The 72,089-nt window shown below is 36.5% G+C and overlaps 4 protein-coding genes and 1 long non-coding RNA gene across 7 annotated transcripts in view; 4 read left to right on the forward strand and 1 right to left on the reverse strand.

The window, feature by feature from the left end:
- Positions 1-1,869: 1,869 nt before the first annotated feature.
- fgd6 (FYVE, RhoGEF and PH domain containing 6) lies at positions 1,870-27,254 on the forward strand. The gene is made up of 21 exons (XM_058772465.1): positions 1,870-2,097; positions 4,574-6,593; positions 12,727-12,835; positions 14,968-15,035; positions 15,150-15,180; positions 17,369-17,520; positions 17,751-17,907; positions 19,241-19,328; positions 19,623-19,673; positions 20,193-20,251; positions 20,338-20,409; positions 20,502-20,570; positions 21,652-21,735; positions 21,838-21,917; positions 22,103-22,202; positions 23,238-23,381; positions 23,469-23,571; positions 23,918-24,012; positions 24,157-24,285; positions 26,277-26,425; positions 26,506-27,254. The coding sequence occupies exons 1-21, from the start codon at positions 2,088-2,090 to the stop codon at positions 26,540-26,542; spliced, it is 3,807 nt and encodes a 1,268-aa protein (XP_058628448.1). The 5' UTR covers positions 1,870-2,087; the 3' UTR covers positions 26,543-27,254.
- A 2,550-nt stretch (positions 27,255-29,804) lies between these two features.
- On the forward strand, positions 29,805-41,234 carry nr2c1 (nuclear receptor subfamily 2, group C, member 1). 3 transcript variants are annotated; one of them, XM_058772467.1, is made up of 14 exons: positions 29,805-30,472; positions 31,915-32,081; positions 32,234-32,464; positions 33,705-33,783; positions 33,908-34,087; positions 34,197-34,344; positions 34,433-34,529; positions 35,758-35,936; positions 36,027-36,174; positions 36,264-36,385; positions 37,531-37,670; positions 39,167-39,304; positions 39,393-39,498; positions 40,013-41,234. In XM_058772467.1, exons 2-14 carry the CDS (start codon positions 32,028-32,030, stop codon positions 40,185-40,187), a joined length of 1,797 nt encoding a protein of 598 aa, XP_058628450.1. In that variant the 5' UTR covers positions 29,805-30,472; positions 31,915-32,027; the 3' UTR covers positions 40,188-41,234. The 3 variants fall into 3 exon arrangements, with proteins under 3 accessions (XP_058628450.1, XP_058628449.1, XP_058628451.1); XM_058772466.1 differs by having other exon boundaries at positions 29,983-30,472; positions 31,974-32,081; XM_058772468.1 differs by lacking the exon at positions 29,805-30,472 and adding an exon at positions 31,045-31,184 and having other exon boundaries at positions 31,974-32,081.
- Positions 41,235-41,744: 510 nt separating this feature from the next.
- ndufa12 (NADH:ubiquinone oxidoreductase subunit A12) lies at positions 41,745-44,976 on the forward strand. Its single transcript, XM_058772471.1, has 4 exons — positions 41,745-41,967; positions 42,486-42,568; positions 42,658-42,745; positions 44,691-44,976. The coding sequence occupies exons 1-4, from the start codon at positions 41,879-41,881 to the stop codon at positions 44,869-44,871; spliced, it is 441 nt and encodes a 146-aa protein (XP_058628454.1). The 5' UTR covers positions 41,745-41,878; the 3' UTR covers positions 44,872-44,976.
- A 14,908-nt stretch (positions 44,977-59,884) lies between these two features.
- LOC131538574 (uncharacterized) overlaps positions 59,885-72,089 on the reverse strand; it is a 25,567-nt gene continuing 13,362 nt past the window's right edge. Inside the window, exon 3 of the long non-coding RNA XR_009270598.1 lies at positions 59,885-60,604. This is a non-coding gene — a long non-coding RNA (uncharacterized LOC131538574). The remainder of the gene's footprint in view (positions 60,605-72,089) is intronic.
- tmcc3 (transmembrane and coiled-coil domain family 3) overlaps positions 60,870-72,089 on the forward strand; it is a 23,855-nt gene continuing 12,635 nt past the window's right edge. The window contains exon 1 of the mRNA XM_058772470.1: positions 60,870-61,216. Within this exon, the coding sequence (XP_058628453.1) occupies positions 61,154-61,216 (63 nt within the window). The 5' untranslated portion in view covers positions 60,870-61,153. The remainder of the gene's footprint in view (positions 61,217-72,089) is intronic.

Genomic DNA, 72,089 nt, shown 5'->3' on the forward strand with positions numbered 1-72,089 from the left:
TAATTGAGCTTCACAAATTAGTGAAGTGGCTTTAAGAAAAGAGCTAGAGCAGTGAAAATTCCCATTTCCACCATCAGGGCAATAATTAAGAATTTCCAATCAACATAAAATGTTACAAAACTGCCTGGAAGAGGACGTGTGTCTATTTCGTCTTAATTACGGCGAGAAGGAGAGTTTGAGTGGCTAAAGCTGGAGAATTGCAGAAAATAGTTGAGTCTTGGGGTCAGAAAACCTTAAAAAAAAATCGTCAAACAGCACCTACATCACCACATGTTGTTTGGGAGGGTTTCAAGAAAAATTCTCCTCGCTCATCCAAAAACAAACTCCAGCATATTCAGTTATCAGACTATATCAGACAATCTTATAATGGGCCATGTTTGGATCTTCCAACTGTACAATAATCCAAACACAAACCTCAAAAACAACACAAAAATAGGTCACTGAGCACAAAACCAAGCTTCTGCTATGGCTATGGCCATCCCAGTCCTGTGACCTGAACCCTATAGAAAATGAGTGGTGAACTGAAGAGAAGAAGCACCAACATGGAGCTGGGAATCTAAAGGGTCTGGAATGATTCTGGATGAAGGAATGGTCTCTGATCTCTTGTCAGGTGTTCTCTAACCTCATCAGGCATTATAGGAGAACATTTAGAGCTGTTAAACTGGCAAATGGAGGTTTCAAAAAGTATTGAATAAAAGGGTGCCGTTAATTGTGGCCAGTGTGTATTAGAGAAAAACTTTTATTTCATAATGATATTTCCCCCCCATTTTAAATTCTTATTATCCAATGAAAGGTTAGATTTCTGTGAATTTTTTTAATAAAAGATCAAAAGGATTAACAATGCAGATTAATTTTCACAGCCTTCTTTGATCATATTTACCAAGGGTATTTGGGTATTTGCCGATATTTTTGGCCATGACTGTATATATATATATATATATATATATATATATATATGTGTGTGTGTGTGTTTTGTATTTTATTTGTCAAATGTTTGTATTGTTATATTACAACGTTTGTAAATTTAAATGTTTTCAATAAAAACGTTATTTAAAAATAACTACTGACCTGTTGTGGAATCATGATGTTAGACTGATTATAAATACTGTAGCCCAGTAAACAACTCTGCATTGTAGGATTATTAGTATTATTCATTATAGTATTACATATTAATATAAATATTATAAGATTTGGGTACAGTGAATACAGTCGGATGTATTAAATATATAACTCACAGACTATTTGCATGTGCCCCAATGTGGAATAATGATTAATTTCTGTTTCAACTTGTAACCTTTTTTGTCAACTTTTTTTTTGCTGCAAACAGCATCTACTTTTTATTCTCAAATTGATGGTGGATTGTAGTGATGTTCGATTCGCAAACGAATCATTCATTGGAATCGGTTCATTTCAAAGAATCTGTCATTATGAATCGCGCAAGACCGAACTCTGCCCCAAAATCGGTTGATATTGAAATGGGTATTAACTGTTAATGACATACTGTAAATAAAGGTGGAAACGTTGCTAAAACACATATCATATTTAATTGTTGTGGTTGTGCAACATGTATTCCTTGTTTGTGAGGAGCATTTTAAATTGAAAATATGATGTGGGCAATATGGGAGTCCAAAAACAATGTGTATTCGTATATCACGTCTTGAAGAAACCATTATTTAGGTGACATAATCAGACACATCAGCTTAACTTTTTCTTTATTGGTGAAGAAATGAATAACTGAATCGGTTTGGTGAAAAGATTCGTTGGAACGTTCTGTTCAGCGAACCGATTCACTAAACGCATCGGGCTTCCCGAGTAAGAACGCCTCTAGCGGCGGATCGTGGAAGTTTTTATTGAACTCTTTGACTGGACTTCGCCGTTCCAGCTTTACAAAAGCGGGTGGCAAAAAAAAACCCATGGCAAGCATGGAATACGTTCCAACTTATTAGAAATACAAAGCCTTTGGAAGATATCGAGTTCTCTCTCCTTTTAGGACTTGCAATGGCTCCCGCCAGAAGAAAAGAGGTGAATCTGAAGGAACTGTGCTGAATGCAGCTCATTCATGGAGTAAAGTGAGTCGTTTGGGGATCATGAGTACAGGTTAGTTTCCTGGATGAATAAACATCTGCTACTTCTGTTGAACAAGCCGTCCAGGCAGGGAAGTCAGAAACGTAGGGGTTTTATGGTGAGATGTTGCGATATCTAACGGTTTCATTAAAATATTTCCATGTGTTGCAACTTTATTGAAGTAGCAGCTTCAGTGTTCCCATTCTCTGTTAGAGGCTAATATTGTGCTAACGGGACGAACTGCTTAAAACAAGCATTAACACATTCCTGGATGAAGAAGGTAAGGAACGATGTTGTGGTTTTATTTTGGCGTGTTTAAAAGCTGAACTATTTTCAGCCTTATTCAGGTTTTTCCCCCCAGGCATATATATATGTATATATGGAAACCCCACGGAATACTTTGATTTGACTTCAGTCTTTTGTTTCAACCTTTTTTATTTCCTTTCCCCGTCCCTTCGGTTTTTATACACACAAATAACCATTTTGGTTAGTTTACTTTTTCCTTTGTTCTCTTCAATCGATATGGACTCTGTTATGGAGGATATAACGTGGAAAAGTCCCGTGATTGTCTTTCCACTGCTGTAAGGAACTCTCTCACAGAACATCCGCCTGATGACTCGGTCTCGCGTGCTGCCGAAGTAGAAGCACGGACTCCGGCGAGACACGGTTCGTGAGCTCGGTTCCCGGATCCGGACTGAAGCACGAGCTCCGGATCGACGCAGAGAAGAATGAGCGGAGGAGGGCGCCTCCAGGATTAGTCGTGGATTGCTTCCCTTGGAATGGGAAGACCACATTTCCTCAAGAGAGCATCAACAAACCAAAGTTGTTGTTTTTTTCTCCTGAAAGCGCTGTCTAAGTGAATTCAGCGAAGTCAACACAATTGTTTTCTTTTTCTATCATTAACTGTGACATCTGTAAAAGGAGAGGTCTGAAATCTAAATATGAAGTTTCTATGATAACTGTAGTTACTTTAGAACGAACAGGATCTGCTTCAAACCATGTAAACATCTTTATTTTACTCCATTTAGAATATTTTTATGGAAGTACGGGTGACCATAATTGTAGTAACTGCATTTTGTGGGAAATGTGGGTGTTTAGTACACACTGATTCTTGAGACATTAGAATACATCCCATGCCTGCTATTAGTTCTGAACATAGCAGTATTTGTCTATAATTTAGTAATTCATATAGATTACATTTTATAAACTAAGAGAAAATCTAAAAATATATATGTATATTTAAAAAAAAAAAAAAAAACAGCTGTGTCCCTATTTGATATCTGAGACTTTAATATGTTTATGAGAGCATTTATAAATCAGGCAATATCAAACCATCCTTCACATGTAATTTCATCAGCTCAAAAACATTACATTGGCTGAGAAGAAACTGAGTGATTTATTTATATATATATATATATATATATATATATATATATATATATATATATATGTGTGTGTGTCTTAAGTGTCAATTTTTCGAAATCGAGATGTATACATCATCTGAAAGCCCGAATAAATAAGCTTTCCATTAATGTGTGGTTTGTTAGGATAGGACAATATTTGGCCGAGATACAACTATTTGAAAATCTGGAATCTGAGGGTGCAAAAAAAAATCAAATTGCTTTTAAAGTTGTCCAAATGAAGTTCTTAACAATGCATATTACTAATAAAAAACTAAGTTTTGATATATTTACAGTAGGAAATTTACAAAATATCTTCATGGAACATGATCTTGACTTAATATCCTAATGATTTTTGGCATAAAAGAAAAATTGATAATTTTGACCCATACAATGTTGGCTATTGCTACAAATATACCCCAGCGACTTAAGACTGGTTTTGTGGTCCAGGGTCGCATATAATTTAGATTGCCCTAATCATTGTTATATTTTCCGTTTCTCATCTTGTACACTAACAGTAAAAAGTTTTTGAACAGTAAGATTGTTTAAATTGTATAAACTTAAAACAACAAGTTGAGAAAACTCAAAAATCTGTTTGTTGTTTAAGGCAAGTTTGTTGCCTTAAAATTTTAAGTTGGCTCAACTTTTTTTTTTTTACAGTGTAGGCGAATGCCTCTAAAAATGTTATACTCAATTATCTAATATACTTTTCTAGGTACATGAACTCTTATTTTTGCATGCCTGTAGCCTATTTTGTCTCAAGAATCAGTGCTTTTTCTAAGGGCTATAAAAGGAAAGGTCTGGTATTAGATTTTGGATATTAGAAGCCACTGTTTAGAATACTGTACTAGAATATGCTGTTAAGCATTATTGTGAAAGATGACAAAATCTTGACCTGATAGTGACTCATACTGGAGCTTCATTTGCAGAAACTCACACAGTCCTAGTAGCAGAGAATCAAATAAATCAAAAGTTTCGATGTGCAGATACTGATGTGTGTTTCAGAGCTGCATTTCTGTCTTGAACTCAAGTCATGACCCATCGTGTTCAGCTGTGTATGCTAGTCTATTCATACTCCCTCTCTTTCTTCTCTGTGTGAGTTTATGTAGGAATGAAGAAACCACCAGTTGCCCCCAAACCCAAGCTGGTTCAGACACAGAAACCATCACCTCCCCCCATCGCCCCAAAACCAGAGATCCTGCTGCCTTCACCCTCACCCACTGCGCACAAGAGAGGAAAACCTGCTGTTGCCCCCAAACCATGTTTGCCCAAAGCCCCTCAGAAACCTCTCCAGCCAAGACAAGATCCCTGCAAAACCCAACTTCCCCCTGTCTCCAGAAACGGGGGTCCTGCTCTACTATCCTCACACCTGTCCCATTACATTATACCACCCAGTACTCAAGGTCATCAACTAGGTAACAGCAAATCAGAAGATTCTAAGGAAGTATGTGGAACAGCAGAGGTAGGTGTTTTCAAAGATGGGGACAGCTCAAAAAAACAGTTGTATTACAATGACACATTGGAACATGCTTCCCGATCTGAACGGGAACAAATGCATGCTCCCACGGACTCATGCCACACTTCCACAGAGGCACAGGAAGAACCAAACTCTGCCACACTAGAAAAGGACCAGGCAGGTACACAAAAACAAACTTCTGTCCAGATCCCAAGACACAGTCCTACGGAACCCCAACAGGAATGGTCTGCAGAGCAGAAACACACCGGGAACTCCATTTTTAGCTCTTGCACCAGTGACAATGATGGTGTTCCTGCACCACCCAGCAAGCCACTCCCCGTACCCCATCCACGACGCCCTCGGAGGGCACTTCTTAGGCAGAATGTTGTGGAAATTGCACCTTCGGACACTCAAGCAGATACACCTACAGAGACTCCTGAACACGTTCAGACAGACACATTACTAGAAAATCCCGAAAACACTTCGAGAAGCTGTTACACCTACACAGACACACCTCTAAATTTATGTTCCCCTAAAGAGAACACGGAAAACACGGACACTGACTCCTCAACCAACACTGATTCTTTTCTCGAAGTAGACTCTTTTCACAGTGCACATACTGAAGACTTGCCTCCTGATCTAGACTCCACCCATTATTCAGTTCCGACAAATGGTGTAACTTTAGCTTCCATGAACACAGCTGCGGAGGAGGGGTCGCAACCTCCAGCTCCGCCACCTCGACAGAAATCCCTCCCACAAATGGTTGATTCCTCATGCAAGGCCTCAACATCAGTGGACAACTTGCTTTTGCATTGCCACTCAGATCTTCAAGAGGTTAAGTGTAACGATGAGGAGGTGCAAAGCGACGATGAAGATGATGGCACATATGGAGATTTTGCTCGATACCCAATAACTCGGAGTCTTCCTAAACAGATTAAGCTCAGCTGTGGAGCACAAGTGGCAGCTATAACCAAGCCGTCTCTGGACGGGGAGGAAAAGTCACCGAAAGTCATGCCTAAAAAGCCCCAACGAAACAGTCTTCCCGCATCCGTCATGTTGCGGAAGCAAAACATGTCTCCGCTAACGCAAACTCCCCCTCCGCTTCCTAACTCCAGTCCTCCCATGTTCGGAGAACTTCCGGCACCTCCTCAGGAGAAATCTTCATGGCGAGTCGCTCTTCCTAACATCCCTATCTTCGGTAGAAACCAGCCGACTCGCAGTAACAGCCAACCACAGGCTGGAGGTATGGGAGCTATTTTCATTAAACAGAGGGCGAAGTCGTTTTCATCTGCAGATCTTCAGCGAGTGGACACCGGATCCGAATCTTCCGAGCCGTTGGTGCGCTCCGATCAAACGCGCCGTAGCTTGCGGAAACTTCTAGAGCTGCGTGTGTGTGCACGGTTGCTTCCGAAGTTGCTTCGCAGTGGACAGTCCCTGGATTGCACTCGTACTGATGCAGAATACGAGGAGCATAAAGCCACACCCACTAATCAGGGCGCACCTGGTGATGATGAAGAAGCTCAAGGTGACAGTGAGGCTGACTGTGGTGTGGAATACGAGAATGTCCCATTATACGAGGAGATTCCAGAGTACATGAACCTGCCCTGGGTCTATTCCAGCCAGGATGTGGACACAAGCGTGTATGAAGTTCAGGACCCATGTGAGGTGAACAGGTCAGTTTGTGCATATGCACATATGTGTATATACAGAAGTGTCATTACTCATATCACTATCTTGAACTACAGTTGTCTTGTTTAATAGGTTTTGATTTAAATCAGGGGTGGGGAATGTTGATCCTGGAGGGCCACTCTCCTGCAGAGTTTAGCTCCAACCCTGAAAAAAAAATACCTGACTGCATCCTGAAGACCTTGATTAGCTGGTTCAGGTGTGTTTGATTAGGGTTGGAGCTAAACTCTGCAGGGACCCCGGCCCTCCAGGATCAACGTTACCCACCCCTGATTTAAGGGATGCACTTAATGAAAAAATACTTTAGGATTGTTACAATTGATCACTTTTCAATCTGTGATTGATTGAGGTTACAGATATGGTTACAACTTTGTGCCAAGTCAACCCAGATGCCTAAATTAGAAATATATAACACATATCCTTTGAAAAATGTAGGGGAAAATTTGGTATTACAGTATGTTTCATTGAGAATACATTGAGAAATTCTATAAAGGTTTGTTATAGGGCTGCACGATATATCGCATGCAATATTTAATGCGCATCTTGTCAGTAAAGCCGGTTCTGTAATCAGCGGTAATTTCCATCACGTGCGTGATTTCACATGGGGCTGGGTTTACCACACAGAGCCGTTGTTCATAATGCTGATAATGCTGATAATGAACGTGGATTTGCCAGTGAACTTGTCAGTGAAAAACGGCTCTGTGTGGTAAACCCAGCTCCATGTGAAATCACGCACGTGATGGAAATTACCGCTGATTACAGAACCGGCTTTACTGACAAGATGCGCATTAAATATCGCATGCGATATATCGTGCAGCCCTAGTTTCTTATGATTATGTGTACTTATTATTGCGGAAAATAACCTTTAATAGTAATGCATTACAATATAGCGTTACTCCATAACAAAGTAACTAATTGCGTTACTTAGTTACTTTTTTATAGAAAGTAACGTGTTACACATGGGCTTGCTTATTAGTTTTTTTTTGATAACAAAACCACAAAGGTTATATTTTTGGGAACTGTAAAGGCGCTATTACACCAAAAGTGAAATTAATAAGGCTCAGGCTGAAGGAAGTGCCTCTGACTCTGCACCTCACACACGATTTCTCTCAACACAGCGACAGAAAAGCTGTCAGTAAATAAATTTGAAAACAAAGTAAATTTCGTTACTTATTTGAAAAAGGTTGTTAGATATTTTGTTGTAAATTTAAAAGTAATGTGTTACTTAACTAGTTACTTGAAAAAGTAATCTGATTACATAACTCGTGTTACTTATGAGTTACCCCCAACACTGGTACTTACTTGCATATATTATTATAGCTTAACAGGCTAATAGATTAGCACAGTGCTAGATAAGTAGGATATTTAACATTGAGAATACATTCAAATATTCTACAATGGTTTGCTATGGTTGTGTGTAATTGCTTATTTTGCTTATAACCAGTAAATAAGCTATATAATAATTAATAATAATTATTAGACAGAATAATCAACATATTTTGGTGGTTAAGACCAAGGGATCACTGTTTGGATGGTTGCATGGTCCAGTTAGCCAGTAGATGCCATAACTACACTACTGCACTGGCAAAAAGGCCACCTCGGCTAAGACTTCATAGATCTACAAGCTATATTTTAGGATTTCTAATCAGGCAGTCTGTAGAATACCCCCCCAAAAAATTCACAGAGAGGTCCAAGTCATGTCTGTAAATTACAATATATAGTCACGTTTCCTGATTGAATGCCTGCGCAACATTAACCTGGTCTCAACAAGAGCAATGACTAGAAAGATAACAATAAGTATATTAACGTTCACATCAATGGACAATCTTTTTTTTTTCTTTTTTTTATCAGCGTATGTTGCAGTTATGTCATCTGCTGCTTTAAATGCTTGAGCTCTTTAAAGCCAGGTGGATTCTGATTGGCTGTGAATGTTTTTATCATTCATCAGCTGGAAAAAGGTGATTGCTGCAAGTGATTCCAACAATATTGTTCCTCTGTGTCGTTATAGTTTTGGCGTGGACTTCCCTATTCTCATGGAATTATGACAGTAATTAATTAAAACTTTAAAGTTATTGTTAAAGCTGTTGTCTATGGCTTTAAGACTCAGAGTAACCACAAAACTATAGAATCCGGATCACATTTTTATATATTTTGCTATATAATTTAATGTGTGCGCTATATTGGTTTGGTCTGTGTGATCATGGAAGTGTGTGTGAGGGTTACAGTCCACTCTTTTAGTCCAGGTTGGGCCGCTTTCCTGTGGGTTATTTTCAGTGGCCAGAGCAGGAAATGTCTGTAGAGAAGAGAGCTGAGCCACTGGAAAATAACCTTTCCCTCTCTCTGTTTCTCCCACACTCTTTCTCTCACACACTCTCATTCTCAGAATTTTCAACTGAGATCTTCTGGCTCACAGTCATGCTTTGTCATTTCAGCATTTCCAGCACAGTAGCAAAAATCATGTCATATCAGTAAACCATGAATCATCTCATTCTGATTGCAAAATATCCCAACTGCTGACTGTATTACTGACATCATTAGAAAACATCAGCGCCCACGGCTAATATTTTATCAGCAGTAAGTGCTTTAGTGTTTTAGTTTTGTAGAGAAAGTCATGTGCAAGCACGGTTTATATTTGTCTACAAAACTAATTTCAAGCCTGTAGATCAGAAAGAATCGAAAGATCATAAATTTGGAGACATAAATTCCAAACATTTGACTTGGTGTGTGTTTACTGTGATGACTCTGGACTTTGTAAACACATTCTTGACCTCCATCACACATCGGCTTGTCAGTGATGGGGTCTCAGTGACGGTGAAAACTTACAGCATTTTGCTGAATTCGCAGTTGGCTTCCAGATGCACAGGACGTTGAATCAAGTTTGTGGTCGTGTGTTTAGAGTTGTCAGCAAGTTGTTCCCAACAAATATTTTACAGTCATGTGGGCTGCAGCCCTTGATCCCAGTAATAATACATTATTATTTTTGATCTCTCAGTAACACAATGCAGAATACACTTTGTTTAATACTGTTTCACCATGCAACAAAGCAAATCTGTTTCTTTCTTTCCTGACTCATTTGATTAAACTGCAAAAATCTTTGAATGTTTAGATTTGAACTTAAATCCATAACTTTTTATTTACAAATGTGTGCTATATATTACTCTGAAATTTATTTTTGCATACTGTTTCAGATGCACAGTATGCTGTAGGAAGCATGCTAGTGTTGCATTCTGAAAACATAACCACTTTCTCTTTAACTGTGGGACTTAAATTGATTTGGCCACTGGACTCTATTAGTTAATGGGAGTCATGCTGAAGCACTTGGAGTGAAACATGTGCGTCTATGTCCCTACTTAACCATATTTTGGGGACAAATTTGTACCCAGAAGAGAGCTAAACCTGACTAAATCTCCCAAAACCTCCTTTTGGGCATATGTTTTGTAAAAACATTAAGAAATGTGTGGGTTAGAGTTATGTGATGGTACAGTACTTATAACTAGCTATACAGTATTGTTCAAAAAGGCTATTAGTATTTACCAACAAAACCAAAGATTTTAAGCTTTTCTATCTTTTGTTGTAGTGTGTCAGTAGGAAATATCAGTTTATATTTTCAAACATTCCTTTTGCCATTAATTGAAATAATCCAGTGAGATTTTTGTATGGACAAGGAGTTATATTATTTATCAATTAACTTCTATTAACTAAATCAAATCAACATTAGATGTGACCAGCCTTTGCGTTTAAAGGTAACACATCATGAAAATCTGAAAATCTTTTTCTGTGTTTACGTGCTATAATCGGGTCTGTGGTGCATCTACCAACCTAGAAAACATGAAAAAGAACATCCCAGTAAATGTTTTTTGTAAGCCTGTCTCCGCAAGCTTGTGAAAAAATGAGCCGCTCAATTTGGCTCCCCCCGTGACGTTGTAAGGGGATTTTATTATAATATTACGCCCCTTAATCTGTACATTTCCACCCACAACGCAGCCAACGGTGTTCCAGTTCTAATGCTATGGTGAAAAGTTTGAGCAAAGCATGCTAACTGTTCTGTCGTTGACTGCAAAGACGAGTACAGAACACTGCTGTTCAAAACTAAGCTCAGAATCGACTCGAGAAAGAATCGTGATGCATTCGGAAAATCTCGGAATCGATGCTGAATCATTTCTTGATTCGCGACGCATCGATTTATTTTCCCTGCCCTACAGAATACTATTTAGAGTCCCAATCTCAGAGGAAAGGAGAGCAGTGGATTTGACAGTTTAAGTGCAGTAAGACATGAAAGAGAACTTAGTTTAGTCCTCACATGCCAAGTGACAGCCGCTTTCTGTGCGTGTGCTTCGGATGTGTGTGTTCAGAAAACCGTATATCAGAAGTTTAAACGGATATGGCTTTAAAACTCATGATTTCAGCGCGATAGACATAATCAAAACCAAACAGATGTTTTTTAGCAGAGTATCTGAGGTAGCAGCTGTAAAGGCCCAACCCTCTTCTGGAAAAGGAGGCAGGGAGCAGCAACTCATTTGCATTTAAAGAGACATGCACGAAAACAGTGTGTTTCTGCTTCCACTCAAAATAGGCATTTTATATATGATATAATAAATGATCTGTAGGGTATTTTGGGGACACCGGAGTGTCACACCTGAGGGCATAATATGTCTCCTTTAAAACAGCTTTTGTCCTAGATACACTTGCACATAGTTTTTCAGGTAGCTTTGTAGGAAGGTTTCTTCAAGTGTCTTGGATACATTACACAACAGCAAAAGATAGAAATTAAAATTAAAATCTTTTAAAAATATTAATGGCCTAAGACTTTTGCAGAGTACTGTATATAAAAACAATAGAAGTCTATACAGTGTCCCCATTGTATGATTTTGCCCACTGTACAAATTTTGCAAATCCTTAAAGATTCCTCTGATCCTAGACCAAAATCTATAGTCTTTGAATGGTAGTTTGATCTTTGATCTTTAATCAAATTCTGCCAGTGTCAGAAGTTTTGAGGCACAGTCCTGCAGTATGGCTTCTCCTGTGATGACCATCAAATCAAAATCCATTACGAGCTCAGAACTTGATGCAATTAGTGTGACAACAGCAAATCACTACTTGCGCCACTTGCTTCCATTTTTTTCTTTTCAATGCAAGCCATTACCAAAATTAACATTAGAGATTGTTTTTGATGCTAGCCACCATTATAGTTCTGCATGTGAATGCGCCTCACCATCACTGAACGAGTCGCAGAGTAATGATGTAAAACTCTGTATGTCCATTTTTAACGAGTCACATTAATGACAACTGAGATCCCACAGTGTGACTTGGCTTATAGCTGGGAATATGTTTGTACAGTCTGACATGCAACAATCATAAAGGACTCTTAAACAATTTCATATAAAAAGTATTCAATCATTTATTCATTCATGTATATTTTGAGTTGGTTTGTAATTTTTGAGTCATTACTGAGTTAAAAATCTATTATTTATTTGGTGATATTCAGATTTGGCACATTCCAGCTTCTGAATTTGAGTGCCCTTAATAGGTAGACAGCTCATATTTTAAATAACATTCACACTGATTGCCCAGGCACACCAGAAACTCCAAACTCCTGTCTGCGTATCTCTGTGTGTGAGAGAGGTTGTGCACTTGAGAGCTTGTGTATGGATGTGTGTGTGTGTGTGCGTGTGTGTGTCTCTTTGCAGAGTGAGTTTATATAAGCTGTAAACAAGAGCAGCTCTGTCCTGCTGCAGGAGAAAGAATGAGAGCGAGGGGAACCAGAGAGAGGGGAGAAAGTGTGTGAATGCATGAGTGTGCGTGAGAGTTTGCTTGTGCTATCTGGTGCTGGATGCTAAAGGAACCGTTCACCCAAAAATGAAAACTGCTTTTCTCACCCCAAATGTCACTCCAAACATGTATAACATCATTTCTTATGTGGAGCAAAAAAGCAGAAATTTAGGAGATTGTTCATGCTGCTCTTTTCCATGCAATGAAAGCAAATAAATAAATAGGGTAAAGATGAAAATTTTTAATATTTTGATGTATTTAACATATTTTACCAATTACCATCTATCAGTGAAAAACATGTTTGATTGCTTGTACTTTGGATGAACGTGTGTACTTTCTGTTTGATGACAGATGTTCTGTGAGTGGTGATCTGTCAGAGGATGGATTGAGCTCTAATGAGGAAGATGGCAACAGTTCTGACTCCAGCAAAGAAGACATGAGCCATTCAAAAGACAAAGAGGTACTACACCTTTACACAGACACACGGGACCACATCAGAGCAAAATGTTCAAGTTGGTCATTTTTGGCATGCCATTAAAGGAATGTTCCAGGTTCAGCACAAGTTTAGCTCTATCGACAAAATCTGTGATTGTTTCTTCCCTTACCACAGGAAATAATTTAAACTCATCTCTTAGTTACAGTAAACACAAACAAAAAATTGTGTTTACACTAATCCACCTACAATGGAAGTTTATGAGGCAGGACATTGCACTGGGATAAACACTTAAATACACAGTATAGCCACAGGACTTGAATATTATGCATCAGATTATTGTGACAAAATTGTGACGAACTTTGCTGAATAACGATTTTTTAAGTTTGTTTAATTTTAGCATGGTTTAACACGGTTGCATAGTAAAAAAAAAAATAATTGCAACCAAATATACAGTGGCATGACACATACTGTTGATAAAGCTTAATAAAGCAATAAGCCCCAAGAAGCCGTGGTTTACTCCGCTTCGCATCATGCCTAACAACGCACCTTAGCTGTTATAAATTCACTGTAAACCACAGCTTCACGGGGCTTATTGCTTTTATAAAAAGGTTATTCCATATACGTAGTAAGGTTTCACAAAATAAAACAGCAAATAAAGTGTAATGATATTAATAAAAACAGTATTCTTCCACCAAAGAAATGTAGTTCCTCAGAAACAGTTGTGGTTGCCAAGCAACACACAAAGTAAACAAAGGTGTAGGTTTGTAGTGTAATTTACAACAGCTTTGAATGCGGCTCAACCACTGATCTATATATAATGTTCTCTATTATAGATCAGTGGGCTCAACCAATCAGAATCAAGGACCGGAAACTATCCGTTTTTTAACAATCGTTTTACAACATCCAACTGCTAATTTAACAAAGGCCATGTGGGTGGGGAAAAATGTAAACCACAAATAAACATTAAATCCCTAAAATTAAGTCCCATCCTACATTATTTACTTCTGAATGTTGTGTTTTCACCTTGAAATTATTCATTGAATTTCAATAAACAGTTCATCCAAATATTTAAATTCCAAATTTGGAACTAAAGACTTTAGTTCGTCTTTGAAACACAAATGAAGTAATTTTTAATGAAACCTGAGAAATTGCTATCCCTCCATTGTAAGTCATGTTCACTAAAAATTGAAGTTTCAAAAATCGAGTAATTTACCGTAACTTTTAATGTAGGCTATTATTCACATCAATTAACGCACATTCATAGAGGACATCAATTAAGGTAAATGGAAGCTCCAGTGCAAACATGTTTTAGTTTCACCAAGAACCAATGAGGTTCATTCTTGCGTGTCACACAAGTATGTTTGAGGTTTAGCAGAAACCAATGAGGTTTGTTCTCCGGCATCAAGCAAGTTGAACTTCCATTTACCATATTTGATGTGTGGATGTATGTGCGTTGATCAATGTTTATGTCAATAAAAGCCTAAATTAAATCTGTTTATCATATAAAGTGATTTGGATTAAACCGCTCCATTCATGTGGATTACTTTTACAATTTCTTTATGAACTTTTTGAAGCGTGAAAGTTTTGGTGGAATGGACTTTCAAAGGAGGGATAGAAATCTCTCAGGTTTCATTAAAAATGTCTTCATTTGTGTTTCGAAGATGAACAAAAGTCTGATACGACATGAAGTTGAGTAAACAATGTGAGAATTTACATTTTTTGGTGAACTATCCCTTTAAATGCATTGAGAATGTTGTTATTCATCTTGTATTTAAGAGAAAAACTTTAGAAGTAGGAACTCCAATCACTTGTGGATAAATCAGATTTGGGAAGGTGTGTCCAGCAGACTTTCTGTCTCGAGATAATCCAGAGAGACCCCCAGACACACCCCGATCTGAGAAACAGGGGGTGCTTTCAGTCAAACTTTGTCCTTGTATTTAGACAGACCGTGATCCAAATAAAGACTGCAGCCCATAACAACACGCGCACACACTCACGCTTACATGGAGCAGTGCATTTGTTTTGCTATGAGGCTGTATGCTGTCGGTAATAATGGTTGGATGTAGCAACTGTGTAAGTTAACGGCACTGAAAATGATATAATAGATTCTAAAATGGTCTAATATTATAACAGCATTTTAATGTATATGTCTTCAGGAAGTAGAGAGGGCGAAGAGAAACAAGGTGGTCCACATCGCAATGGAGATCATGAGCTCAGAGAAAGTGTATGTACAGTCTTTTATTAATGCATATTCATATTTAATAGTTTTATATGAACACATTTAGGGGGAAATATTTCGTTGAGTTTATATTTTGGATGTGTGTTTGTGTCTTTGCAGATTTGTGGACGTTCTGAAGTTACTTCACATTGTAAGTCATCACTGTTTTCACTGGATCCAGATTTAATCAAGAGTTATGTTTATAGTGGAAGTGTGGGTTCAGTCATTTGTTTGTGTTTCATTAATTTCACATGAATGTGTTCTGGAATAGTGTTTGATTTTCACGGTCACAGTAGGATCATAGAGGAAAATACACACACAGACACGTGTTTCTCAGTTTATTTTTGGATTTAATGAGCAGCTGTATGTTCTGTGTAAGTGTATTATCGGGACAAATGATTACAAGACTACATGCATTCAAAACCATCCAATGGTGTTCCGTGTTCAATACAAGTTCAGCTGTCAACAGCTTTTGATGCATAATGTTGATTGCAACAAGATAAAATTTAGACTCATCTCTTATATTTTTGAAAAAGAAAAAGGACAAATGAATGGAATACAATGGAAGTCTATAGGGCAAGGTATTTCTTTCATTACTTGAGGCTAAGTTGTCATTACTATAAATACATTGGTCAGTAAACTTCAAGTCTGACAGTAGTTGTCAGAAATGTATTATTGAACGCAGGCAATTTACATGCTAAAAGTAGACTGTTAGCGTGCTAAAGCACAGAATGTTGTCAACACGGTAAACCCTCTCTAAGCAGCAGTGTTATTATAGCATTTATTATAATATTGAATTAACTTTTTTATTTTTATATTTTATTGTTTTAGTAATTTTGTTATGTGTATGTTTTTTAACATGTATGTTGTATGTTTTTAATTTGTTTACCTTTCGATTTTTTTTTTCTTATTTAAATGTTATAGTTTTAGCAAATTTTGTGTTTAACTATTACTTAGGCCAAAATTTCAAAATTTCTATATTAAGTTTAAATAAGTTTTTCATCTAATATTTATATTGTATTTTAGCTTTATTTAAAATATCAAACTTTTTATTTATTTTTTTTAGTATTGTTGACATTGTTTATAGGACAGTTTTTTTTAGATTTGACAGGAAGCAAAGTGGGAGAGAGAGAGGGGGGCGGGATCGGGAAACATCATCGAGCTGGGATTCGAACTCAGGACGCCTGTAGCGCAACATTGCTATATATATATAAGGCTATCGGTGCCGACATTAATTTTATTTTTAGTTAACAATAACAACGCTGCCAAGACATTGCCACTCTTCATTTATCTAATTTAAAGCACCATTTCTAAGAAAGAAAAAAAAAAATCTAGATACATTCCAGTCGACTTCACTAGCCAACTAGTTAGACAAGTAGTGGTGCATCCTAACTAAGTGGTGTCAAACGATTAATTGCGATTAATCGCATTCCAAATAAAAGCTTTTATTTACATAATATATCTGTGTGTACTGTGTATATTTATTATGTGTGTATAAATACACACACATACAGTATATACTTTGAAAATATTTGTATGTATTTACATGTATATATTTATATTCATATAATTTATATTATATATAAATATTTAATATATAAACATAACATTTTTCTTAAATATGTACATGCATGGGTGTGTATTTATATATACATAATAAATACACACATTACACACACATATACTATGTAAACAAAAACTTTTATTTTGAATGCGATTAATTGCAATTAATCGTTTGACAGCACTAATCCTAACCCATCCCTATTCAGAGAGATGCAAAGAATTAGAAAGTCAGAAAAAAGTGAAAATGGACAGGAAAGAGACGGCAGAGGAAAGACGAGAGGAAGAGCTTGTCCAGGGAGACTGTGGTAGAGGAATAAGAGATCAACGGCAGAGAGAGTTTCGGAAAGAAATTACACCCACCCTCCCTTTAACCCACTTGTTTGGCCGTGACCCCAAACAGCTGTCCTAAAGACACGTGTGTGTGTGTGTGTGTGTGTGTGTGTTTGTGTTTGTGAGAGAAAATGTTCTCTCTACTTCCTGTTAAAGCTGTAGATGTACTGGGCTGTCAGTTTATGGCTTCAATTTGTTTGTTTTTACCCTGATTGTGTTTGGGAAATGTTTAGTTGAGCACTTAATTTTACCTTGAAAGATTTATTGCGAAAACTTCAAATGGACTCTTATTTGCACTGTTTGTGGTTTTATTTAAGTTTAAATGCTAGTAAATAAAGTCATGGTTTGAATTCACGGATGTTGACGCATGTTTTTTCGCTATTACTCCTCTTGTCTAGCTGTCTCTGTTTTGTTGGCAGTAGCTAACATCTCCATTTCTGTTTCAGGATTTCCGGGATGCGGTTGCCAAAGCGACTCGTGCGAGTGGGAAGCCGCTGGTGGAGGAGAAAGTATTAAATCAGATCTTATACTATCTGCCCCAACTCTACGAACTCAATAAAGACCTGCTGAAAGAGCTGGAGGAGAGAGTAGCCCACTGGTAAAAGACATAAACAATATGAAAGCTAAATGTGTTGTGAATGAGTTTCATGTCATTTTTGTGTTTGAGTAGCATGTATGTTTTGTGGCTAGCAGCAGAGATAGTTCAAAAAAGGATGCAAAAGAATGAGGGTATTTAGAAGTTGGGTGGCATTTAAGAAGTCTAAATTATAATAAAAATTACTACATTTCTCAGTTTTTTGTTTCTGGGCATCTCTCTGACTACTGCAGGTCTGATCATCAGAGATTGGCTGATATCTTCGTTCAAAAAGGTCCGTATCTGAAGATGTACTCTACTTACATACGAGAGTTTGACCGTAATGTGGCTCTGCTGGATGAACAATGTCGCAAAAATCCTCCTTTTGCCAACGTTGTGCGTCAGTTTGAGGTAGGAGTTTGTGCATGTCCATCTTTATGGGAATAAATATCCTTATAATGATGTAAAAAATACACTCTCTCCATGATGAAAAGAGATTAATAAACAGAATAACATGTTAATTAAATAAATATTCTATACAATTTCTATATGTATATGATATAAACCATGATATAAAAGCATATGTTTGTGTGTGAGACACCAGTGTTTCCCACAGACTTACAATCTATATGAAAATATACAGGTGCTGGTCATATAATTAGAATATCATCAAAAAGTTGATTTATTTCACTAATTCCATTCAAAAAGTGAAACTTGTATATTATATTCATTCATTACACACAGACTGATATATTTCAAATGTTTATTTCTTTTAATTTTGATGATTAGAGTTTACAGCTCATGAAAGTCAAAAATCAGTATCTCAAAATATTAGAATATTACTTAAGACCAATACAAAGAAAGGATTTTTAGAAATCTTGGCCAACTGAAAAGTATGAAAATGAAAAGTATGAGCATGTACAGCACTCAATACTTAGTTGGGGCTCCTTTTGCCTGAATTACTGCAGCAATGCAGCGTGGCATGGAGTCGATGTAAACAGCCACACCTTTCAGTAATGACCTTCTGTGACTTACCCTCTTTGTGGAGGGTGTCAATGTTCGTCTTCTGGATCATTGCCAAGTCAGCAGTCTTCTCCATTATTGTGGTTTCAAAGAACAAGAGATACCCAGAATTTATACTGTAGGGATGGTCATTTATTCAAACTCAAATGTAAATATTCTAATATTTTGAGATACTGATTTTTGACTTTCATGAGCTATAAGCTCTAATCATCAAAATTAAAAGAAATAAACATTTGAAATATATCAGTCTGTGTGTAATGAATGAATATAATATACAAGTTTCACTTTTTGAATGGAATTAGTGAAATAAATGATGATGATATTCTAATTATATGACCAGCACCTGTATACAGTACATAACAAAAAAAGCAGACAGTCTTATTGAAAATGCAAATTCATTCTCTACCAGCAGGTGGCGCTTTTGGAGCGGCAGAAATAGTGGTTTCCCCGGTAACAGCTGTAAAATAAAGCATAGCTGCGCTCATGAATGCTATTTTATCAGACAATACAGGAAAGATGGAATGAAAATGATATCGAAACTTTTCGGAAAACAGGCGATTCCATTCAAAAATTCATTCATATAAAACACCTGCGGAAACGAATGATTATAAAATATCACAAATGTTTTGTGCAAATCTGTTATGCAAAACCAGGCCAGTGTTTTTTTTTCCATTTGGTAATGCTTCATATTTCATATTTCACTCTTTTCACTCATTCTTAGACGAGTCCGCGCTGTGCTAGTCTTGCTTTGAAGCATTACCTGCTGAAACCGGTGCAGCGGATACCTCAATACCAGCTCCTGCTCACAGGTACACACCATCAGATGAGTACACACGGCAATCAACAGTAGAACAAGTGGATATCAGGCCCATTGCAGGAAGCCAGATACATCATTTGTTTTAGCTAGTGGACTTTTCGAGTTTTGGCTAGATTTTGCTGAGGAGGGACCGTTTGGTCAAATCAAAGTTAATTTAATTTTCAAAGGTTTTCTTGCATTGGACAAACTTATGATTAAACTTAAAGTAATTCAAGTCATTTAATGAATACAATAAATATCTGTAACCAATTTTGAATCTTCCAATTAATTTTCATGTCTCTTTCAGATTATTTGAAGAACCTTCCTGAGGATTCATCCGACTATAAGGACACACAGAGTAAGAGCACACCATTTTCCCTAGAAATGATACACACTAGAGCAGGGACTCATATTATGCAGCTAAGGTGCCACTTTTAGTAAATGAGCAAAGCCCAGTAAATAAATAAAATAAAACGACCTGGTAAAATTCACATTAACCAACAATTACAGCAAGGGCCATTGTCTTAGACCAGCCTCATATTTTTAACCTCATTCATCAAAATCATAAATGCTGGTGACAGACATTCCTAATTTTCATAGATGCTTCCAAAATATCTGTCTGTCTGTCTATCTGTTTTTTTGTTTGTTTTTGTTTTTTTAATTCACCCTTTCTGTTTTCTAAATGCATGTTATTGATCGTATTGACATTGGCATTCACTCAGACGTCTGTGTTAAGGAAGAAAAGATCGCACACTAATTAAAATGTTTAAATCAAATTTACAATAATTTATCTGTAATTAAAAAAGAAATCTGTGAAGCTTTTGACTTTATTTTTTGTAGGGAAAATGTTTATTGAACTTTTGTTTGGTTTTCCCAGCTGCTCTCAGTGTGGTGAAAGAAGTGGCGAACCACGCGAACGACATCATGAAGCAAGGGGTAACTCAACAAACACAACCAAACCACCATTAAGACCCCATAAATATGAATGACTTTGACTTATAACACACATCTCATTTTTCTAGGATAACTTTCAGAAGCTGATGCAGGTTCAGTACAGTCTGAACGGTCACCATGAAATCGTCCAGCCTGGCAGGGTAAGAACCTTAATTACCACTGATTCATCGTGTCCGAGCAGTGCCTGTGGTCTCTGTGTTGCTAAACTAACACGCTCTTGTTGCATACGCAGGTTTTCTTAAAGGAGGGCACTCTGATGAAACTCTCCAGGAAAGTTATGCAGCCCAGAATGTTCTTCCTGGTAAGAAACTGTGGTCAAATATGTTGAGATCTAAAGGCTGATAAAATGTTTATTATAGTGCTGTCAAACGATTAATCGCGATTAATCGCATCCAAAATAAAAGTTTTTGTTCACATAAATATATATGTGTGTACTGTGTATATTTATTATGTCTATATAAATACACACACATGCATGTATATATTTAAGAAAAATCTTGTTTATATATTAAATATATTTATATATAATATAAATATATACATGCAAATATTTTCAAAATATATACTGTATGTGTGTACACAGTACACACACATATATTATGTAAACAAAAACTTTTATTTTGGATGCGATTAATTGTTTGACAGCACTAGTTTATTATAAAATGGACAGTTTTATTTTAGTATAATTTATATACTGTTATAGTATTTGTTAATGTTTTGAATGTTTGTTTTTTTTTTGCTTTTATTCTATATTTTCTCTTTGTGTTTTTGTCATTTTAATTATTACTTTGTATTAAATATTGATATTTAGGTTGCATGTATTTTTATTTCAGTTTAGTTTTTATTTATTTCAAGTTAGTGCAACAACTTTAACTTATTTAGTTAGTTGCCAAAGCAACATTTCTAATTTTCATCATTAATTTAGATTAAGTTTTTCATCTTTGTTCCTGTCTTATTATCTCTATTTGTTTTTATATACTATATAAATAATTGCACAGTCTATGGAGTGGATCTGATTTACATTTCACTATATATTGTCTATATAACTGTGTACGTGACGACATAATTTTGCATCTTAAAATGTATATTTTTCAGCTTTTTTTTTCAGTTAGTACAAACTATTTTTTATATTTTAGTTTTAGTCAACGATAATAATTTGGAAAATTTATATTTCCAACTCTGAAATCTGATCATATCAATCTAATCATATTCAAGGTAGACTTGAAAACTAAAAAAGACACAGAACTGTGACCAAAAACCAATATTACTATGTGCATTAATGTGGTCATTTACAATACAGGAAATTGCAGCATATGACAGGAAAATGTGGATGGTGTAACACTATTTTTTGGACATCCAGTAAATTGTCTTTCTCTTAACAGTTTAATGATATTCTGCTGTACACAACACCCGTTCAGTCTGGCCAGTATAAAGTCAACAGCATGCTCTCTCTGGCTGGCATGAAGGTCAGATATCCACCATCATAATACTCCCTTAGACACACACACACACACACACACACACACACACACACAAGAAATGTAATGTGTGTCCCACATCTTCGATAGGTGAGCAAACCAAGTCAGGAGGCCTATCAGAATGAGTTAAACATTGAGAGTGTGGAACGCTCCTTCATACTGTCTGCCAAGTAAGAAACACACACACACACACACACGCATATGTAATGATTTATGTGTGGGGTCTACATAAAAGAAATATCAGCAGTGGAAAGAATAATTATACACGATAATGATCCTTTGATCACTTGTGCCAATACAATTTTTGGTACTTATGTTTAATTAAATTGAAATCACAGACTTAAATTGTTTGCAGTTCAGCCACAGAAAGAGACGAATGGCTGGAAGCCATCGCTAAAGCAATTGATGACTACACCAGAAAGAAGATTTCTTTCTTTTCCAGTCGAAGCCAAGAGGTGGGTGCATTTAAGTGTGATTTGATTTTAGGTGTATCTTTCTGTTTTCATCAAATTTATAGGGTCTTCACTGACATGCCTGTACACTGCTAAAAGTGATTTTTGTCTTGTTTTCCTGCATAAATATTTAAACATTATTTAAACATACATTTCCTTAAGATGCAAAATGACATAAAATACAAAGTCTTGCTTAGGAAACATTATAAGCCAATGGGGTAAGAAAACTAAAATTGTTTTCACTTTGATATCTCCCATATTGGGAGATATTGGTTCTTGTTTTAAGCATGAATTTAACCTAATGCAGTTTAACATGTAAATTCTAATAAATTCTTAATTCTTTAACCTAATTTTAAAAAATAATACTTTTTTCATTTTGCATCTCAAATAAATGTATTTTGATTTTAAGAATGTTTAGATAATTGTACTGGAATACATGAAAAAAAAACATTTTTTTTGTTGTTGCAGTAATTGATTTATGATAGCCAGTTTAATGCTTTAAGAGCTGTGCAAAAAGTGTAAAATATTAAGCATACACCAGAAATATTCATACCAAGTCCAATGCCACATAGTCATAGTCCTAATTCTCAGAAAAAAAAAATATATATATATGCTGATTAAATTAATTCAAACTGTTAAAACACTGACCTTGCCAAAATATAAAAGTATGAAATATTCACAAACAATAGACTAGAACTATGCCCAGCAAGGCTGATGCCAAAGTTTTTTGTCATTTTATGAAAAATATTATGCAATTAATATGTTGACAATATGTCAATCAACATGCCTGATGAAGATCAATTCTTGAAAAATGATCAATCAAATTTGTAAAAAATCTTTGGAAAAAGTTCAGATGTTGTTTGGCATTCATACTACAAAAAAATAATAATAATAAAATAAAAATAGAGCTTCTAAATAAAAAAGCAACAGATAATTGCAGGACAATATTTTAGACACTTTTGATGGAGCTCATAATTGCACTCAATATTTTTTTTTTTTAATGGTTTTATATTTTAATAATATTTTATTCCTGTGTAGTTGGAGGGAATCTCTGATGATGGTCTACCGCTGGGCTCTAAAGCTCCTATCTGGATTCCAGATTTGAGAACGACCATGTGTATGATCTGCACGTGTGAGTTCACGCTTACCTGGAGACGCCATCACTGCCGTGCCTGCGGAAAGGTTAGAAATAAGTTCTAAGATTTGCTTCTTTTTCTTTCTTTTTTTGAATGAACAAATAGACCTGATCTGCATTTGATGTGGCAACAGGTGGTGTGTCAGGCATGTTCGTCCAATAAATACTACCTGGAATACCTAAAGAATCAGCTGGCACGAGTGTGTGACCACTGTTATATCAAACTACAGCACAAGGGTATGAGATTTCTGCTGAGAAACCCACTTTTTCTACTCTTCTTTCATATTCCCTTACTCCCACTTCTTCACTAGCAGTTTTTTTGCTTGTTTTTAATGGTATTTGCTCATACTTAACATAAGTATTAACCTGAGCAACCACATAGCAATAGTGCTGTATTGTTAACTAAAATTAAAAGTTATCAATAGTAAAAATATAAGATGAAATCTTAGCAATTTGAAATTAGAAAGCACAACACTAGCTGTGCGGTTGCACAGGCAAACACTGTGTGTGTGTGTGTATATATATATATATATATATAATTTTTCTTTTTTTTTTTCTAATATGTTTTGCTTTTGTCTCATAGGTGACCAATCCAATGTGACTGTTTCCCCTAGTGGGCGGAGTTCAACATTTGCTTTTTCTAGAAAACAGAAGAAGATTCCTTCTGCCCTCAAAGAGGTGACTTGAAGTTGTACATTACCCATAATGCAACGGCATGTAGCATTTGCGTTATGTAATGTCACTGTAATGAAGGTTTCTGTTTCTACCACAACGCTGACGTCATATTAATACGTTACTATTAAAATGATATCACACTCACAGGTGTCTGCCAACACTGAGAATTCCTCCATGAGTGGATATCTGCAAAGATCCAAAGGCCACAAGAAACCGTGGAAGAGGCTGTGGTTCGTCATTAAGAACAAAGTCCTCTACACTTACGCCGCTAGTGAAGTATGCAACCTTTACTTATGTAATAACTTTTAGTGTTCTGGAAGCTACTCATAATTTATCAATAGAAGCTTGACTGATGATTATCTAAGTAGCTACACTACAATACGAACTATTTACATTGAAGCTACCTAAAAAGGATATAGGATTTATAGGACAGGACAGTATTTCGACAGGAAGTGAAGTTGGAGAGAAAGAGGGGGATGGGTTCGGGAAATGTCCGTGAGCTGGGACTCGAACTCAGGACGCCCAAAGCGCAACAGCCACGAGGCAATTGGCACTGACAAAAAGCGCTTTTCCACTGCATGGTACGACTCTGCTCGCGTTTCCACTGCAGTTTAGTACCGCTTTAGAGTGGGTGGGATTATACACATAATGGGCGGCCAAGAGCTGAGCGACCTCCTGAAAATGTTTTCATTCCACGTTGCCCCATCAAGATCTTGCTGGATCCGCTCCTCAACTATCAACAAGAGGAACATCTGTATTTCCTCAACAGACCACAAAACAGCTATTTTTGGTTGTTAAAAAAAGGTGCACTCGTTCAAAACAGTTGCATTCTTTTAAAAAAAAGTTGCGTTCGATCCTTCGCTGGCTGTGCTGATTTAAATCTAGCGGGTCTCGTGTCGCAAGTTCAGTGACGCAGGTAATGACAATTCTCTCCAGCCAATCAGTGGTCAGCAGGATTTACACATCACATTTTGGTAACGGTATGCTTGCCGAAGTCGTATTAAAAAAAAATACCAGGTACTGTACACAGTGGAAAACCCCCCAAAAGTAACCAACTATTGAAATATTTTTTACTGATTTGCTACTAGCTACTATTAAAACTATTTAAAGCAGATATATGTTACTAATTATACAACCATTATCAGATTAGATCTATCATTTTATTTTGTATTTTCGCCTCTTTTATGACAGGACAGATGAGAACTGACAGGAAGCAAAGCGGGAGAGAGATAGGGGGGCGGGATCAGGAAAGGTCCTTGAGTCGGGATTTGAACTCGGGACGCCCATAGTGCAACGGCGCAGTATGCCGACACGCTGCCTACAAGGCTATCGGCGCCAACAGAATATATATATATATAATTTTTTTACAATGAAAGCAGTATCTGTTTGGCACAAGACATACGAATGTACAGATTTACATAAATATACTTCAAGCGGTAAACATATTCAGTTAAATGTTGCCAATTGTCAGTATATCGCTATAAAAAAGACGTAAAAATCCACACAGGAACTTTTAACCACTTCATTCATGAAATAAGTTTGAACAGTGATTTACTAAAATGAATCAAAATGTCCAACACTACACTGTTTTATGTTGTATACCAAAAATGTAAGAATTTCTACACCGAAATTTTAAGTCAAAATGATTTTACAATAATTACTTACAAATGGTTTCACAATGTGACCAAAATCAACAATGTAGCGCTTTGTCGTGCTACATTGCGACTTGTTAGTAAAGATAACTGGTTACAATAAAAGTTACATTAAACAGCCAAAAATCATAATACACACATTAATCAAGATATTCAGCATCCAATGTGAACATATAAAGTCACACTTTATAGTAAAACTAAAAGGATCCTAATCAATGTCCACAAAACTAAAATCCTCTCATGGTTAGCAGCAAAACTATCTAGCTACTATACAAGAAACCAACATCGTAAACATTGCGATAAATGAATAAACATGTCACATTCCTTTCATAAAGCATATACAATCAGCATGGACAGTTTGAGATGACCTTTGAATTATAGTTTTTTTGCAAAGCTATAGGATTATTTGTTTGAAAAAAGTTGCTTGTTATCAGAAAAACTTATTACATTTTTGCAATACTGAAAACCATAATTACGTTAGTAGCATTACTATTTTAGTCGATTGTTCCTCTACACTGCTTTTTGGCATTTTTTTGATTCATAATATCATGAGAGTATGCAGATGTGTATGACGTAATAAAAGCTGTCATATGATGATGATTGTGTTGTTTTCAGGATGTTGCAGCATTGGAGAGTCAGCCGCTGCTGGGCTTTTTCCTCCGCGAGGAGAAGACAGGACCGGCTCAAAAAATGCAGTTTAAACTGTATCATAAAAACACACTCTACTACATCTTCAGAGCAGAGGACATCCCCACTGCTCAGAGGTACACAGGCACTTGTATGGAGTTGTATAGAGTTTGTTCTATGAATCTAGTCTAAGATCTTCTTAATAATCTTTTTTCAGATGGATTGAAGCGTTTCAAGAGGCCATGATCCTTTGACTGGTCTGGATTGGATTAAATAGAATGAATAAATGTCGCTTGTTTGGGTCTCTGCACTGTGTACACAGGCAGTGAGTTTAAAGATGCATAAATCAAAACCCAGTTTGAAGCAAAGGATGCTGGTAGATGTAGTTTATGCATTAATCTATTTTAAAGGGATACTCCACCCCAAAATGAACATTTTGTCATTAATCACTTACCCCTGTGTCGTTACAAACCCATAAAAGCTTAGTTCGTCCTCGGAACACAATTTAAAGGTTGAACTAGGTATTGCAATCCAAATTCAAAATATTGGAGATGTTTTTTTTCACCCGGCCCCTCCTCCTCAGACTTGACGCACACGCAGGTTGCGTTGATTAATGACACCAACAGAAACGAGCCAACTGGCAACCCGTGGTGCCGAAATACAATTGGGTAAACTGGCAGTGGGTGGGTTTCACAAACCATAACAAACACAGTCAATCCGGGCCGGAATGCACATTTTCAACGGAGAATAACTGACTGTAGCATTGTTTTTCAGATAAACAAGTATGTTAACTTAGCATGTTTCTTAAATATCTTAAACATATTATGGTATTTTTATGCTTTAGTAGAGTCAAAATCCTACATACAGCACCTTTAAGATATTTTGGATGAAAACCGGGAGGCTTGTGACTGTCCCATTGACTGCCAAGTAAATTATACTGTCAAGGCACAGAAAAGTATAAAAAACATTGTCAAAATAGTTTATCCGCCATCAGTGGTTCAATCTGAATTTTATGCAGCGACGAGAAAATGCATAAATAACGACATTTATTCAACAATTCGTCTCCTCTGTATCTCTCTGTGTCAGCGTTGCGCCATTTTGGAGAGCATCCGATGGTCGCAAAGTGCGTACGCTATTCTCTGTCATCAGTAATGCATGGATATGTATTGTATGTTTATTTACGCTTTGATTTGAATGGAAACAGCGTATCCATGCGTTACTGATGACAGAGAGTAGCGTACACACTTTGCGTCCATCGGATGCTCTCCAAAATGGCGCTACGTTGACACACAGAGACACAAAGGAGACGAATTGTTGAATAAATGCCGTTATTTTTATTTTGTTTGCGTACAAAAAGTATTCTTGTCGCTTCATAAAATTCAGATTGAACCACTGATGGCGGATGAACTATTTTGACAATGTTTTTTATACTTTTCTGTGCCTTGACAGTATAATTTACATCCAAAATATCTTAAATTGTGTTCCGAGGACGAACAAAGCTTTTACGGGTTTGGAACTAAATGGGGGTAAGTGATTAATGACAAAATTTTCATTTTGGGGTGGAGTAACCCTTTAAGCACCCTAATGAAGGTAAAATGATTCAGTCTGCCTCCACTGTGATCCATCATTTTGTTTTTAATGTCATTTTTAGGAAACACTCCCTCTCTGTGCCAGTTCTTTTTGGTGCTTAACATTACCATGAATCCAGCCCACAAAGCATTCAGGGTCAAAAACGTCAGGCAATGACTGGTCATGAGCTCTAGATACAGACGTTTTCATTGACTCCTGACCATTAGGTTTGCCTATGAATCATATTTAAATATGAATTAATCCTGCCCACTTTTCTGAAACACTCCATTATGATGTAATAGGGGCAGTTTGAATCTAATTGCAGTATCACTTGTTGCCTGAAGAGGGTTTAAAAAGATTTGGTCAGGGATGTGATTCATAGTCAAGTCTGAATGTGCATGAGCAAGTATGACAAAGGAATGTCTGATGCCAGGTCGCACCTTTGGCACGGTCATGTGGCGCAGTCCGTGCAGTCTGGCATGGTGCATTATGGGAGATTTTGGATTCAACTGTGAAAGCTGGGAAAAGAGGGCTTAAAAAAGTTACTGGGCCTTAATCGTGAAGCACAGAGCGACTTTGTTAAAATTGTACATAAAACCATCGTTTTGGACATTGATGGTGAAAGTTTGTTACGAATGATTGATGCATTGAACGTGACCATTTACGCAAAAATGTAAAAACATTTTATGCGGTGGTTGCAACAGTTTACCCAAATCCATGGTTTTACGAACAGTTCATGTGTTACCTGCAATGATTTCCGTAAAAACGATTTTATGAATGATTCACATACTGAATGTAACAAAATGCATTGACAAAGATTGACATTCATTTAACAAATCATGCATTTTTGTTGATTTTACAAATGGTTCATGCGTGGAATGTGAGCATTTCCGTAATATAATTTTTTTTTTTTTACAAAGATTGATGCATTACATGAAACAGTTCTTTTTATGAACAATTCATGCATTATATGCAGCAATTTGTGGAAGAATGGTTTTATGAACAATTAATACATATTTATTCTGCTTGTATTCCCCGAAAAAGGCCCTTTTTATTTGGTTTTCAGCCTGTTACTGTTACAAAAATGTTTTAATCTTAAACATTTTTTTTTAAAACTCTTTTGTACAAAGTAGGTGTTTTGACTGTTGTTTTAAACCTTATACTGGACAGAACTGGAAGTGTACATATTTTGTAAATGGTAATATAATGCAGGTGTATTTAAAATAGTTCCGGATGTTTAATGGCCTCAATGAATTATGGGTAGTAAAGACACAGTGCCAGGCTGGCTAACTCAGCACTGTTTTAACTTACTATATTAGACATTATAGCACACCGGCTGTGAATACAGAGAGAAAAAAACTAGTGCTCTTATCAGGGAAAGATGTAACACACATTAAATACTCTAATGCACCTTGTTCAGGACCACCTCTCTTAACACTTTGACAATGGGTATGACCTGATTATATTCTCTAGTTTTCACTAAGGTCCTTCGTCAGCTCCAGCCACAGAAAGCCACTGATCTTTCATTGTTTGAAGTGTAACAAGTCCAAGGAATGGATTTTATTTGTCTTGCGGTAATATGTTCGATATTGATCACATTTGTGTGTTGAATGTTTGTTTACATTTTGTAAGATTGTTTTGCATTTTGGGAAAAAATTAGATACGCCACTGTTATGTTTTTTTTTTCTCCTTCATGTGATCCACTTTTAAGAAAAATATAATTGCTATTCCTGATGCTTCTTGTCATATTGGCACTAGTTCACCGTTGCATCCCAAAGGAAGTTTTTCATCCTGAAGTAATTTGTTAATATCTTGAGGATTTCAAGGGAGTAGGCTATGCCCCAACATAAATGTAAAGTGCAAATAATTTTTAATAAATAATGTAATGTAATAAGAAAACATGTCTGGTTACATTTGGTTTCATAATGACTCAGGGTATGTTTCCTTACAAAAATTATCCATGGTTTTATTACAGTAAAAGTGTAGTAACTGTTTTCTGGCGTATTATCATTTGTATAACCACAGTTTTACTGGAAACACCATGGTTAAACTATGGTTAGTGCAGCAAATCCATGGTTAATTTGTGGTTACCATGTTTTTTTTTTTAGTAAAAACATGATTTATTTTCATAACGGTTTGCTGAATATAAATATAAAAAGTACATTACGCAATTCACATTCCTATTGTTTCTATGCAGTTAATTAGATTAATTTATATGAGTTCTTGGCTGCTGGTACCAATAACTAGAAAGTGAAGCAGATGGCAAACTGTATTATCCATTACCAGATATGTTTGTAGCCTACTGCACATGTAACAAACGGTTAAACCGGGACAGTTATTGCTAAATGTGTTCACGTATCACTTTGGCTTACAGAAGCACTATAAAATATGAGGATGTCTAGTTAATCATACTGGCTAACGTCGGAAACGCACTACCTCTCAACCTTCACTAAAATCAACGCTGCTGTCTCGCGAGTGCATTTGCGCATGCGCAGATGTGCAGGTCTGCTTTGAGCGGGTCGCGAACTCTGACCTCCTGTAGCTGCAGTGAGCCGTCAGTTTACGATAATTTATCAAAACATCACAGTAGTTGGATAATTTCTCACGCGTTCAGGGTAAGAATAACCCTTTCTGTATTGTTAACGCCCGCTGTGTTTGCAGTAATTGCTTAGGATTAATAATTCAGGAGAATATTAGCATTGTTGATAGCCGGCCTGCTAACACGCGTTAGCGTAGTAGCCGCTAGCATAATAGAAAACATCGCTCATTACCGGCAAACGCCTGCGATTAAACTAACCGCAAGAGCTTTTTGGTTATTTAAGAACAATAAATATATACATAACAAAGCAGCTAATGGACATCATAACAAATCGGATGCGGACATGAGGTTATTTAGCAGGCTAACGCTATCAGTTGGCTAATCTGTTATCAGTGCGCTGATAAACACAACGGATCCGATCACAAAATAACACACAGACGATCATTCGGACTTATTAATTTGTCATTCTAAGATCACAATTTTTGAAGCTACTAGATGTGTCCTGTAATCCGTGTGTGAAGCGCTGCTGCAGTGAAGATCCCTCTGTGTATGTCTGGGGAGCTTTAACCCTTCAATCATGACCTTTAACCTACAGGAACAGATCTAACTTTATCTTCCCGGATCAACAGCCACACATTCCACATGAGTTACTGACCCCCAGCTGTCATTCACGCTAGATCGCATTTGTTTAATCATTAAGTCATTTAGTTCCTTGAAAAACGCTGAAATCAATACGCGGTGCTGGCTTGTGTGCTAATGTAGCTAACGTTACTGCTAACCATATGACTGTGAGATTTCACTATTTCTTTATCAGACTTGAACTGATTGACAACACTAAACAGAAAACTTAGACGTGTAGAGCATATAGATGGATAGTATAATAACAAAGGCCCTGATTTAAGTAATTTGTTAAGGTGATCCAGATGATGGAATGGCAAGAACTGCAAAGTCATGAACAAATTGACTTATAATAAACAGGTTGAAACATCTCAGAAATCAAAGGAAACCTCTTTGCGTAATTATATGCACAAACCCCTAAATCTTAATATTAAGCTTAGGCATGTAATTCATCCCAGACTCTTTGTTCTCAGGACTTTTCTAAGAGATCAAACTTGAGTTGTTTGCCTGGGGGACAATAACACGGGTGGAAAATCTCAAACTTTAAAGAAAGATCAGAATTGCATGGAGACTTGGGCTAGTAAGTCTCCAGCAATGTGCAACTGCATAGCAGTAGCAGTGCCTCAGTAATCATCCACAACACTCTTAACGTCTTGGCAGCAAATTTTGCATCACTCAAAAAACATCTCACCAACAATTTTGTTCACTTGCACCAGGGGTTTTAAATTTTTTACATTCCTCAGACCCCCAAATATGATCATCCTTATGTGCGGGACCCCATTTTAAAAGTCGGTTATATATTTGCATGTATAAAGACCCTATTTATACTTTGAAAAATGAATGTAGATATGCATTAAATATTGTTTGGTAATATTCTGTTTCCCCCCTGACTTTTACAAGGTCTTGTTGCAAATGGTTGATGTGGATCCTTGAGAGTTGTTGCGTGTTATTTTTCTCAGTGAGCGTGTGGCTGATGGGGCGTTGCTGAGCCTCGGTTCTGACAGAACGGTATCATGGAAGGAGAAAGTCCCAGAATTCAGCTGGTGTCTGCAGATGGAGGCCTACAGGTGACTTACACTGCGAAAATTTGCCATGATAAATATGATTAATTTTATTGAACTGCGTTGCATGTTTTCAGACCAACACAAACTTTCATGCCATCACTGTAAATGTAATTTGGCTTCTTTCTGATGGTCTTTGTTGTCATGTGTTGTATCAGATTGTGACGGAGCAGCAGTTGGCTCAGAAGGTGCAGATAGTCACAGCCATTGATCAGGCTGGAGCCGGCAAGCAGCAGTTTATATTAGCTAACCTGGATTACCCCAACCAGGAGAAACTGTTCATCAAACAAGAGAACTCACCAGCCAAGGTCATCTTAACATCTGCTGATGGGTCTGCTGTCAATCAACTGCTTTTCGCATCACCTGAGCTGACAGGACAACAGATCCAGGTAAACAGGCACCACTCGTTTAAGCCCAAAGTATACTTAGGTTTTTATGTGTACGCTACACTTTTCATTCAGTGAGTGCATAGCGCGCACAAAATGTACACACGCAGCCTGAGTTTTCTAAATGCACATACTGTTTATGCTCAGCTCATGTACGCATCTTGAATTAGTTGGTCTAACAGTTGGCGACACTGGACCATTGTTTCACTGTCAAAAAACAAACAGGGCTGCGTTTTCCAAAAGCATCGTAAGCCTAAGTAGATTGTAGACCCTACCTAAGCCCAGAACAGTACTACCACTGCTGGAGACTGCAACAACAATAGACAACCGCAACTTTCATTTAAAGACATTTTTATTCCATCATTACTTTTATAGAGAAATTGCGCAGACACTGGACAAAGATGAAAGTTTCTAGTGCGCATGTGTTCATACACACTATCAAATAAAGTATACGTTCAAAGACTAAATATACTCTGGCCTTTACTTGTGTTTTGGTTTACTAAAAAAAATCCAGTATAGCGGACGAAGCAAGACAAATTTGAATTCTAGCTAAAACTGACATGAGTATAGGGACCAATTCTCACTATTAATAAGTTGCTTATACGCATGCCTATTATTAACATGTTGGCTGTTTATTAGTACTTATAAAGCACATATTCTGCATGACAATATTCTACATCCCTAATCAAACTCAGTACCTAAACTTAACAACTACCTTACTAACTATTAATAAGCAGCCAATTAGGAGTTAACTGAGGCAAAAGTTGTAGTTAATGGTTTGTTAATAGCGAGAATTAGACCTTCAAATAAAGTGTGACCGATTTCTGAAAATACTTATATTTCATTCAGCTTTTAAAATAATTTGGTGTAATTTAACTGGAATGTTTCACTCAGCATTTGTGTGTGCTGTTTGTCTTTAGGCTTATTAGAGAGTTGTGCTGTTAGCTTAGCAACATGCTAATATCAAACTATTGAAATCAATGGCAAGTCAAGTCTCCAACGCCATATAAATACTACAGTACAAAAACATTATTCAGTACAATCAAAGCACCATGGTGGTGTTTTTCTAATGTTCCACTGTACCACATTACTTTTTTGGGTAAGACTTACTATAATTGTAGTCATCTCATGGAAGTTTGCATTGTGATAATCTGTATTTCTTGTGCGTTTATACAGTATTTCCTTTTGTAATTTACACAATATTATTGTTCATGTTTATAGTTTAGAATGCTTTGTTTTTCAGTTTGTGACGGAAGGCTCAGAACAGGGTACTACAAAGCCTCCAGTGGAGTATTGTGTAGTTTGTGGAGACAAGGCCTCAGGTAAATGACACACACATATATATATATATATATATATATATATATAGTTGTGTTTAAAATAATTGCTTAATTGTGTTAGTTTTGTAAATAGATGTTTCTGTACTGTTATTGTGCGTGTGTTCAGGTCGTCATTATGGAGCAGTGAGCTGTGAGGGCTGTAAGGGTTTCTTCAAGCGCAGCATCAGGAAGAATCTGGTGTACACATGCCGCGGGTCTGGAGAATGTGTCATCAACAAACACCATCGGAACCGGTGTCAGTACTGCAGACTGCAGCGCTGCATGGCGCTCGGCATGAAACAAGACTGTGAGTCCAATTCAGATTCATGACTGATGACTCAAATTATGCAGCTTGTTGAGGAGGGGTGTGCTGTCATTAGACTTATGATTTTCACCTGCTGAAATTGCTCCAACAGCTGTTCAGTGTGAGAGGAAACCGGTGGAGGTGTCGAGAGAGAAGCCAGCAAACTGTGCGCCCTCCATCGAAAAGATCTACATCCGGAAAAACCTCTGCAGCCCTCTCGCCGCCATGCCAACGTTTGTTAGTGAAAAAGAGACTGCCAGGTACTGATGTGAATGTGTGTTTGAGTCAAAAAGAATCTCTTTGTTTTATTTTTTGTTTTTTTAACGCTCACTCTGTGTCTGATCACAGGTCCACCAGTTTACTGGACTCCAACATGCTCTTGAACATCCAGCAGTCTCTTTCCAAACTTGACAACACCATTTTAATTCCTTCTTCACCAGATCAGGTAAAATGTTTGTTTTTGTTTTTTTGCAGGGCTTTGTTTGTTTTTATTATATTTTGTACTATATATATATAATAAATTAATAATAATTATTATTAAAAATGATTATTATTGTCAATAAGGAGGTTCAACCAACTCTGTGTTAAAGCTTGAACTCTGAGTTGACTTGCCCTAAGAATTCACCATGGCATCAGCACCTGACAAAAAGACTTCCGCATTCTACAGAATACGTAGGGCCTGACTGTAATTCTTAAAGGGATAGTACACTCAGAAATGAAAAATCTGTTATTAATTACTCCCCCTCATGTCGTTCCAAACCCGTAAGACCTTCATTCATCTTCGGAACACAAATAGAGAGATTTTTGATGAAATCCGAGAGCTTTCTGACCTTGCTTAGACAGCAATGCAACTGAAATGTTCCCAGGCTCAGAAACGTAGCAAGGACATCGGTAAAATAGTCAGTGGTTCAACTGCTATAAGAATACTGTTTGTGCGCAAAGAAAACAAAAATAACAACTTTAGTCAACAATTCTTCTCCTCCAAATCACGTCTTCCGCCATTATTGAAAATCGAGACGAATTGTTGAATAAAGTCGTTATTTTTGTTTTCATTGCGCACAAAAACTATTCTCGCAGCTTTGTAAAATTACAATCAAACCACTGATGTTACATGGACCGCTCAAAAGAAAATGCACAGTTTAGTAATTAAAAGCTTTATATATTAAAACATATGTGTATTTATTTAAATTAATTTAAATGGAAAGTTTAATATTAATTGCCAGTTTATATAATTCTTATTTGAATATATTATATGAATTATAAATAATTATAAGTCATATAATATGAATATAATAAGTAATTAGCGGCAAATGATTGGCAGTTTTGTCTCTAAACTTTTGTATTATTATATTTTTGTTTACATTTATTTATATATATATATATATATATATATATATATATATATATATATATATATATATATGAAATGAAGCCTATTTTAGGACTTTCAAGAATTTTTCCTTTGATTACATTACATTATGTTTATGAAAGTTAAACACATTTTTTAATACAATTTTATAAACAAAAATTAAAAAAAAACTTTTTAATGGCATTAAATCTGTGAATTCTTTTGTACATTTATTTTTTAAAAATGACACATTTTGGGCTGAAATTTAACCTGGACACATACATGTTCATTCATGTATATTGATGTTTTGTGATGTTCACTGTAGAATGATTCTAGTCAAGGAGATCTGGGTACCTTGGCCAACGTGGTCACGTCACTCGGTCACCTCAGCAAAAGTCGTGAGATGATGGACAGCAGTACCGACCTGTCAGGGATAGAGACCATGAGTAACGATGACAGCGTTATGACAGACATTCAAAGGGATGAGCCGAATGATGTCACACGGTGCGGAAAGCAACTTTTGTAGACCTAATATCAAGCCTGGAAGATGTGAGGTAAATCGCTATGCTTAAATTTCTGATTGTTTGTGTCCAGGGCCTTTGACACGCTCACAAAGGTGCTTCAGTCGGAGGAGGGTTGTGGGGAAGAGGTGGCTGAGGGGGCTGTCAGGGTCGATGAACAGACCACCGCCCTATTAGAACTAGAGGGTCCGCTGCTCTCAGATATGCATGTGCCCTTTAAGGTCAGGCGTCACTGTTGACTTGCACACACTGCAGTTACAACCCCAAAAATTATGGACCAATGACGATCTGTATTAAATATTGTGTGTAGCTGATGATGCCGCTGCCCATGCCAGACTTCCTGAATCTGAATTACATCTGTGAATCAGCTTCTCGTCTACTTTTCCTCTCAATGCACTGGGCACGCTCTATTCCAGCTTTCCAGGCCCTTGGGTGAGTGTATTAATGGTCCCGTTTACACCAGGTTTAGGCGATCACAAGTAGATAAGCACTAAATACTAGGGGTGTAACGGTACACGTATTCATAACAAACGAATACAGTATTTTATTTAATGTTTTCAGGAAATTCAAATAATAAATAGCGTTTTTATAGTCTTTGATGTGGAATGACAGATCGCTGTATGAACGCCATCATTCCTTCCTCTGTACTACTAGATTTAACGCGAAAAAACATGACTGAACATCTCATGCCTCATGTAGTCGTTCAATCAGTGTTTCAACCGCGGAAAGACATCAACAAAACAGCGTGGAAATAAAATGTCACGTAGCACCTCATTTACAAGTCATCAGTGTCCACAGCTCGTTAGTTCACTAGAGAAATGAAGTCTAGAGAGGAGCATTTCGCAAAATATTACACCACATACTCATTATGTTTTATTAAACCTGTTAGTCTTAATTATTTAATGTATGTTTAAATTAATCTGTTATGAAACATGCTATGACAGCCAGTGTGTAATTGAATATATTTTGACAAATAGCCTAGAAATTTTATAATTTATAAGTTAATTTAAAAACTGCATTATGTGCAATTTACATGTTTGCATAAATTTTTTTTTAAAGTTGAGTGTTGATCATCTATTTAAAAATAGTAATTCAATTTAAATTTGGGTTAAGTTGTTAGGCCTAATTGTAACCTTATAATGTAAAAGGGCTCCCTATAGTTTTAAGCATAAGCTGAGGTAGAATTGTATCACTAAGAAAATTTAAACTATAACTGCATTTATTTAAAGAAAGAGCAACTTGTTCAGTAAACCACTGTTTATTTAAAAAGAAAAGAAAAGAAAAAAAGTTTAGTTTTTCCCCCTGCTGTACCGAAATCATACCGAACCGTGACATTAAAACCGAGGTACGTACCAAACCGTCATATTTGTGTACCGTTACACCCCTACTGAATACAGATGTTAATGAGCTAAAAATACATTTTAATATATTTTAAAGTATATGCTGCCCCTTATGCAGTGAAACAGAACTACCGGCATAAATGGTCTTTTTTTCCTCCTCATGTGAACACTGTAATAATTTTATATGTGAGCTTGTGGCTGTGTCCTCATTTTATTTTCTGTATTTTTGGTGTTTAGCTCAGAGAACAGCATCACGCTGATGAAGGCCTGCTGGAATGAGTTGTTTGCTTTAGGTCTGGCTCAGTGTTCACACATTATGAACGTAGAAACCATCCTCACAGCCATAATTAACCACTTGCAGACCAGCCTGGATGAAGGTATGTGAACCTGTTGCTCTTGATTTTTCTGTGTCCTGTCTAATTTATGTTAGCTAATCAACTTTAGGTCAGTTGATTAATTCAGATGATTTTTGTCAGTTGTTTAATTCAGGCAAACTTTTATTTATGTGATTTAATTTTTTATGTATTTTTATATTTATATATATATATATATATATATATATATATATAATTTGCATAAAGAAAATTAAGCCTATTTTAGGACTGTCAAGAATTTCTACTTTGTTTACATTATTTTTATGAAAATGAAACACATACCACCCAGTTTTCATTACCAATGCCGAAAATATTTATAATGCAAAATTACAATATTATATAAATTTGAAAGTAATTTTTACACAATGGTAGTGTTTTTTATGCCATTAAATTTGTGATTTTTTTTTTTTTTTTTTTTTAATGTTTCTCATTTTTCAAAATTGTTTCTCATTCTCATTTATACTGTGTGAGAAAAATATTAAGTTTTGAATGATATAGAGTGCTGTAGGGATGACATATCTTTGTAGTAGTGATGGGCGCTTTTGAAGCACTGCTTTGTGAAGCTTCGAAACTTTTGAGAATAAATTTTTTCCGAAACGGTTGCTCGGAGCGCATATCAAACTGCCAAAGTCACATGATTTCAGATTTCAGGGGGGCGATTTCTCTAAAACCGTGACTCATGTGAGTTCATTGAGATCCCCCCCAGCGGTGAACCATTGAACCAGCATCTATGGTTTTTCCTGATCTCGGATCAGTTTCATCAATTTGTAGACATTTTTAACGAGACATTTGTGTAATTAAAAGGATGAGAAGTAGTTAATAGTCTCTTACTGGCCTCTATATACAAGCTCTCCATAAAACAAACAAAAAGCCCTGCAAATTAATATAAAATATTTTTAAAAATATATTATACAGACACTTCATATTTAATGGTATTGTATTATTTTTATTGTATTTAATGTATTAAAAACTGTTTTTGTTGCATTTGCACGCTTTTGACCAGCAGGCGTCACTAGCGTGGTGTTTCGAGCGCTTCGAAACAGTGAATCATTTTGCGAAGCGATTGGTTCAATTGATTCGAAGCTTCGCAAAGGTTCGTTTCTCCCATCACTACTTTGTAGGCTCAGAAACAAGTTAGTATTTTATCACTTCCAGTTTCATCATCATTTTTTAATGGGTGTTTAGCCTTCAAAATTCATCACAATGAGCAAAATGTGCAAGATTCATAAACCTTTGTTGGTCACAGAGCTTATTTTCCACAATAATCCAAAAGCGAATGGAAAAATTCTATTGACTTTTTTTTTTCGAGGGACCCAGGGTGATGCTAACTTTGGTGTTGGCCTACAAAAATATGCCATCAATGCAGCATTCTTGTATAGACAAAACTAAATTGTTGGCTTTTATATTGCCTTCGTACTAAAGCAAATTGTTAAAATATTATTATTTGAAGTTAACTTGATTCACAGATACCTAATGAGAAATGTGTGTGTGTTCAACAGAAAAGCTGTCCCCGGAGCGCGTGAAGCTAGTCATGGAGCATATCTGGCGTATGCAGGAATTTTGTAACAGTATGAGTCGCATGAGTCCTGATGCATATGAATATGCTTACCTCAAAGCTGTGGTTCTCTTCAGCCCAGGTGAGCACAAGTGGAGTTTATCTGAAAAATATGAAGGAAATTGAGAGAATGGAGTAAGAATGGAGTGGATTGTGTGTGTTTGTCATAGATCACTCTGGAGTGGACGGCACCCTTCAGATCGAACGCTTTCAGGAGAAAGCCTACATGGAACTACAGGACTATGTGAGCAAAGTGTATCCAGAGGACACATATCGGTGAGTGACTATAGTAGCTTGCGTTTGTCCAACCAATCATCATAGATTCTCAATTCTAAAGTGCGTAATTATGGTCTAATTCATTTTGAATATTTAGGAACATTTTTAAAAAAATTAGTTTTATTTGAGATACACTAGTTGACTATAAAGCCCCGTTCACACCAAGAACGATAACTATAAAGATAACGATATTAGTGTCCACACCAGCAAACGATATCGTCTGTTTATTCTAAGCGCACGCGCGTCTGCCGCTTTAAATTCTCGAGCTCGTTATAGCAGGATAGATTCTGATTGGCTGTCAATGTTTGTATCGTTCATCAGCTGGAAAAAAATCGTTTTGAAAGTGATTCCAACGATATCGTTTCTCAATGCCTTTACCGTTATAGCTGCGGTGTGGACTCTGCTATTTTTTAATATTGACAACAATTTTTAGAACTATATCTTTATCGTTATCTTTATTGTTATTGTACTTGGTGTGAATGGGCCTTAACTGAAGCTATAAATTCTTTTTCAGTCTTTCAAAACTGTTAGTTCGTCTGCCTGCTCTGCGGCTCATGAGCGCGGCGGTGACCGAAGAGCTCTTTTTCGCCGGTCTAATCGGGAACGTTCAGATTGACAGCATCATTCCCTACATCCTCAAAATGGAGTCTACCGACTACAACAGCCAGCCAATCAGCACTGCTGAGTGACAGAAACCCCGCCCACAGCCACACCCATCAGCTTTGCTCGCTCAGACCCTTTGAGCCGAAACATATGATATAATCATGTGAATTTTGAACGAGGAAATCATTTTGTTCTGACTTTGCTTTTTCATTTGGTCAGTGGTTGTGTCTATGGGTTATGTAGTATGGATAAAGTGGTTTACCGCAACTGTTGCGGTCGGATCATTTGGCTTTTATTGTACTAGTGTACTTATGTTTAGAAAAAGTGTCTATAAAGATACAGGAAGTGCAAGGAATCTGTTCTTAAGAACTTGTTCCAAAGAGAACTTTCCCCCCTGCCCCAAGCACTGACTTTCTCTGTATGTATATGAATGATGTATATAGGAATAATAAATGTCAAATCAAGGGGGAAAATGTCTGTATTTTGGTATTTGTTGGAAACTTCCTTTTTTATGAACACATTAAATGTGATATACAGGGTTCCCACAGTCACGGAAAATCTTATTTTCATCCCTGGAAAAGTCATGGGAAATTATGTAGTGCATGGAAATGTTTCTGTTTAAGCTCTATTATATTTAATTGGCAAAATATCAATCTATGAGTGCAATCTTCAATGTGTGGGAGTATAGACAGTGATTGAACTCTGTAACGTTTAAATAACGAATATGTTTGTGTTGTGTTGCATTTTTTTTTTTTTTTTTATTAAAGGTTAAACCAGACTTTCAGAAACATGTTCTGGACAAGCTTGGACACTTAAATTGCACTATAAATCATTATTACTATCATTGAAACACCTGGAATATTTCTTAATAAACTGTTAATGTCTGCCAATACACATCACCCAGAGACATGATCTGCTCAAACCAAAGTAAAAACATTTAATCGTTAGAATTTGCGTCAATGTAATTGTGATATTGTGGCAAAAAGAAAATAATATGATTTCCATCTTTAAAAGCTGTTTATACGATAAATGCAGGCGATATTATGCGGACCTGAACATGTACTGCATAACAAGCATGAACCTGCTGCTACTGCTGTTCGTTTCATTGCTTCAGGTAAATTATAAAGATAAAGGTAATCATGTTTTAATTTCAGTCTGATTAATATGAAGAATTTGTATTTGGACCACAAAACCAGTCATAAGGGTCAATTGAGATTTATACATAAAGCTGAATAATAAGCTCTCCATAGATGCATGGTTTGTTAGGATAGGACAATATTTAGCTATTAGAGATACAACTATTAGAAAATCTGTAATCTGAGGGTGCAAAAACATCAAAATATTGAGAAAATCGCCTTTAAAGTTGTCCAAATAAAGTTCTTAGCAACGCATATTACTAATAAAAAATGAAGTTTTGATATATTTACGGTAGTAAATTTACAGTATATTTTCATGGAACATGATCTTTACATAATATCCTAATCATTTTTGGCATATAAGAGAAATCTATCATTTTGACCCATACAATGTATTGGCTATAGCTACAAATATACCCGTGCTACTTGTGACTGGTTTTGTGTTCCGGGGTCACATATAAACATACATCTCAGAGAACTAAATGTCAGTCTGTGATTCAGTAAAACGAGAGACAAAGCGTGAAGGACACGGCGTGAATTTAAAATGATTTCTCTGCTGGCGGAACCCATCGCGTGTGATCGTGTGAAGGGGGAACGGTAGAGTCGCGCTGCAGTCCGTCCGTGTTTAGAGTCCGTCGGTTATGGCGGAGTACGGGAATATAGTGCGGCGGGCCGTGGGTCAGCTCACCGGTCACGGCGGCGTTAGAGGCTTCCTGCTGCAGCTTTTCAGGTGGGTCACTCATTTAAATCTGTTTTTATAGCTTTAGAGGTAAACGGTGCTGTAAAATGGAGTGTGTAAAGCTGTAAGACACTGAAGCCAAAGCAATGACCTCTGATAGTGACTGTACAGTCACATATATCTGAATGCGACAATGTTCACCGGAGAAATTATTTAAATTTTTCATATTTATATTGCATCTGTAACAACAAGGCATATTAGCGTAAAATATTTTATTTATACGGTGAGATCTTTTTATGTGCATGTACATATATTAAAAATACAATCATTATCGTCCAAATTAGAACTAATAAAACGTTTTATGGTGTAATAATTTTTGTATCATTGTTGTTGTTGTTATTATTATTATTATTAGGAATTGAACACTACTATTTTTGGACCTGCGCTAAATATTTTAGGGGATGTATTCTTGATATTTGTATATGATTTATTTTTATGAACATGATTTACTTGGTACATTAAATATTAGACTTAATATATTAATAATTGATCAAAAATGTGTCTCTCAGGGTGAACGATGTCAAGACTGGAGCCTTGGTGGGTATTGACAAATATGGCAACAAATACTATGAGGACAACAGATACTTTTTTGGTATGAGTATACATACTTTAGCTGTCTGTACACAAATTTACTGTGTTTTATGCCTTATTAATGTGCATTTGGCAATTTGTGACTTTCAGGCCGTCATCGATGGGTGATTTACACCACGGAGATGAATGGCAAGAACACTCTGTGGGACGTTGATGGCAGCATGGTCCCTGCCGAATGGTAATATATCTAGATGTGTTTGGCATGGTGTTTTATGGATTTAGTTTTATATCTTTTGCACTTAATATTATGTAATTATTGGAGTAACTCATTGGGTAATTTTACAGTGCAATTGAAAAACTAATTTAGCCCTGAAAAGAGGAGAAATGTAAAAAGACGTGCATATGGTTGATATCTCTCTTGGTAATCAATGGAAATTATAATGAAAACAGATTTTAAAAATAAAATTGGGTAACACTTTATTTTAAGGTGTCCATAATACAGAGTAATTACCTAATTAAGTACTTAGTAGTAGCCGTTGTACTTACATGAAACTAAGTTATGGAACAACCTGTACTTACAGTTTGTAATTATTTACATGTAATAGGCAGCTACTGTTACGTATGTAACAGACCGAGTCTGTTACACAGCTACTATGTAACCAAAAGATTGTTACATGTGTTGCAGACTTTATACAATGTAATTATAAATGTAAGTACACAGACATAAGCTACTTAAAATAAAGTGTATCAAGATTGTACTTAAGTGTACTTCTTGTGTATCTATACTGTACACCTTATCCAGCTGCACCTTAGTATGATTTAACCCACCAGTACACAGCTTAAATACACTCATTGCCAAAAATATCGGCACCATTGGTAAATATGATCAAAGAAGGCTGTGAAAATTAATCTGTATTGTTGATCCTTTTGATCTTTTATTTAAAAAAATCACAAAAATCTAACCTTTCATTGGATAATAAGAATTTAAAATGAAATATATATACATTTATTAGTTCATAGAATTGCATAATATTTTATACAGAAATTCACACTGCTTTGGCTCAAAGTTATTAGCAGACAAACAAAGGCTTTATTTGCCAATGTGCAATCATATATCTTCTATTTACTGTGTTTTATGCCTTATTAATGTGCATTTGGCAATTTGTGACTTTCAGGCCGTCATCGATGGGTGATTTACACCACGGAGATGAATGGCAAGAACACTCTGTGGGACGTTGATGGCAGCATGGTCCCTGCCGAATGGTAATATATCTAGATGTGTTTGGCATGGTGTTTTATGGATTTAGTTTTATATCTTTTGCACTTAATATTATGTAATTATTGGAGTAACTCATTGGGTAATTTTACAGTGCAATTGAAAAACTAATTTAGCCCTGAAAAGAGGAGAAATGTAAAAAGACGTGCATATGGTTGATATCTCTCTTGGTAATCAATGGAAATTATAATGAAAACAGATTTTAAAAATAAAATTGGGTAACACTTTATTTTAAGGTGTCCATAATACAGAGTAATTACCTAATTAAGTACTTAGTAGTAGCCGTTGTACTTACATGAAACTAAGTTATGGAACAACCTGTACTTACAGTTTGTAATTATTTACATGTAATAGGCAGCTACTGTTACACGTATGTAACAGACCGAGTCTGTTACACAGCTACTTATGTAACCAAAAGATTGTTACATGTGTTGCAGACTTTATACAATGTAATTATAAATGTAAGTACACAGACATAAGCTACTTAAAATAAAGTGTATCAAGATTGTACTTAAGTGTACTTCTTGTGTATCTATACTGTACACCTTATCCAGCTGCACCTTAGTATGATTTAACCCACCAGTACACAGCTTAAATACACTCATTGCCAAAAATATCGGCACCATTGGTAAATATGATCAAAGAAGGCTGTGAAAATTAATCTGTATTGTTGATCCTTTTGATCTTTTATTTAAAAAAAATCACAAAAATCTAACCTTTCATTGGATAATAAGAATTTAAAATGGGGGGAAATATATATACATTTATTAGTTCATAGAATTGCATAATATTTTATACAGAAATTCACACTGCTTTGGCTCAAAGTTATTAGCAGACAAACAAAGGCTTTATTTGCCAATGTGCAATCATATATCTTCTATTTTTCTCTCTTTGATGTTTTTCTCAGGCACCGTTGGCTGCACTGCATGACGGATGACCCTCCCACCACTCACCCTCCAGAGCCCAAGAAGTTCCTGGCCAAAGTACATCAGTTCAACAACAGTGGCACACTTAACTGCTACGTACCCTATTCAACCACTCGCAAGAAGATCCACGAGTGGGTGCCACCAAAAGCCGGGGAGAAATAATCCCCTCATCCTGTTTTGTGTTCCCTTTACCATCTGTTCTGCCGTTTGAGGCATTCTGTAAATTGTAGCTTTATAATCATCAATAAATTAAAACTAATGTCTTTACTTCAGAATTCATGTTCATAAAACACTTGGGAAAATGAGCATCACATATACGATGGAGTCAGAGCCTTGCAGCCTCGGTGAGCAATAAGAGCTCCTCTGCATTTATTAAATACAGTAAAACAGTAATATTATGAAATATAATTAAAATTTAAAATGTTAGTATATTTTAAAATGTAATTTGCTCCTGTGATGGCAAAGCTTCAGTAGTCACGTGGTCCTTCAGAAATCATTCTAATATGTTGATTTGCTGATCACTGATCAGGAAACATTATATATATATATATTTTTCTTTTTATTTGATGATATAACCTTTTTATTTGATGATAGAAACTTCAAAAGAACAGCATTTATTTAAAATGTAAATATTTTGTAACATTACTGACAACTTTTGAATATAACTAAAACACATAAAGTTGTTAAAGATTACCTACTTTTATTTTTTAAATAAATGTAGAAAAACATGCACTATCAGTAATGAACAATAGGACCAAACACGTACACAAGAAAGTGAAGTGTTTTTTTATTTATTTATCTTTTCAAGGAATTGTTTATGTTCGAATGTTTAAGTATAACCTTTCAAAACAAGTAAACCGCAGCTCGACGCGGTTCAGTATGGCATCGTACCCAAGTTGTTTTATTTCCTGTGTGGCTCAATGATGAGGGATCAGTTTTTAAAGCAATTTTAGTATAAACTTCTCACCGGTCGAACAGTCTGACAAGGTCTTGATACAATAAATGGCAAATACCAATAACAGTCGAACTCAGGTAACGCAATGTTCAAGAAAACATGCAGGGTTTCTTTTTCATAATAATTAGATATAGTAGGTGATGAAATCTCACGTGAAGTTTCTTTCTAGGAGCCAAGAGTACTACAGTTCAATGAGAAGATGCTGTTTCGCAACCGTATTATTTTCCAAACGAAGGGTGAGTGAGTTCAGTCAGTTATCGTTAGAGGAGTCAGAGGTTGACCAGCAGAGGGCGTTGGTTTTATGTGTTTCGGATTTTGCTCAAATGTTTGAGGGAACGATCGATTAAAAGTAAAGCCCATTCATAGTTCACGCTGAAAACTGAAACCAGTGGGCAAACTATAAGAGCTGTTTCCTATTAAGAAACACAGGGCCTCCAACGGGGTCGATTTAAAATGTTATTGCTTCTCTACCCATCACTACTAACAAAATGTATCATGCTATGGTTTTAAAATGTTTTTTATTTCTTTATGTTCCATGGTAATAGTTTTGTATTGTTTGTAGTACCTTGGAATATTGTTTAAATACCATGGTGCATGAATATGGGAATCAATACTTAGGTCTAAGTACCATGGTACTATCACCTGATACCACCACTCTACCATGGTATCTCCACAGTGCTTTTTTAATAAGGGCTACAGCATTATCACAAGTTTGCAAGTGTAATGTGACAATGTAAATAGTGCCAGCCACAATTTTCAATTTCACACAAATAGTTTTAATACATCCGTGCTTGCAGATAAATGTCAAAAAAAAAAAAAAAGTTAATACACTGTGAACCCTTAATGTTCACATGAGAAAAACACGAGCAAATTGTGCTGTCAGCAGAGGACATCAATATGTGCATGACACCAGCAGCTTATGGTTAACACTAATAGGTCAGAGTTGTTTGTAACTCATCTGTGTAAAACATGCAGACTGTTAATTTACAATGTCTGGTTTTATTATCCATTGCTGTCTCTCTCTCTCTCACACACACACACACACACACACACACAAGTTCACTGCAAAATGGATTGAGGTAATGAATTATGGATACGCACATTAGCATGGTGTCATTTCACACCGCCAAGTGGTTTAAATTTTCATATCCCCATGAATAAGCGGCTGTTAGAGTAGTGTATAGGGTGTATTCGTATGTCAGATAAACGTCAGGTCTCTCGATTACAATGTGCCATGCTTCACATATGCATTTATCACTGTCGTTGGTGAATATTTAATTATTTCCATGCATAATCGTTTTTCTTTATTAGCAGTGTCTGCAATTAGTGGTTAGGTTTCACTATTGCTATTGGATTATGCTGTGTCATACTGTGCAGTTTGCTGAGCTGGAGTGTTTCTGTTACTTTATTACCCTAGTAACTATGTGGAACACCCTAGCAACCCTCCAACAAAAGCATAACAACTTGACAGCCACAAATAACACCCTAACTGCATAGTAAAATCCTTGAAACCATCCAGAACACCCAACTGTATATTACCCTGACAACAAATAGCAACACCCTAGAAACGACAACAACACTAACACAACTGTATATTACCATAGCAACACCCTGGCAAACACCCACAACACCCTAGCAACACCCTGGCGACTACTCATGACACCCATCATAGTAACTCCTCATAACATAACTTCATAGTAACTATCCAGAACACAAAAACACTGCAACCCCAAATTATTATACCCTAGCAGCTGCACAGCAACACCCTAGAAATCACCCAGAACGCCCAGGTAACCATATACACATAGCAACACCCTAGAAATGACCAGAACACTTGGGCAACTGTATATTACCCTGTATATCACCAATACCAACTCCAGAACACCCTGACAACCACCCAGAACATCCTAGCAACAGCCTGTCATCCACCCAGAACACACTAACATCACCTACATCAACTACTCCTAACACCTGAACGACGGCATAGTAACACACTAGAAACCACCCAGAACACTTGGGCTATATATTACCCCAACAACCAACAATACCAACAACAACAACAACAAAAAACACCCAGAACCTTATATTTCCCTGGCCATCTATCAGAACACCCTAACAACACCCTGGCAACTACTCATGACACACATCACAGTAACTCCTCATAACACAACCTCATGGCAACTATCCAGAACACAAAAACACTGCAACCCCAATTTATTACACCTAGTAACTGCATAACAACACCCTAGAAACCACCCAGAACACCCAGGTAACTGTATACACATAGAAGCACCCTAGAAACAACCAGGACAACTGTATATTATCCTGTATAACACCGGAACTCCCTAGCAGCACCCTGGCAACCACCCAGAACACCCTAACAACACCCTGACAACTACTCATGACACCCATCATAGTAAATACTCATAACACAACCTCATAGCAACTATCGAGAACACACAACCACACTCTGGTAGCCACCCAGGACATCAAAGCATCATTGTGACCACTAATATTCACTTCATAAATGTAAAACTCTACCATTTTTTAAATGTGGAGGGTCTGGTCCTGTTTTCCAGCAATGTGCGGTCAGAATGGTATCAGTTTTACAGAACAGTAGTAATTATGCTATGTATTTTGAATCTCACTGTAATGCTGGATCATGTTATGAGAGTTTCCATATGTCCTTATTTTGAGGCACCCAATGTGATAAATTTAGCGCTGGCCCAGATAGTCATTAAAAGCACATCTCAATTTTTTTTTCTGCACTGAAGAGCGTAAAGAGAGGAAGACAAAGCCTGTAGGATATGGGTTGAGGTTTTATCAACAGGAAGAGGTACAAAACAAATGGCTTTTCCAATCCGGCCACTCCTCCAATGAAACAGACTGATGGACGCTACGCACTTAACAGTATTTGAACACATCTGAAAGATCTATTATTATATAGTAAAGTTTTACACTGTCGTCAGTGTAGTTGTCAGTGTGGCACAAAAACTGGTTTTAGATGCAAACTGTACTTCATACAGTTGCTTTCCAGAGCCTACACCACCTCGCACGGTCACAGGAAGTGAAAGGAACACAGTGTCAAGTCTGTTTATGATCCGTTTAGACTGCATGCTGTTTTGTGTTGTTGGACAATTTTGTTTTCTTTTTAAATTTAAAAACACATTAAATATTACATTTACGTATGTAATATAATGTGTATTTCCTTCACAGGTTTGGTCTTAAATTGTACATATGGTGGTATTAAAAAGGTCTTAAAAAGTCTTAAATCTAACTTGTTCATATCTGTAGACACCCTGCAACAGTATCTATGGTCTATGGGGCAAGGCTTTGTATTCGAGATAAAATACAGAGTTTTGCAAGTATAGTCAAAGGAATTGAATAAAATATATGCTAACACAAGACAAGTATAGAATCTCGTGCTAACCCTACCTGTGCAAAGTTATTTATTCGTTAGAAAAATACAAAACCAGGTAACTTTCACACAATGTACATTAGCATACTAGAAAATGGCAGTGAAGTGATAGTTGTTCATACAAAAATTAAATGTTCTAAAATTTTGTTCCAAACTTGTATGACTCAGTGTTATTACAAAAGTGTTTTGACAAAATGTCTTTTTTTTATATACATGTAAAATGAATGTCAGTGTTAATTGTTTTGGACCTCAGTGGCTTACATGTGAATAAAAAAACTGTTAAAAATACATTTTAAAATAAATTCTTTTGTGTTCTGCAAAAGAAAGAATGTCAGGTTTGGCATAACATGAGGGTCAGAAACCAAATTTATAAGCTTTATATTTCTGCTCTTAAACTGTCCAGAATGCCTTTCCCATAGACTTCCATTGTAAGTGGATTTCTATGAATGCAATTTTTGCTTGTTTTGCACAAACTGAGAATGTTTGTCATGGAAATAGCATAGATGGAAGGAGGAGACAGATTCATGCTGTGATTTTTATGGGAATTCTTCAGGGCAACATAGGTGGAAACTTCCTGTTGTGTTTTTTTCTGCTGTAAACATTATGTACACTGAGACTAGACCCATTGTCAGCACTAAAATGAAAACAAATCACTCAAGTGTTGTCCGACTATATTCAAATAATCACAATGCCACTGACTTGTGAAAGTTAATTTCATCAATTAAAGAGGAGCTATATTTAGACTCAAGTCTTTGGTCATTTCACACACACTGACTGTATTCATCAATAATTCACTTCTGAATGGTAGTCAGGAAGATGAATCATTAATAATGTGACAGCAAGACTTCCAATGAAAGCTCCTCTAGAGACTGTGTGTGATGTTTATGTGTGTGTATTAGAGTTATTGAGCGAAAGGTTGCGTGACATGTCAGAGCGTCAGTTTTAGTCTAGTTCTCTTGATCTTAAAGACAATAGAGCGCAACAGTAGGGTTCCTGAACAATTAATTTTTTTCTTTCAGTTTCCATGTTAACAGTGATGCCTCTGTTGGATCAGATCTATCTGATTTAAAATAACAAATAAGCTTTTCAAGACATTCAGTGAGGCCTGAGTTAATTCTTTCATAGAAGACATACAGTAAATTCACTACCTATTACATAATGCTAAAGATAGATCTGATCCAACAGAGGCATCACTGTTAACATTGAAACTGAAATCACTGAAATTAAGTAGATCTGTACTCATAAGCAGCTGAAAAATATGAAGAGTTTGCATTAAATTTGTAGCCAGTAAATCTGCAGTGCTTTATGGGATGAGTAGTTGATTTCTTCAAAATAGGCAATGCATTCGCAAAACAGAGCAGAATTCGATTGAATTATACTTGATAAAGTATAAATAAATGATATTTCAATGCTTTTGCATTCTCTTGCAAAAGCATTGTGGTAACCCTGAGAAACTTTGCACTCATTTGTGTTATCTTGCAAAAGTATTGCGTTCCCCCCAAGAACCTTTGCTCTCATTTGCGTGTTCTCCCAAGAAACTTAGCATTCACTGAAATATATTTTCTCCCACCTCATATCATTTCGTCACAAAAGTTTTGCAAGCAAACACAAAAATAAATGCAAATGTTTCGCTCCCAAAAGTACTGAAATAAACTCAAAAAAAAGAAACGTCCTCCCACATTCAACTTCTTTTATTTCCAACAAATTTCTTAAATGTTTGTATAAACATAAGTTCAACAACTGAGACAAACGGAACTAAACCATATTCACAGGCATTTGATGAACAGGCAAAATGGGGGTCAATATCAATAGCAATAGCAGCAGACTATATCTGATGTGGCCTCTAGCTGCTTTAAGTGCTACAGTGCATCTCATCCCTGTAGCACTGTCTCAGGCCTGTTACATTATGGATACTGCAGTTTTTTGCTCTGGCCACATCTGTAGTCCTTATGCCTCTATGCAGCAAGACTGTGGCATCTTCACATTCAGTCAGGTCTGGAAGTATTCGGACACTGACTGAGTTTTTGTGCTTTTGCCTTTATACACCACTACAATGGATTTGGAATAAAACAATCAATATGTGATTGAAGTGCAGACTTTAAGCTTTAATTTAAGGGGTTAAACAAAAATATAACATAAAATGCTTAGGAATTACATATTTTTGTATACACAGTCCCCCCATTTTCAGGGGCTCAAATGTAATTGGACAAATAAATATAATCATAAATAAAATGTTCATTTTTAATATTATGTTGAGAATCCTTTGCAGGCAATGACTGGCTTAAGTCTGCAACTCATGGATATCAGCAGAGACTGGCTTTCCTCCTTTCTGATGCCTTGCCAGGCCTTCACTGCAGCTGATTTCAGTTGTTGTGTGTTTGTGGGTCTTTCTTCCTTTGGTTTTGTCTTCAGCAAGTGAAATGCTTGCTCAATCGGGTTGAGATCAGGAGATTGACTTGGCCATTGCAGGATATTCCACTTATTTACCTTCAAAAACTCCTGGGTTGCTGTCCAAAGAATGCTTTTCCAGAGGTGGTCTGGCTTTTTTTTTTATTTGTTTTTTGGCAAAGTCTAATTTGGCCTTGTTTGCACCTTGTGGTGAACCCTCTGTATTTGCTCTCATGAAGTCTTCTCTTGATTGTGGACTTTGACAGTGATACGTCTACTTCCTGGAGAGTTCTTCATTTGGCTGGATGTTGTGAAAGGGGTTTTCCATGAAGAGGATTCTCAGCAAGAGTTGCTGAGCTCACTAGTGCGTTCTTTTTTCTCGGAATGCACCAAACTGTTGATTTGGCCACTTCTAATGTTCCTGCTATCTCTCGGATGAATTTGTTTTGTTTTTGAAGCCTAACAATGGTCTGTTTCACTTGTATGGAGAGATCCTTTGACTGCATGATGTGGGTTCACAGCAACAGCTTCCAAATGCAAATGGAACACTTAGAATCAACTCCAGACTTTAGTTACTGTTGCAATGTCCGACAACATATGCCAATCTCACACTACACATCATGTTCTCACGCAATGAAAAACACACCGCGGAGCAAAGAGGAAACACGCTGACAGACATGACAAAGCAGGTTTATTCTAGTATGAAACAAAGTCTCAGCTTTCAAATTGTCATTTTTTTTAGAGAAATTCAAACAATAAATACCGTTTTATAGCTCTTTAATGAGTCATAACAGATCAGAGTAACACCTCAGTTCAAGCGGCACGTGAACCGATCGTCTTTTCATATGTACTTAAAGCACAAAATAAACATGAATGAACATCAGATCGTATTTTATTTCAACCGCGGAAAGACGTCAGTTCACACCATTTTTCAAGTTTAAATCCACTGAAGTTAATACTCTCCTGTCTGATGTGTTTGTCAGACAAAATGACGGATTCGGCGTTATAATTGTTTTTTTATTTTCTAATGCAAAAGTTTAGAGAATAAACGCAAAGTTTCTCAGGGGAACGCAAAATTGAAATATGTCTATCATCATGTGGCTTTAAGGGGCTCTGTAACATTAGGACTTTAGTTCACCCAAAATTAACATTTTGAAATGAAAAATCATTTATTCACCTTCTTGCTGTTCTAAACCCATATTATTCCAAAACAGAATTATTGTTTCACTGCTGCAGTCATATGGAAAAGATCTTTGTGAAGATTCTTCAAATTCCTTCTCGCGTTCCATCAGAGAAGGTAAATGGTGGCAGAATTTTCATTTTTAAGTGTACTATCCCTTTAAAGTGGATGCTTGTTGCTGTGTCTATTCTTTATAAATAAATAAGGGAGGATTTAATGATAGCTGTCAGTGGAAAGTAAAACCGTTTCTCTGCATCTTGGTCATAAGGGATAAGCTTTTTGACGGTAACTCTGGCATGTGTCATAAAAGAAAAAGCAGTTATTGCCTGAGATGAAAGGATGACCAACTGATGCATTCCCGTGTGTGTGCGTATACCAGCTCTTTTCATCTCACCCTTAGAGGATCAAAATTACACCGTAGTGATGCCATGTTCTGCAGGGGGGATGAGTGCACTGAAAGGGCAAAGGTCATTTTTCTTTCTTTTATCTTTCAGTTCTCAGTCTCTTTGTCTTTCTGTTTTTTGCAGTTCACAGCACTAATTCACTGACAAGAACAAGGGAAAGGACAAAAGACCTAAGTGGGTGTGTTAGAGAGACTAGTGAATAGTACTAGCGCATGAACTAAGGACAATAAAAGAGGGGGAGAGAAAGGGAGTGGTATGGTAAAAGGTAACAGAGTGATATTTCAAGATGGGTAACTAATAAGCTAGCTTGACCTGTTGTAACAGTTGCTAAAGGAATATTTCGCCCAAACCCACTTAATTTTTTTCTGTGGAAAACAAAAGGAGTAGTTCTGAAGAATGTTCATGCTGCTCTTTTCCATTTAATGAAAGTGAATGGGGACTAGGGCTGTTTGGATGTTTTTAAAGCTTTGGCATTTTTGAGTGAAGTCAAGACATGGGAAATAGGGTCAGAGAGAGGAACAGAATATAAAGGGACTTCAGGATGTCCACAAGGCTACGGCTCCTATGTAGGTTTTAAATCTAATTTACACAAACTTGGCAAAATGGTTAAAAGGTTAACATTTAGCTATAGCCTCATGCTGTCTAAACCCATTTAATTTTATTTCCTCTGTGGAACACAAAAGAAGACATTTTGAAGAATGTTCATCCTGCTCTTTTCAGTAAATGAAAGTGAATTGGGACTAGGGCTGTTTAGGAGCTAAAGAGCCCCATTCCCCATTTACTGTCATTTCAAAGGACAAAAAAGCACCATATAAGTAGCCCACAATATATTTCAAGTCATCTAAAGCTCTACAATGGATTGCATTCAAGGCATTATTCACTGAAAGTCTTCCCTTCCTCAAGTTTCTAATCTAATTTGCGCTTATAAATGCTGAAACTTGGCATGCTGAGATCAGAAAATGTTTAGAACGAAATTAGGGGAGTAAATGATGACAGATTTATTTTATTTTTGGGTGAACTGTCCTTTTAAGAAAATAGAATGCTTATGTGATTCTGACCCATTTGCATAGATGGAAGTGTTTATTCCAGAACAATGAACCCCACTTTTTCCCACTTTTTCCATTTTATCTTGTTACCAAACTTGATTTTATTGTGTTCATTTAATGTGGTTTCTGCATGATCAGTGCCAACCAATCTATTAGACTCTGTTTTGGCTTGTTTTTAGTAGAAAAGCTTTCAGCTAGACAGAAACAGCCTGTGGCCATTCTCATGGATTAGGTTTTCCACTGATTGTTAAAAATAGAAGTCATGGCCTTTACAACACCTATTGTCACACTTTGACATCTGTGTTTGTGAGACGGGGGGGCAGGTGGGGACACGTAATTTAGGAACAGAAACAAAAGTGTCTTCGGAAGTAGAAGGGAACAAACCAGACTTGTTGCATAAACACTGAGCTAGTCATGAATACACGGGCTTACTTTTAGCAATACTTTGGGACGAAAGTGAAGTCACTAAACCTCCCTTTGGGAACATCAAAGGTAAAAACTGATTCATAAATATCATTCATAAATACTTCTACTCTAAATGAGTAAAGAGTTTTCTTTTAGGGGTAGTTTTAGAGTAATTGCATATTTATATAGTAATTATAAATGTCTCACAGGAGAATTTGAATATATTTACTGATTTTTTTATTGTTTGCGATAGAAATTACATCACAAAATAAAAGTTGACATCTAAAATTGTTAATACAAATCAATCTTTAGTTGCCTGTAGTTGACGTAAAATATATGCTAATTATATAAAACATATTATATATGTCATAGTTCTCTGCACTCTCAGAAATAAAGGTACAAAAGTTGTCACTGGGGCGGTTCCTTTTCAAAAGGTACACTTTTGTACCTATTAGGTTCAAATATGTACACTTTAAGTACTAATATGTACCTTTAAGCTACCAAAATGGACCCTTTAGGTATAAACATGTACCTTTTGAAAAGGTACCGCCCCAGTGACAGCTTTTGTACCTTTATTTCTGAGAGTGTGGAGCAATGGAGCCATGGCGGATCAGGTGACACGGGAGGCCATGGCGGATCCGCTTCCGCTTCCGTGGCCTTGGCCCTTGGCCCGGCCACAATGGCCATGGATATCTGGCGCCCCCCCCCAAAATTTTCTCTCTGGAGGAGCGGGCACTGGAACGGGCCCTAGGGGAAGGGGCACTGGAGGGCACTTGCGAGGAGTGGAGCTGGCGGCCACAGGAGACTCAGGAGACAATTCTGGAGCAAGCTCTGGGGCTGGAGCTGATGACATCCCCTCGTACTCCACCAGTATTCCTAGGGGCACATGTACGGTGGACGGCGGCGAGCTTGACATCGGAATGGCGGACGGACTGGACAGTGGGCTGCTTCTGGCTTGGGCCCGGACACTCCCCAGACACTGGAAAACACCTTCCCTCCAACTTAGTCCACAGGTGTCTGGGAGGTCCACGGGGCGATGGTAGTTGGCCCTGAGCCAGAACAGCGAATTGATGGTGGTGTCCTCCAATGCTGTCGTGGCGAGCAAAATTCCCTGATGTACTCAAAGAAAGGGAGATCTCGATGGGCAAGGGGCGGCGAAACGTGCGGTGGTTTCCATGCCACGGGAGAAAACAGGAAAACAAAAAGACTTCTGTCCGGTCTTCTGTCACAGTTCTCTGGAGCAAGGGAAGGAGGAGGCGAGGAACTCTTCAAATAACACAGATTTTATTGAACCAAACATATAGGGAATGACGGAAACACAGAATGACATTCAAGACCGAACGCTAAAGACAGGGAAACACAAGGCTTGAGTACTAGAACTAAACGAGGAGTAAACTAGATAATTAACTAACACAGGTGGAAACTAATAAACTAAATCAGGAAACACAGGAACATGACCAAAAAAGGGCAAACAGCAAACTCAACAGGAACACACACACGTGACACTATATATATTTATGCTTTAAATGTATGTTTTCTTATAGTTGTAGTTCTGTTCTACATCCAGTTGATGCTGTGGGCGTTGTGAAATGAATGCATTTCAGAAACATCCACAGACTCAGAAGCAGTTATCAGTGTTAAGGAAGGACAGATGCGATGATTCATTCATTTATTATGTTTGGCAGATACAGTCTGTAGGTCACTGAAACAGCTTCATTTCCATCTGTCTGAGTGATTTAGGTCATGATATTTAAATGCAGCTCTGCTCTAGCAGAGGCTGGGCGAGAAACACAGCTGCTTCAGAACTCTCATATATGCATCTTATGTTGGAATGAAGAAAAATGGTTCGATCTTAAAGATGATTCACAAAAATTATGACATTATATCACTAACAACCACTCAGAACACTTTAGCAAGCACATAACAACAATCTAACAACCACAGAATACATTAATAATATCAAGGTTAAGGTTAAAGGTTAAAGTAATAACAACACATGTGATGAGAGACTTGGAAATTGTCTTCCATCACTGTATTCACTGTTAATGTTGGTTCTGCTTGTTTGTATTTCCTCGTCTTGCTAAGTAGGCTAAGAAAAGCACTTAGTTTAACTAGTGTATGTAAGTGTTGGAGCAAATGTTTTGGGTTATCCGTTCTCTTTTTAATTGTATTTTAATTGTATCTATCTACTTAAACTCTCATTTCTAAATCTCCTGTATATCATACGAGTCTAGAGTCAAAATCAAAAGTTTCGGTGTTTTGACGTGGTTTGAGGGTCAGCGGTTAGGGGCTCACTGCTGTTCATTGGGTTGATGTCACATGTTAATGGCCTTCTCAGTTGGTCTAAATGCTAATGTAACGTTACGGTAAAACATCTGAATAATCTGTCTGCATTTCTGTACATACACACAATCGTTCATTTTAGACAGGAAGGTTGAACTCCAGACACACAGTTCGCTCTGGTATGAATGTATGTATAAGCTCTCACAAGTAGCATAAGTGTCGGTGTGATTGTGTAAGGTGCTTGTGCATGGAGAGTAAGCAGGAGTGTGTGTCTCGAACTCTGTGTGTGTGTGAAGATCTTATTACATTGTCTGTTCAGTTCGATGAACATCAAGTGAAAAGGTATCAGCCCGAGTGTCTGTGTGCGAGTGTGTGTATATAGCTGGTGTTACCGGCAGGGCTATTTCACACACTTGAAATAAAGTAGGCCCTTGAGAACAGTATATTTTCTACTAGTGAATATTTTATGCTTTCTATTTGTTTTGAAAACAGCCAGAGATTAGATGTCCTAGAACTGGTCATAGTCCAGCAAGGTGTATAACTATTTTCATTCTGAAAGTCTTTTGCTGTAGATTTGCTGCAGAACATCAGACTAAATCAAAAACTAAAAGGGTTTAAAGAGGTTGTGTTCACATGTGACAAAACATATGATGTAAGTGTAAGAGCAGAATAGCATAATATGTTTATGACTTAAATATATGACATACAAAACATAACCAAAAGGTTAGAAAAGATATAAATTAATTATAGTTTATAGTTTTTTTTGTACATGCAAATTATATTATTTCTGTTATGACAACTCTCTGAGAGTTTAGCATGTTAGTATACATGTCAACGTAAATATGTTACGTAAATAATATACATGAAATTAACCTGTAGCTGATCTATACAGGTGGAGCTGGGGAAGGTGGAGGGTTACAGCAAGCATGAGCTGAATATTGGAATGTTGAGCAGCAAGCCCATTGGCTGCTGATACAAAAAGAACCAATCAGCGGCACCATGTGAATAATGACATGATTATAACAGATTGAGCATGCGCCATATAGAGTTTCATGACAGAACTTTGTATTATTGTTATTTTATGTTGTTGGTTTATATGAGAAATAATAAAATTCACAAAATATAATAAACACAAAAAATAATAATAATGACTTTTAATCATAAATATATATTTATACAAAAATGTAATAAACAGAAATACATATGACTTCATTGGAACGTTTTAGAAAATGTAACCTGCCATGTAAAGATGTCAAAAACTTTACGCTTACAGTACTTTATGAACTTTCATTAAAACAATCTTTTTGAAAGAACCAATTTGCAAGATGAGAGTTTAAATTCTAGGCTTTTCAGAGTGTATAAAAAATTAATTCCAGATCTACCAAGGCCATTGTCTTATTATTTACCAACATGTCCCTTTTACTGCATAATATACTTAATAAGGCAAAATGCTTCAAATTACAACATCATCTTTGTATTACAATGCTGTTGTTTTGGTAGTACTGTAGATGGCTCTCCCTAGCTGTTTACAACATTGTTAAGCGTTTTTGAATGTTTTCACATTTTAGAATGTCCAATTACCAACGCAAAAACATAATGAAAGCATCAGTGTTTTTCCATAACCACATATTACTTTAGCAATAGCTGCATCATTCTACCCACATAAGTAACGAATGAAACATTTTATTGTTTTATTCATGCCCTAAAACTACGTTAAAACAATTTTTTGATCTAGCACTCCCAAACAAAACCATTTCTGTGCCTGCAGACCCCACGTGACCCTCAACATCAGAACTCTGTGCTTAAATGCGATTAGATGAGTGACAATTCACAGTCAGGGATTTGTGCATATAACAATGAGATTATTTAGCATCACAGCAGGGCGGATGAGAATAATTATAACAGTTCCTCTGGGAAACACATTACTAAACCCATTAAATTAATGACAGTCTCAATACAGTAAAGTAGCTTTGGTGCATTATTTAATTATAATTTGTGCAGTTTACTAAGCAAAACTATTATTATTAAACATTAAAATGATGTGGGTACTGATATTTTAATGTTCCTTCTTTGTTAACTCATGTAGTAAACAATAGGTTAACAGTTTAATGCGGGTATATTCAGTAAGCAATAGCTCTGACCTTGTGGTATTGACCCTTCATCTTGACAAAACACTCTATGTGTGTGTTTCTATGAGAGACAGAGATAGACAGTTGACACTCTTTCAGACCAGATGTTTAAATATTCAGCACTCATTTGAAAAAGTTTCTCCTCTGAAACATTAATGCTGTAAGATATGATGGTTATTTATGGTTCGGGAGTCGGGACTATCGGGTGACGTGTTGTGAATTGCAGCTACTGTCCAGGTCAGATAAATAATTACTTGACTAAGAGATGCTGTACCTATTGTATGATCACTCATTCTTTTTTTATAATTTTAATCCTCAAGTTTTAATAGATGCTTATACTTGTTTGTACGTGACTGTGTTTGTGGTAGAAAATTTGTAAATCTTGTTAAAAATAGGAAATAAGTTTCAACAATGGAAAATTTGGTTTATTAAACTATATCTATCTATCTATCTATCTATCTATCTATCTATCTATCTATATATATATACACTACCAGTCAAAAGACAGTAAGATTTTTAATGTTTTTTAAATAATTATCTTCTGCTCACCAAGCCTGTATATTAATATATATTCAGATATTATTTAAATTATTTACAAAACGTGTTTGTTTCATAAGCCAAATGTTGAATCTTATTTTCTATCATAAGATTTTAGTATTTAATTTTATTATACTTTTTTAAAGCTTCAATTTGATGCTTCATGGACACAGAACCATTGTTATTTTAGTATTACCACATTTGCATTACAATGTACACTTTTATGTCTCTATTTAGCTTTAATTTATTTTTTATTTCAATTGTAGTTTTGGAAATGTTAGTACTTAAACTATATTATTATTATTATTATATTTAGTATGTTATTATTATTTAGTACAACCCAGAATTCCGGAAATGTTGGGACGTTTTTTAAAATTTGAATAAAATGAAAACTAAAAGACTTTCAAATCACATTAGTTAATATTTTATTCACAGTAGAAAACAGAGAACATAACAAATGTTTAAAATGAGAAATTTTACAATTTTATGCCTTCTACAGGTCTCAAAATAGTTGGGACGGGGGCATGTTTACTATGGTGTAGCATCTCTTCTTTTCAAGACAATTTGAAGACGTCTGGGCATCGAGGTTATGAGTTTCTGGAGTTTTGGTGTTGGAATTTGCTCCCATTCTTGCCAGATATAGGTTTCCCAGATATAGGTTTCCAGCTGCTGAAGAGTTTGTGGTCGTCTTTGACGTATTTTTCGTTTAATGATGCGCCAAATGTTCTCTGTAGGTGAAAGATCTGGACTGCAGGCCAATTCAGCACCCGGACTCTTCTACTGTGAAGCCATGTTGTTGTAATAGCTACAGTATGTGGTTTTGCATTGTGCTGCTGAAATACACGTCATCTGGAGGGGAGCATATGTTGCTCTAAAACCTTTATATACCTTTCAGCATTCATAGTGCCTTCCAAACAAGCAAGCTGCCCATACCGTATGCACTTATGCACCCCCATACCATCAGAGATGCTGGGTTTTGAACTGAACGCTGATAACATGCTGGAAGGTCTCTCCTCTAAAGCCCGGAGGACACGGCGTCCGTGATTTCCAACAAGACTGTCAAATTTGGACTCGTCTGACCATAGAACACTTTCCACTTTGAAACAGTCATTTTTAAATGAGCCTTGGCCCACAGGACACGACGGCACTTCTGGACCATGTAGGAAAAGGAAAAGAAAAAATAGGGTCAGATAATTACCAATCACTGCGTTTTTGATCAGAGTAATGTGAAAATCTTAGTCTATAATTTTATATATATATATATATATATATATATATATATGCAAATATTGCACATTTAGTAAGGTGTCTCATCTACATATTTGTGTGTGAAAACATAATTTACTTTAAATATAATTATACTTTAAAAAAATTATACTTTAAAATGACATTTTTATTTTGATGAATGGAAAGAAAATATTTGACCACCTGTAGTGCCTCCCCTAAATGGCTGTGACGTAATGATGTACTCGCGTCCCGCTCCTCCCTCCATCTCTCTCTCTCTCTCTCTCACCAGATAAATGTGCTCGAGGGTTGAGTGACCGAGTGAGTGAATGTGTGTGTCGCGCAGATTACAAAGAGGAATCCACGGACCGAGAGCGCGCGGCGGCGCCCCGCAACCCGCGACACAATGTAGCAAACCGAGCCGCCGTAATCGCACATGAGAGTCCAGTTTGGCCGGACCGAAGTGAACTGAACTATGCCCAGCGCCGAGAGAACTTTACCTGAACTCGAGAGGAACTCTTTCTTACACTGCGAAATGGTAGTTATGCTTGAATCTTTTTAATCCATCAATGCAGCATGTTATCTAACCCTGACACTGTGCATGATATGTGTGGATATCGTATGATCAAATGTGTTTCTACTGTTCCTGAGAAGATGTTGTTTTTCCTGTTTAGCAATCTCGTGCTTCCTCGAAACATCTATAATTTTACTATAGCAATATTACAGTAACCAGTATTGTTTCGATGTAAACAACGGTTTTGTTACAATGGTTTTTGTTCACGTACCGCGATTTTACTCTTTTACACACATGATATGGTACTGCTGTCGTGTTGTTTTATTTGCATAGTATTTTTGTTTTTGCATTACTGTGGTTTTACAAGGTTTAAATGTAGCAAGTGTATTTTAATATCTCAGTTAAACCCTTAAAAATGGCAACATATACCTAAAAAAATAAATAATTTACTGCTATTTTCCAAAACATTAGGGATTGGTTTCCTAAATGTTTTCAAAATAGTGCTTTAATTCAAATATTATAATTTGTATATCTCATAAAAATTACATTTAGATTAGAATAATTAGAATGATTTCTGAAGGATCATGGAGTAAAGGCTGTTGAAAATTCAGCTTTGCCATTACAGGAATAAAACATATAAAAACAGAAAACAATTATTTTAAATTTGTAATAATATTTCACAATACTTTTACTGTATTTTTCATCAAATAATGCAGCCTTGGAGAGCACAAGAGAGTTTTCTTACCGACCCCAAATCTTTGAACAGTAGTGTTCATGCCAGAGACATTTCATTTATTTGCATGATCTATGCATATTGCTTAAGCAAAAAAAATAAAATTTAATAAAAAAAAAAACCCTAAATGAATGCCAGCGGAATTTCTATCATAAATTGGAACCAGTCCTAAAAGCGTTAGATGAGATTCTACTATTTGTTCAAAATTCCTTGTTTATTATCTCTTCAAAATTGGTTTTCAAATTTTAACTGAAGGTTTTTTTGGTAAAAACATCATAAAAATATGCTGAGTAGTAGTAAAGCACTTCAGTAATGCTGAAACTGTACTATTGAAACTGTGTCTCTCTCCAGTGAGTGTGTTCAGAGGTCATTGGATAAAATGATACTTAACCCCAGTTAGACCGGTTACGCTGGTGTTTGCCGTAACGGAATGAGTTAATGGCGACGCTCCAGCATTCACGAAAATCTAAATTCCAAGTGTCTGTTGCACACACGCCTAAACCACATTGAAATGCATGTGAAACACTGGGGTGATGGTGGCGTGCTGGGGCATGTGCTCAGGTCTTGAGTTGGTCTGTTGTAAGCAGAACAAGTGCTTCTGTGTCCACTGTACGTGTGTGTGTGCGCGTGTGTAGATCCCCGACCCCTGGCACTAAGACAATGTGTGTGCCAGACTGATGTTGTTGCCACTTTGTTAAAAGAACGTGGTTGGTTTGTCATGCTAAACCTAGAGTGTTTGTGTACTTTTGAGTCAAAAAAATGATGCAGCACTGCATCAGTCTGTGTGTTTAAATGAGGTTCTTGGAGGAAACACAGTTACATGCTGTTAGCACAGATGCATGATTTAGAGAATGGAAGGGTCTCTGATAGACTTAATTGATTGTTTTGAATGTGTCTGCCAGTGTGTTATTAAGCCTGGCGTTAATGGAGAGAAAGAATGTAAACGCATTCGATTAGCCTTTCGTAATTGAATTGCTTTACGTATACGGTTTGATGTATCAGAAACGTGTTGCGTTAGTGAAGCTGCCTTTATGGATCTCCCCATATGATGAAGTGATGGAGTATTGATTAACTGACAGATCAAATGGAAACATACGTTGAGTTCATATGGCTAATGCTTAAGTGATGCTATAAGCATTGTATTTTGGCACTTTGGGGCTCCTAAAAACACGAACATAAACACATCTACAGATCTATCATCAACTTGTATTGGTTTTACATGCATTTTGTCAAGCTTTTAATGATCTAACTGGCTGACAGATGTTTTGTGGAAATTGCAAGAATGACTGAAAATGTCAGTATTTTTCTGGGGAAAAAATACCATTATTTTCTAGCAAAATAATTTTTTATTGCTGTCTCCAGTAATAACAGTGTATAAAACAGAAATATATAATAATAGATCATATTTTTTTTACACATTTTATAACTATAATTAAAATATGAAGCATTACAATATTTAAAAAAAAATTACTTCGAGTTGGAAGTTTATGGAGAAAGAAATTTTATTGGAACAAACTTTAAAATATGTATGGCGTAAATTCTTTTCTGAGTATATATATTATAAAATGATATCCTTTAATCTTTTGTCTTGGTCATGTAAAGCTGGCAGATATGTACATTTATATTTTATACATTGTGATATGAGGGTAACAGAAAATTATATAACCATCCATAAAATATTAAATAGGTTAATAATGTAACACTTTAGTATAGGGACCAATTCTCATTATTAGCTAGTTGCTTATTAGCATGCCTATTATTAACATATTAGCTGTTTATTAGTACTCATAAAGCACATATTCTGCATCGCTAATCTTACCCAATACCTACACTTAACAACTACCTTACTAACTATTAATAAGCAGCAAATTAAGAGTTTGAGGCAAAAGCCATAGTTAATGGTTTGTTAATAGCAAGAATTGGACCTTAAAATAAAGTGTGCTTAATAATAAATGTAAATACGTTTTAATATAAGAAATGTAATATTTTTGGACCAGTGAAAATGTTGGCAGGCTTGTAGGAATTTGGCCTACTAACCTGAATCAGTAAGCAGAGAAAATCCTTGTTGTGTTCTGCTAAAGTCTAAAAAAAATAATACAATTATTTTTTATTTTTGAGAATTCCTCCAAAAGGAGATTTTGTCATAACTTCTGGGGAAAATTTTGTCTCCAAAATATTGCTACTACATGCACGCAAACACATGAGAATGTAATTGTTTTTCTGAGGACGTTGTGGTGGTCATGGGTGTTCTGCATTCCTGTTGTTTCCAGGGTAACCCATAGAATCCCCCCTCAACCCCCTCACCAACATGTGAAGCATGTCTGGATATTGCACTGATGCAATGCTATAAAGTACTGCAGTACTTTACTTTACTGCAGATATTGCAGTACTGACACACTCTCTCAGTCTCGCTCAGAGTTATTAGTGTTTCTGTCCCTGTTGTGACACTGTCCGATGTGGCCATAACTTACTGCTGTACTATTGTGTGTGTGTGTGTCACAAATAAGATTGTGGAACTGGCTATGCTCCCTGTGAGGACAGAGATTTGTGGATGAGGGTGGGTCTGGTATTTTATCTTCCTACTATATTGGAAGAGATATACGATGAGTGTACTGGTGGAAAACAAATTAAAGGAATGTTCTGGGTTTAATAAAACTGAAGTCCTGTGGACAGCATCTGACGTTGTTGATTAGCACAGAAAGCAATTGTGACGCATCACAGAGTTTGTAAAAGCAAACAAAAGGGGGCTTCACAATAATGAACGTACAATGGAAGCATACAGGGAAAAACATTCCTTTGGAATGCTAAAATATGTATTTTGTGAATTGATTTATGAGTTTAAAATTGCCTATTAATCTTGTATGTGCAATGTCATTTAACTCATTGTGGCCATGTAAACACACCAAGCACACAAATTTGCACAATATGGTTAGTTCAGGATTAAAATGTCTTGTGTGCGACACTCCAAATAATTTTATGATATATGAATATATGAAATTTAGCATTAAATTTGTTAAAAATACTTGAAAAATAGATTTAAGGTGTGCATTCCCAAATGTGTGAGGAAAATGTTCATGCTTTTTATACTTGGTTACACCACCACATGACATTTAGTCAACATTTAGAAACCTGGCATTTGGAAACCTTTCTTGACAATGATGGAAGTTTTTATTTATTTATTTAATTATTCCAAAGTAATGCAAAACCAACCCGAATACATCTCTAAGAACTTGGCAAGTATGTTTTAAAAAGGTCATGAACTGAGAAATCAAAATTACCTTGATCTTTTGACATGTAAGAGGTCACTGTACTATAAAAACATCCTGTTTCAGAACTCAAAACTTTCTCGTTAGTCTAAAAACAGCTTATATTGAAGCCAGTCTGCCAAAACGACAGCTTGTGGAATGTACCACTCTATGATGTGATAGACCACGTACACACTGCAGATAAATTCAGTTGTCAGTTCACCTTTTACTTCTTAATCGCGTTCTGTACATACATAATTCACTAAAATATGGGAGTGACAACCGCATTCGACAACCGCATTAACTCTCGAAAAATACAGGTAGTGACAACGTATTTATTGTTAATGACGTATTTAAACACGCATCAGAAACGCCTCTTCGTCTGTAAGCAAGAAAACAACAGTGAAAGAAGTCTAATAGCACATTTTGACATGGGGTTAGTTGCGCTCACAAGCCCTGCGGTAAAGTGTGAGTGTTGCCAGATCTTCATAGAAAAAAAAAACCAACAAACAAGGTCAAGCACAAAAAAAAACACTAAAACACCCAAATGCTTTATGTTTTATATAACACCAAAAAAACAACAAAAAACATCATATATCTCATATCTGCAACAGACCACTTTATTAACTCCATAATGAGGACATGGCAACACTGCAAGACAGCGCTCTCAACAGCCTCCTAAGCATAAACAAAACACAGCACATCTATCAGCGGTAGTTTAGTTAAAATCGACGGACAAAAAGAGTCTTTAGCCAAAAAAAGGCAGATACCAAACGGCTAAATTATTCACTTGCAAGACTCTCACAAAAATGTTGCTATGGTTACAAATGCGGGAGTGACTGCTGTTCTGTACACACAGAACGATAATTTACGGGACTCACTCCCGCATTTAAATGCGGTCGTCATTCCTGAAACTTGCAGTGTGTACGTGGCCATAGTGTGGCTAAACACCACCTCCGCAGAAGATGATCAATGCCTGCTTCTACAGTGCTGCCTGTTTAGCTCCGCCCACTGATTCACACGTTCCTTCTGATCCCAACGTTAGTAAAGAGTGGATGAACTTTATTTTTAATGAAGATCCAGACCTCGTAAGAACTTGGTCCTTTGTTCGCTTAATTTTACTGCAGATTCGTTTACAAACAAGGCACAATTCAACGCAGGATTTTCAGAAAGATTGAAACTAAAAGACGATTCTATGCTGACTATATTGGATATGACAACAACTATTTTTATTACGTGATCACTATGCATTGTCTGACAGATCATTTGATATGAGTATTTATTCGTTTTTAACCTAAATCACAGCAGCGTCCATCTGTGAAGGATGTAGTCTGTCGAACATACACAAATATTAGCCAATCATAGCAGTGGACGTTTACTTCCGAGTCTACAATCCGCCACACCTATTCAAACAGAGAGTTTTGATGAGGGGGTCAAAAACTGGACAGAAAATAGCCTATTACTTCTAAATTATGTTTTTGTTAATGTAAAAATCTTGATAACATTATAAGTAGACCTCAGAGAACAGTACAAAATAAAAAACAAAGGCAGTTCACGACCCCTTTAAACTGGTTTTGGTCACACTTTATTTTAAGGTCCAATTCTCGCTATTAAACCATTAACTATGACTTTTGCCTCAGTTAACTCCTAATTTGCTGCTTATTAATAGTTAGTAAGGTAGTTGTTAAGTTTAGGTATTGGGTAGGATTAGAGATGTAGAATATGGTCATGCAGAATATGTGCTTTATAAGTACTAATAAACAGCCAATATGTTAATAATAGGCATGCTAATAAGCAACTAGCTAATAGTGAGAATTGGTGTTACCCTAGTTTTGAATATTTTTTCCCCTTTTCTTTCTTTCTTTGTCACCAACCTATAAATGCTATAAATGTAATTGCAAGTGTATTAAGCACAGTTTATGAATGTTCTTACAAACTGAGGGGCAAGTTAGAATTATTACAGTTGTGTTGAGTCCATTTACATTTATTTTGATTTCACTTGGTTTAATTATGCCATGTAAGCAAGGTTTATTTTCTTTGTAAATGTGCATGTATGAAGAGTTTCAGTTATTGAGTGAGTACAGATAAGGTACATGAAGTTGATCATGACATCATGTCATCGTATCTTTGATGTCTCTGTGTATGTGCTTAAATGGCCATTGTGTGTAATACATTTGCATGTGTGTTTTAGAGAAATCTGAGCATAGTCAAACTGATCTACAGTACGTTTTGAAGGCAAAAATGTCTTTGCCCTCTGGCCCTTGAGTTTCTATGTAGTTAGTCACATGACAAGCACACAGAGCAAGTTTCTGCAGGACCCACATGCTGGGCACACCCGAGTATTTATGTGTGTCTTCACGCAGATATGTGTTAGCAGACAACAGTATGATAGCGGACAGCTTGTGACCTGTTGTGTTTACACAAAGAATTTAAGGCACAGTTATTTCTTGTGTCCCAGAGTGCTTTACTTTTTTGTATTTACAGTTAATTTAGAGTGCCACATGCCTCTGTTTTTACTTTGATACTGCAGTTGTGCAGTTGAAGGCTTTAATGATCTCTGTAGTGTGAAGAAACCTTGTGGGTTTCAGTGTCTGATCCTGATAGGAGATGAACTGACCTCATTAACAAGTGTGATAGTTTATTCCACTGCATGTGGGAGGGCTTCATACTACTGTTGAGTATGTCTTTTCTCTACTTTTAACTGTGCAAGAACTGGTACATGTAATGGTGTTTTAAAGGTATTATATTTTGAAAAATCTAAATTTATTTGATATTTGAAGAAAAACAAACTAGATCTGTCATGCCCATTTAAACTGAAGGGGCACAATTTTGAGTGGTAAGTGACTTCAATGCAGCTTCCAATTTTTATTGTAAAAATAATTTTCTTTTTCTAAAAAGCAAAAATCATGCAGTTATGCGCATATATATATATATTAGGGGTGTCAACGTTAACGCGTTTTAATCAAAATATTTTAACGCATTAATATTTTTTTAACGCAGATTAATCGTTTGATAAGGTTTGACCCCAACTTCTTCCCATCATCTCAGCGCGGAAGGTTATCTATCATTGTGTGATGAGGGTACAGCACCAGTGTTGCCAGGGTAACGGCACAAGTGGGCTATTTTGAAAATACAGTCGCGGGAAAAATTACAGAGCCGTTTTGGGCTACTTTTTTAATGTACCATGGCCCCCCAAAGTGTATAGACAAATAAAAATTAAAAAGACCCTTTTACTAATGTGTATTATACTTGGAATGTATCCCTGGCAACTTAAGAACGGAGAGGCAGTTGTAACATCACAAACAACGTGAGTTTCAGCAGAGCAGCAGAAATAAACATGACAACAGCCACTATAGATTATATAAGATAATAAACACACGATTACGATAGATATGGTCTGTATGTGATTTTTTTTAGTTTAATGTGCACATCTGAAATGCTAATTTGTGCAGCGATATAAAAGGCTATGATTAGCATAATTAACAACAGTAAACGACCAAATTCCACATGTGATCACAAAATGAAGTTATTACAAACACTCAATGGTGGTTTGAAGTGAGTTCTGAGTAAAAGTGTACTATTAATCTCATAAATTGTCTTATGAAGCATGATGCTAATATTAGCTCTAATGCAGCTGCAGAACAGGTCCAATTCTTCTTCATAATGCATTTTGTCATAATACTTCACGTAAGGTCGCAAAAAATGTTTTTTTTGTATTTATTTAGAAATACTTTTGATAATAGATAATGGTATTGAAGGATGTGGCTTGGTAAACGTTTTATTGCCAGTTTAAAGGCTGATAATGGCTGAATAAAAACAAAAGAATAATGATAAAAGAATAATAATGATTATGTCTCACACCTGGCGGAAGTGTGAAAGGTTCTGTTTCCTTAAACTAGTTTGTCATGCAACACATTGACAGGTAAATCCTGGTATTTTAAATTTGCGATTAATCATGATTAATCACAGTCCACTACTGTGATTAACGCGATTAATTTTTTTTATTGATTGACAGCACTGATATATATGTGTAAGGATTCGCGTCGTGACCGCATCACCACCTCGGGTGTGCATTATTTTTCTAATAATTCAACGGACCGAAGTCAATTATTCCGCTTATACTACGGTTGCCACACCTCAAGACATCCATCAGATGATATATTTCATGGCATTCTTCCGGTATTTCTACTTAAATCGCTATTGTGAGTAGGATTATTTCTTCCGCATCTCATCCAATGCCTCCGTTGCTAATTCCAAAACGCTAACAACATTAGCGTGATGTATGCTAGTGTGTGTGCAAAGTGCAAACTGTAACTGTTACGTATGTGCGGTCTGTGAGGGAGAGAGAGCGGGAGAGATAGAGTATGTGCTTTCCGTACATAATAAAGCGTAATTTTGTGGCAAAAACATGGACATGATCTGTAGTTTTTATCCATTTGTTTACTATATTTATTTGTTTGGCCAGTGTCATTGTGGGTTTTGGTTATTTTGCTGTTGTAAGACCTTTGAAATAACAGAAATCATTTGGCGAAGTGATATGGTCATGTAATTAGGTCAAGAGCTGCCTGGAACTATGTTCGCCGTGCGTTTCCCTGAAAATAATTGCACACCTCAGAACGTTCGTCAGCCAATCAGATTCAAGCATTCAATATATATACACAGTCATGGCCAAAAATATCGGCTTACCCTTGGTAAATATGATCAAAGAAGGCTGTGAAAATTAACCTGCATTGTTAATCCTTTTGATCTTTTATTTACAAAATTCACAAAACTCTAACCTTTCATTGGATAATAAGAATTTAAAATGTGGGGAAATATCATTAATGAAATAAATGTTTTTCTCTAATACACTTTGGCCACAATTATTGGCACCCCTAGAAATGCCAAGCACTGATGGCAGATGGACTATTTTGACAATGTCTTTCTTACTTTTCTGGGCCTTGACAGTGTTAATTGTTTGGCAGTCAATGGGACAGACACAAGCCTCCCGGTTTTCACCCAAAATATCTTAAATTTTGTTCCGAAGACAAACAAAGCTTTTACAGGTTTGGAACGACATGGGGTAAGTGATTAATGACAACATTTTCATTTTGGGGTGGAGTAACCCTTTAATGACAGACAGCATGAATATTAGACTGCTGTCACTTTAAGAGCTTCCCAGATCCAATAGGCTACACTGTTACACGTGTTTGCTTTCTCAGATGTCTGCTTTCACTTAAAGGTCCCATGACATGCTGCTTTTTGGATGCTTTTATATAGGCCTAAGCGGTCCCTAGTACTGTATCTGAAGTCTCTTTCCTGAAATTCAGCCTTGGTGCAGAATTTCAGCCACTACAAGCCAGTCCCACAATGAGCTTTCCTTAGACGTGCCATTTCTGTGTCTGTAGCTTTAAATGCTAATGAGGAGGAGAGAGGCGGAGCAAGGTCGAGGGTGGGTGTGTGGCCTTAACCAGCTTGCGCTACCATGCGCTAATGTTGACAGTGGATGTATGGCAATGGCTCCTAGACACACAGTCATTCAAGCTTTTCAGTTTGACCCAGAATCTGATCCGGATGGAGAAGTACCGGATGAAGAAGTTGCAACTCAGCGGCTACAGCAGGACGTCTCCGAATGGTTTAGTTTAAAATATTGTGTCTGCATACGGTACTTTAGTTGGTTTGTTTATGTATGCTGTTACAGTTATTATCATGTAGCTAATGCTAGCCATAGGTTTGGATGAAGGAACTCAAAAAAATACTTCGGTGTTCATTTGTTCATCCAAACACTGAGCAACTGCCATGCTTCGCTCGTTTGCAAGCCATGATGTCTCTCGAGGAAAAAAAATTATTGTGCTCGCCTCGCACGGTAGTAGCTGATTTTCTCATGGGCGGGCAAAGCAGAGAAAGGGGAGGTAACCTTTCCCCGTATGACGACATAAAGGGAAGATTCCAGATTGGGCCATCTGAGCTTTCATTTTCTCAAAGGCGAAGCAGGATACCCAGGGCTCGGTTTACACCTATCGCCATTTCTAGCCACTGGGGGACCATAGGCAGGCTAGGGGAACTCATATTAATGTTAAAAAAACCTCATAAAGTGACATTTTCATGTCATGGGACCTTTAAGACCTAAATTACTGTTAATACAAACATACTTGCAAAGATGCAGACTTGCATTTACAAGTGGGTGTATTTAACTGTTCAAGGCCTATAAAGCGGCAAAAATAACTCCGTTCAGTACTCCCGTGGTCTACAAAAAGTCTCTCAGACAGCACGCGCATATATTGAAATTAGTCCTTTAATTCAGCATTTATGTGTATGCCAGAAATTTCAGCGATTATATACACTCAACTCAAGTGTAAAAATAAAACTTGAAAATACTGGAGAACATCTCAATGGAATACTGTAATTAAATGAAATGACATTATTAATCTTGATAATTGAGCAGCTTTAAGACTACAGAGAAAAACATCCATTTGACGAATGTAGTACAAAATTGATTTTACTGTAACTGTAAGGCATCTAGTCATCTAGGCTTCCTGTTACACTAGTGTGAACTTCTAGAAAGTTTTTTTGTCTTTTTTGTGACTTCCTTATTACAGCATAACTGTTTCCTGCAGCACATTCCACAGTTGGAGAAACCAAGACATGCAGTTGGTCACACAAATAGACATTTCAACTAGAAACTTTTTTGAATTTTACACCTTTCTAGTAATTAATGCAAGCAGATATAAAACCAGGTTGATGATTGGTGCCCTTTGCTTGGAAAAAGGATTTGGCTGTTTATATGTGTGCGGTTTTGCTATTGGTTTTATCACATTACCTCTAAAGCAGGGCTCCTTTGACTGGATTAGTGCTTAGCCAACACACACACACTAAAACACAGCTGCACAACTCTCTCCCGCCTGCTGTGTGCCTCATTTCCAATGAAGTTAAAGAGAAT

Source organism: Onychostoma macrolepis, chromosome 04 (assembly GCF_012432095.1).
Source record: "Onychostoma macrolepis isolate SWU-2019 chromosome 04, ASM1243209v1, whole genome shotgun sequence".
Classification (NCBI taxonomy): Eukaryota; Metazoa; Chordata; class Actinopteri; order Cypriniformes; family Cyprinidae; genus Onychostoma; species Onychostoma macrolepis.

Excerpts from the sequence above, each read along its gene's own strand:
- nr2c1 (XM_058772467.1), top strand. The coding sequence starts at position 32,028 with ATGGAAGGAGAAAGTCCCAGAATTCAGCTGGTGTCTGCAGATGGAGGC. Across the intron at positions 32,465-33,704 it reads TGACAGGACAACAGATCCAG|TTTGTGACGGAAGGCTCAGA; the intron begins GTAAACAGGCAC and ends TTTGTTTTTCAG. Across the intron at positions 34,088-34,196 it reads GCTCGGCATGAAACAAGACT|CTGTTCAGTGTGAGAGGAAA; the intron begins GTGAGTCCAATT and ends TTGCTCCAACAG.
- fgd6 (XM_058772465.1), top strand. Across the intron at positions 21,736-21,837 it reads TCTCTCTGGCTGGCATGAAG|GTGAGCAAACCAAGTCAGGA; the intron begins GTCAGATATCCA and ends CATCTTCGATAG. Across the intron at positions 26,426-26,505 it reads GACATCCCCACTGCTCAGAG|ATGGATTGAAGCGTTTCAAG; the intron begins GTACACAGGCAC and ends ATCTTTTTTCAG.
- ndufa12 (XM_058772471.1), top strand. The coding sequence starts at position 41,879 with ATGGCGGAGTACGGGAATATAGTGCGGCGGGCCGTGGGTCAGCTCACC. Across the intron at positions 42,569-42,657 it reads GGACAACAGATACTTTTTTG|GCCGTCATCGATGGGTGATT; the intron begins GTATGAGTATAC and ends TGTGACTTTCAG. Across the intron at positions 42,746-44,690 it reads AGCATGGTCCCTGCCGAATG|GCACCGTTGGCTGCACTGCA; the intron begins GTAATATATCTA and ends TGTTTTTCTCAG.